At 41.3% G+C, this 71920-nt stretch overlaps 3 protein-coding genes and 1 long non-coding RNA gene across 6 annotated transcripts; 1 reads left to right on the forward strand and 3 right to left on the reverse strand.

The window, feature by feature from the left end:
* Nucleotides 1-2999: 2999 nt before the first annotated feature.
* On the reverse strand, nt 3000-15834 carry LOC147576961 (uncharacterized). The gene is made up of 2 exons (XR_015241342.1): nt 13591-15834; nt 3000-3481 (listed from the first exon to the last, which is right to left on the reverse strand). It is a non-coding gene; the product is annotated as an uncharacterized LOC147576961 (long non-coding RNA).
* A 3139-nt stretch (nt 15835-18973) lies between these two features.
* On the reverse strand, nt 18974-29704 carry REXO2 (RNA exonuclease 2). Its single transcript, XM_025928170.2, has 7 exons — nt 29494-29704; nt 28384-28467; nt 25104-25181; nt 24382-24493; nt 22831-22939; nt 21406-21459; nt 18974-19432 (listed from the first exon to the last, which is right to left on the reverse strand). The coding sequence occupies exons 1-7, from the start codon at nt 29638-29640 to the stop codon at nt 19303-19305; spliced, it is 714 nt and encodes a 237-aa protein (XP_025783955.1). The 5' UTR covers nt 29641-29704; the 3' UTR covers nt 18974-19302.
* Nucleotides 29705-42055: 12351 nt separating this feature from the next.
* Nucleotides 42056-59141, reverse strand: RBM7 (RNA binding motif protein 7). 3 transcript variants are annotated; one of them, XR_015241343.1, is made up of 7 exons: nt 58881-59141; nt 57966-58128; nt 57243-57330; nt 54308-54398; nt 52342-52707; nt 49936-50009; nt 42056-42305 (listed from the first exon to the last, which is right to left on the reverse strand). XR_015241343.1 is itself a non-coding variant. In XM_086679066.1 (6 exons), the coding sequence occupies exons 1-5, from the start codon at nt 58974-58976 to the stop codon at nt 52345-52347; spliced, it is 801 nt and encodes a 266-aa protein (XP_086535192.1). In that variant the 5' UTR covers nt 58977-59141; the 3' UTR covers nt 49167-50009; nt 52342-52344. The 3 variants fall into 3 exon arrangements, 2 of the variants coding, with proteins under 2 accessions (XP_086535192.1, XP_025784051.1); XM_086679066.1 differs by lacking the exon at nt 42056-42305 and having other exon boundaries at nt 49167-50009; XM_025928266.2 differs by lacking the exons at nt 42056-42305; nt 49936-50009 and having other exon boundaries at nt 50871-52707.
* Nucleotides 59092-59763, forward strand: CD1H11orf71 (chromosome D1 C11orf71 homolog). Its single transcript, XM_025928908.2, has one exon. The coding sequence runs from the start codon at nt 59311-59313 to the stop codon at nt 59704-59706; it is 396 nt and encodes a 131-aa protein (XP_025784693.1). The 5' UTR covers nt 59092-59310; the 3' UTR covers nt 59707-59763.
* Nucleotides 59764-71920: the final 12157 nt, after the last annotated feature.

Raw genomic sequence — 71920 nt, forward strand, 5'->3', positions numbered from 1 at the left:
CAGGAAAGAATATTCAATGAGAAAAGGACAGTCGCTTCAACAAATGTATTAGAGAAACTAGATAGCCACATGCAAAGGAATGAAACTACACCACTTTCTTACACCATACACAAAAATAAATTCAAAATGGACTGAAGACCTAAATGTGAGGCATGAAACCATCAAAATACAAGAGGAGAACACAGGCAGTAACCTCTCTGACACTGGCTATAGCAGTTTCTTACTAGATATGTCTCCCGAGGCAAAGAAAACAAAAGCAAAAATAAACCATTGGGACTTCATCAAAATAAAAAGTTTCCGTGCAGGGAAGGAAATAATCAACTAAACTAAAAGGCAACCTAGGGAATGGGAGAAGATATTTGCAAAAGACCTATCTGATGAAGGATTAGTATCCAAAATATATAAACAACTGATAAAACTCAACACCCAAAAAAACAAATAATCCAACTAAAAAATGAGAAGACATGAGCAGATGTTTCTCCAAGGACCTACAGATGGCCAACAAACACATAAGATGCTCAGTATCACCCATCATCAGGGAAATGCAAATCGCAACTACAATGAGATACCACCTCACATTTGTCAGAAGGCTAAAATCAACAAGACAAGAGACAGCAGGTGTTGCCAAGGATGTGGAGAAAAAGGAATACTCATCCGCTGTCGGGGGAATGCAAACTGGGTGCAGGCACTGTGGAAAACAGTATGGAGGTTCCTCAAAATTTTTAAATAGAACTACCTTTAAAATAGATCCAGCAATCACGCTGCTTAGTATTCACCCAAAGGGTAAAAAACCACGAATTCAAAGAGATACATGTGGCTCTCTATGGGGTTTGTTTGTTTGTTTGTTTTGGGGTTTTTTTTTGTTTCTTTGTGAGAGACAGAGCATAAGTGGGGTAGGGGCCGAGAGAGAGGGAGACACAGAAATCGAAGCAGGCTCCAGGCTCTGAGCTGCCCGCACAAAGCCCGACACGGGGCTTAAAATCAAGAACCGGGAGATCATGACCGGAGACAAAGTTGGCTGCTTCCCAGACTGAGCCACCCAGGCCTCTGTGCCCCTATGTTTATAGTAGTATTTACAATAGCCAAATTATGGAAGCAGCCCAAGTGTCCATCAAATGATGAATGGATAAGAAAGAGGTAGTATACATATACAGCGGAATATTTAGCCACAAAAAAGAATGAAAGCTTGCCATCTGCACCAACACGGATGGTGCTAGAGAGTATAATGCTAAGTGAAATAAGTCAGTCAGAGGAAGATAAGCACCATATGGAATTTAAGAAACAAATCAGCCAAGCCAAACAAAACAAAACAAAACAAAACAAAACAAAAACAACCGAGAAAGAGGGAGTCAAAACAAGAAACAGCCTCTTAATTATAGAGAACAGATTGGTGGTTACCGGAAAGGAGGTGGGCAGGGGAATGGGTTAAAATAGGTGATGGGGGGGCGCCTGGGTGGCGCAGTCGGTTAAGCGTCCGGCTTCAGCCAGGTCACGATCTCGCGGTCTGTGAGTTCGAGCCCCACGTCAGGCTCTGGGCTGATGGCTCAGAGCCTGGAGCCTGTTTCCGATTCTATGTCTCCCTCTCTCTCTACCCCTCCCCCATTCATGCTCTGTCTCTCTCTGTCCCAAAAATAAATAAACGTTGAAAAAAAAATTAAAAAAAAAAAATAGGTGATGGGGATTAAGGAGTATACCTGTGATGAGCACTGGATGATGTATGGAATTGGTGAATCCCTATATTGTATACCTAAAATCAATATAACACTGTATATTAACTAAAATTAAAATAACACTTAAAAAACATAAAAAAAAAAGTTGTGTTCCTATTTTCCTATTTGGGTGTATGTTGTATTAAAAACAATGATACTTTATAGCAAGTGGAAGCCTATGTAGTAAGTTGGTTTCACACCATAATCCCTAACTGATTCATCACGTTGTACCCACGGGTTTATGAAACCTTGTGTGCATCACAAGTAACCCCAGAACTCTTGCTTTCTGGAATTGTCCTCTTCCGTAAGATCTAATGAAAAGAAGTCAAACCTCTCCTTTTACTACAGGAAATTCAAGTCCCTCCTGAATGTCTGAGGATTCCTGCGAGGGGCCTGGATGTCTGGGTTGTCACTTGTCACCGATGACTGCTGTTCTACGGCTGCTGAGAGCCACTGGTTCAGTTTATCACTGCAACTTACAAGCTCTGCTTCCCTCAAGTTTGCTTGGCTACGTGCTGATGCTGGATAGGAGACACAGGACAAGCGTCACTGAACTTATGAATCGTAACCCATGAAAACAAGACCCAAAATTGAAGTCATTACACTTTACCAGCCTGGAATACCTAGTCAGCTCTGAGTTCTTCTTCCTTCCATCTTCCACTCCTTACCAGCCTGAAGGAGACAACCAGGAAAAAAAGAAAAAATTGCCTGACATCACATTACTCTCTGGATTCTCTCCCCTTCGCCAGAAGGAAGGGTTTAACATCTCCTGTCCTCTAATGCGGGATCACTTAGTTACTGGCTCCAGTGACCTTTGAAGTATGGAAAAGGAAATATGGTGAAAATCAAACCGAAATTTCATTCAATCTACCAGATACAAATGCAAATTATACATGGGAAATACAGAATAGGTATTTACTATATGATATTAGGAAGACATTGTCAATTTTTGGGGGGGGGATAAAAATCCTATCACAGTTATTGTTTCTATTTTCTTAGAGTCTTTATCTTAGATACATACTGAAATATTTACAGGAAAAATAGTGATATGCTGCTTGGGGTTAGCTGCAAAATAATGGGGGAGATTACTTGGGGGTATAAATGACACTAGGGTAGACCTAACTGTTCAAGCTGGCTGAAGGTCTTTGGGGGCTCATTATTCTAGTCTCAACTTTTGCAGATGTCTTAAACACTCTATTAAACATTTTTTAAAATAAATTTCTGCTGAGACATACTTTCCCCCAAGAGAATCAATTATTATTATTAAACAGATTACTTGGTATCTCCATCTCACTTTTTGTATTCTGTTTATTCACATTGAAAAAAAAAAAATACAAGAGTATTTGGTTATAATCATAACCCAAGAGGTATTTTGACGGCCTCACTAAAGCAAAAAGTCTGTTCAAAGATGCTTTGGTGTCACCTCTGACACAATCTGCTTTAAATATTTATGGTGGGAGAACTACATTTTTAAACCGGCCTGAGCAGCCTGCTATATACATGGATTCACAAAGAAAAAAGACAGCTATCATAGAAAGAAACTAACATACAAAACACAAAAATACATACAAAACAAAGAAAGATGGGGGCGCCTGGGTGGCTCAGCCCATTAAGTGTCTGACTTCGGCTCAGGTCATGATCTCGTGGTTTGTGAGTTTGAGCCCCGCATCGGGCTCTGTGCCGACAGCTCAGAGCCTGGAGCCTGCTTCAGCTTCTGTGTCACCCTCTCTCTCTGCTCCTCTCCCGCTTGCACTCTCTGTCTCTGTCTCTCTCTCAAAAATAAATAAATTTTATTTATTTTTTTTTTATTTTTTTTTTTAAATTTTTTTTTCAACATTTATTTATTTTTTGGGACAGAGAGAGACAGAGCATGAACAGGGGAGGGGCAGAGAGACAGGGAGACACAGAATCGGAAACAGGCTCCAGGCTCTGAGCCATCAGCCCAGAGCCCGACGCGGGGCTCGAACTCACGGACCGCGAGATTGTGACCTGGCTGAAGTCGGACGCTTAACCGACCGCGCCACCCAGGCGCCCCAAAAATAAATAAATTTTAAACACAAAATTAAAACAAAACAAGCAAACAAAAAAAGACTGTCAAAAGATAACGGAAAAAGGAGCCCAGTAAAATCAAACCAGTGATCTGGAAGTACACACGAATCCAGTCCTTTCCTAAAACCTAAAAAGATAATAAATGCAGAAAACACTTGTAACATTAGAGTTTTCTTCTCTCTAAATTTACTTAGGGGGACTTCCAATTACAAACCCATTTTCCCAATGCCCTGATGCTGGAAAAAGGGATGCCTCAGCACACATTCACAGGGTTATCTTGCTTATTAGAAAAAAAGATCCCAATGTAAACTGACCAGCGTTCAGAATTACACATTAGTCCCTTGGGTGTGTGACCAGAACACTTTCCTTCTTAAGGGACTAGCGGCACACTGATGAAATCAGATTTCTGGGCCTATAACCCTCAGGAGCCCAGATCTGTGTACCAACTGAGTCACTACTCAAGAGTCTCTGAGTTGACCAGTTGACCATCATCCCCAGCGACACCCATCTCACTCATGATCACCTTCTTTCACCCTGCAATAAGGGATTTGGTATGTAGTAATGATTTGCCAGAATCGAGGCTATGAAGATCTTATGCTCATTCATTCATTCATTAAGCAAATACTTACAAAAAGAACCTGGAGTATTCCCCTCTCTTTCACCTCACTGAGTTCCATCCAAGCTGACTTTCTGACAGTTTCAGAATACACTACACCTCTTACTACCCTCAAGGCGATAGTCTCTGTGCCTCCCACAGCCTCCCCCTCAACTTTCTGGACCGGACTAAAATGTTGTGCAATCAAGACAATCTTGCACTAGCCGCCTTATTTAAAGGAGCCCAGGGGCACCTGGGTGGCTGAGTCGGTTAAGCATCTGACTTCCGCTCAGGTCACGATCTTACAGCTCATGAGTTCAAGCCCTGCGTCAGGCTCTGTGCTGAGACTTCTGAGCCTGGAACCTGCTTCAGATTTTGTCTCCCTCTCTCTCTGCCCCTCCCCTCCATGCTCTCTCTCAAAAGTAAAAATAAACATAAAAAAAAAAAAATAGGGGCGCCTGGGTGGCTCAGTCGGTTGGGCGGCCGACTTCGGTTCAGGTCACGATCTCGCAGTCCGTGAGTTCGAGCCCCGCGTCGGGCTCTGTGCTGACCGCTCAGAGCCTGGAGCCTGTTTCAGAGTCTGTGTCTCCCTCTCTCTCTGCCCCTCCCCTGTTCATGCTCTGTCTCTCTCTGTCTCAAAAATAAATAAACGTTAAAAAAAAAAAAATAAAGTAAAATAAAAGAGCCCTTCCTCCCCCTTAATCCCCACTATGCTTTGTCCTCACCACAATACCTTTTTATTTAACAGCACAATTATTTATTTATCTAATGTCTGTCTTGCTCACTAGAACATAAACTCCATGAAGGGAGGGAAATGTAAGTTTTGGCTAGATCCCCAATTTTTAAAAGATGCTCAGTACTGAGGCGGCTGGGGTAAGATGGTGGAGTGAGGGGACCAGACTCCTCTTATCCCACAGACACAACTACATCCACAGCAACTAACTCTGAAAGTGACTTGAGGACTAGCAGAACAGATCTTCCACAGCTGGTCATAGAGAGAAGGCCACATAGAAGACGGTAGAAGGGCTGAAGACACAGTTAGGAACCAAATCCCTGGTGCACTCAGAGGGGACAGACTATACACAGGGCACCTCCAGCCCTGGGGACCCACACTGAGAAGTGAAGTCTCCCTTACATTTGGCTGTGAAAACCAGCAGGGCTTACCTCCAGGAGACCCAGCAGGTGGGAGGAAACTGAGTCCCCACCCTTAAAGGGCCAGCATACTAAATAACTTAGCCCTGGACACAGCAGATACGGCACTTTGAAAAGCGTCTGGGGTATACGTGAAGATTTATTAACCTAGCTTAGAACATGTGCCAGAGGGACAGAGATCTGCAGGGGCTCTCTCTGGGAACAAAAGTGCCAGTGGGTGCCATTTTTCTTGCCTTCACCCAGCCTGTTCCCCTGCAGACCTGCCCCACCCAACCCACCCACCCCAGCAGGTGCCCCTCCAAAGCAGCTCCTGCCCCACCACACTTCAGGCAGCCCTGGCCAGGATGAGCACCACTCCAAAGAGACTCCTGGGGTGGTAGTGGGGAGAGGTAAGTCAACCTGCCAGCATGCCCACAGTTCCTGTGGGTGAGCCCTTCCGTTGGCTGTGCAGGGGGTGAGGCCTGCCATTTGTGGGCCTGAACTGTGGCAGAGGTTAACTACAGGCGGTTAGGCCCAGCAACCAATAAGCCCACAGCAGCTACAGCTGGGCCTTCCCACAGCCTGCAGAGCAAACTGGCGCACAGTGTGGCCCGCAGCTGGTGAAGTGTGTCATTGCAGTCAACTGGGCTAAAAGCTAGCCCACTGACAAATATGCCCACACAATAGTGTCTCAGCCAAAACAGAACTTGCAACCCACTGAGGACACTGTGGGGCGCCCAGTCCTGGTGGCCACCAGGGGGCACTGTGCTACAGAGCAACGCAGGACCTCTGCACAAGGCCCCCACTTTCAAAAGCGGGGAACAGAGCTGACCCACCTCATACACAGAAACAGAGTTAGACAAAATGAGGAGACCGAGGAGTATGTCCCAAATGAAACAAACAGGACAAAATCACAGAGATAAGCACTATGCCAGATAAACAGCTCAAAGTAATGGTCATAAAAACAAGAGATTTGAGAAAGGAGTGAGCTCAGTAAGAAGTTCAACAAAGAGAAAATATAAAAAAATAACCAGTCAGACCCCGAAGAATACAGTAGCTAAAAAGAAAAATGCACTAGAGGGAATCAAAAGCTGATTAGAGGATGCAGAAAAACAGATCAGAATCTGGAGGACAAAGTAAAGAAGCAGCAGCCGAGCTGAACAACAGGAACAAAAAAGGATTTAAAGCATCACTATCAGGGCACCTGGGTGACTCAGTCGGTTGAGCATCCAACTTCAGCTCAGGTCATGATCTCATGGTCCATGAGTTCGAGCCCCGTGTAGGGCTCTGTGCTGACAGCTTGGAGCCTGAGGCCTGCTTCACATTCTGTGTCTCCCTCCCTCTCTCTGCCCCTCCCACACTCATACTCTGTCTCTGTCAAAAATAAACACTAAAAAAAAATTTTTTATAGCAGCACTATCAACAATAGCCAAAGTACAGAAAGAGCCCACATGTCCATCAACAGATGAATGGATAAAGATGTGGTTTATATATACAACGGAGTATTACTTGGCAATCAAAAAGAATGAAATCTTGCCATTTGCAAGGACATGGAGGGAACTGGAGAGTATTATGCTAAGCGAAATTAGTCAGAGAAAGACAGATATCGCATGTTCTCATTCATATGTGGAATTTGAGAAATTTAACAGAAGACCATGGCAGAAGGGAAGGGGGAAAAAGTTACAAACTGAGAGGGAGGCAAATCATAAAAGACTCTCAAATACAGAGAACAAACTGAGGGTTGCTGGAGGGGAGGTGGGTGGAGGAGGTGGGTGGGCTAAATGGGTGATGGGCATTAAGGAGGGCACTTGTTGGGAGGAGCACTGGGTGTCATATGTAAGAGATGAATCACTGGGGGCTCTACTCCTGAAACCAATACTACACTGTAGGTTAGCCAACTTGAATTTAAATAGTTTTTTAAATAATCAAAAAATAAAATAAATAAAAAAATTTTTAAAAAGAATGATTTAAAAAACTGAGAACATGTTAAAGGACCTCTGTGAAACCACCAAGCATACTAATACTCACATGATAGGGAGCCCAGAAAGAGGAGAGAGAAGGGGGCAGACAACTTATTTGAAGAGATAATAGCTTAAAACTTTCCTATTCTGCGGAAAGAAACAGACATCCAAACCCAGGAAGCACAGAGATCCCCAACAAGATGAAGCTGAGGAGGTCTGCAGTAAGATACATAATAAATAAAATGGTAAAAATTAAAGAACAGAGAACCTTAAGAGCAGCAAAAGGAGCAAAACAGCTACATACAAGGGAATTCCCCTAAGTTTATCAGCTAATCTTACAGCAAAAACTTTGCAGGCCAAGTGGGAGTGGCATGAAGTATTTGAAGTGCTGAGAGAAATAAAAAACCTACAACCAAGAATACTCAATATGGCAAGATTATCATGCAGAAATGAGAGAGAAATCAAGAGTTTCCCAGACAAAACCTAAAGGAGTTCATCACCACTAAACCAGCTTTACAAGTAAAGTCAAAGGGAATTTTTTAAATGAGAAAAAAAAAAGGGGGGGGGGGCATGGGAGGACATAAGTATAAGAAATTATGAAGAAAAAAATTTCACGGGTAATGGCAAACATGTAGTAAAGAGAGTATCTTAACCACTAACAAAACAAAGCCAGTGTGGAGGTTAAAAAACAAAAGTAGGAAAAGCAATTATATATACAAAAATCAATCAAAATAAATACACAAAATAAAGATATATAAAATATAACATCATACACAAAAAACTTGGAGGGGGGAGTATAAATTCAGTGTTTTTACAATGTGTTTGAACTTAAGCAACCATGAAACTAATATGGGACGTCATATATGAATCCAGTTGTAACCACAAAACAAAAACCTATAAATAGATATGCAAAAATACATTCAAACAAATCCAAGCACAACACTAAAGACAGGCATCAAGCAACAAAGGAAGAGAGTAAAAGAAGAAAGGAACAGAGAAGAACTACAAAAACAACCAAAAAACAATTAACAAAATGACAAGAAGTTCATAACTATCAATAATTACTTTAAATGTAAATGGACTTAATGCTACAATCAAAAGACACAGAATAACTGAATGGATTTTTAAAATAACCCATTTATATGCTGCACAAAAAAGACTCATTGAAGTCCTACAGACACATAGACTCTGAAAGTGAATGGATGGGAAAAGATATCCCGTGCAAATAGAAGGGGGCGGGGGGGGGGGGGGGGGGGGGGACCAGGTAGCAATACTTACATCAGACAAAATAGACTGTAACAAGATACAAAGAAAGAAGGGCAGAACATAGTGATAAAAGGGTCAATCAAACAAGAGAAATTAACAATTATAAATATCTATGCACCCAACACAGAAGCACCTAAATATATAAAGCAAAAATTAACAGACATAAAGGGAGAAACTGACAGTAAAACAACTATAAGATGGAATTTTAACATCCCACTTGTATCAGTGTATAGATCATCCAGACAGAAAATCAACAAGACAACAGTGGCTTTGAATAACTTATCAGACTAGATGGACTTAGAAGAGCTACATAGAGGACATTCCAATCAAAATAGAATACACACTCCTTTCAAGGCCACATGAAACATTCTCCAGGGCTTATCATATGGTAGACCACAAAACAAGTCTCAATAAATTTAAGATTGAAATCACATCAAGCATCTTTCCCAACCAAAATAGTATGAAATTAGAAATCAATTACAAAGAAAAAAACTAGAAAAAAACAGAGACGTGGAGGTTAAACAACAAGATACTAAACAACCAATGGGTATGAAGCAATTAAAAAAAAAAAAAATGAGGGGCGCCTGGGTGGCGCAGTCGGTTAAGCGTCCGACTTCAGCCAGGTCACGATCTCGCGGTCCGTGAGTTCGAGCCCCGCGTCGGGCTCTGGGCTGATGGCTCGGAGCCTGGAGCCTGTTTCCGATTCTGTGTCTCCCTCTCTCTCTGCCCCTCCCCCGTTCATGCTCTGTCTCTCTCTGTCCCAAAAATAAATAAACGTTGAAAAAAAAAAATTTTTTTTAAATAAAAAAAAAAAAAAAATGAAAAAATACATGAAGACAAATAAAATAGAAACACAATGGTCCAAAATCTTTGGGACAGTGAGAGCAGTTCTAAGAGGCATATATATCGTGATACAAGCCTACCTCAAGCAACAAGAAAAAGTTCAAATAACAAGCTAACCTCACACCTAGGGACCAGAAAAAGGGGAAATAAAACCAATAGAAGGAAAGAAATAATATGGATTAGAGCAGAAACAAATGAAATAAAGACAATAAAATTAGAAAAAAATCAGTGAAGCCATGAGCTAGCTAGTTTTTTGAAAAGAGAAACAAATTGGATAAACCTGTAGCCAGTCCCATCAAGAAAAGGAGAGGATTCAAAATCAGAAAGGAAGAAAAAAAAAAAAAAATGTGGATACAAATACAGAATCACAAAGAATTCTAAGAGAGTACTACAAAAAATTAAATATCAACAAATTGGACAAATCAATTTCTAGAAATGTATACTCTTCCAGAACTGAATCAAGAAGGGATATAGAAAATCTGCACAGACTGACTGCTAGTAACAAGATGGAATTGGTGATCAATAACTCCCAACAAACCACAGTACAGGTCTATATGGTTTCACAGGTGAGTTCTAAAAACATCTAAAGAAGAGTTAATACCTATTCTTCTCAAACTATTCCAAAAAATAGAAGAGGAATAAAAACTTGGCAATTCATCCTCGTGAGGCCAGCACTACTCTAATAACCAAAACCAGACAAAAAAAAAAAAAAAAAAGAAAACTGTGGGCCAATATCCCTGATGAACATGGATACAAAAATCTTCAACAAGTTATCAGCAAACCACATTCAACAATGTATTAAAGGGGTCATTCACCACAACCAACCTGGATTTATTCCAGGATGTAAGAGTGGTTTCAATTTTGCAAATCCATGTAATACATCATATTAACAAGAAGAAGGATAGAAACCACATGACCATTTCAACAGATGCAGAAAAAGCTTTTGACAAAATATAACATCTGTTCATGATTAAAAAAAAAAAACTCTCAACAAAGTGGGCTTAGAGAAAATATAACTCAACAAAGACCACATATGAAAAATCCACATCTAATATCATACTCAATGGTGAAAAACTAAAAGTTTTTCCTCTAAGATCAGGAACAAGACAAGGATGTCCGCTCTCCCCACTTTCATTCAACACTGTACTATAACACCTAGCTGCAGCAATTGGACAAGAAAAAATAAAAGGCATCCAAACTGGTAGTGAAGAAGTAAAATTGTCACTGAGGGCAGATGGCATGATTACACACAGAAAACCCTAAAGACCCCAACAACAACAACAACAACAACAACAACAAAACCCTATCAAAACAAATTCAGTAAAGTTGCCAGATACAAAATTAATATACAGAAATCTCTTGCATTTCTATATACCAGTAACGAACTAACAGAAAGAGAAATTAAGAAAACGATCCCATTTACAATTGCGCGCGCACACACACACACCGTAGGAGTAAATTTAACCAAGAAGGTCAAAGACTTGTACTCTGAAAACGCCAAGACATGGACGTAAGGAATTGAAGACAACAAATAAATGGGAAGATATACCATGCTCATGGATTGAAACAAATATCATTAAAATGTCCACATTACCCAAAGCAATCTACAGATTCAGTGAAATCCCTATCAAAATACCAATACCATTTTTCACAGAACTAGAATAATCCCAAAATTTGTATGAAACCACAAAAGATCTTGAACAGCCAGAGCCATCTTGAAAGAGAAGAAAGCTGAAGGAAGCGCAATCCCAGATTTAAAGATATACTGCGAAGTTACAATAATCAAAATAGTTTAGTACTGCACAAAAAAAACAAAAAAAACAAAAACCACCACCACCAACAGATGAACAGAACAGGACAGAACGTAGAAATAAACCCACAATCCTAGGGTCATAAACAGCAAAAAGATACAAGAGGGAAAAGACAGTCCTTTCAAAAACTGGTATTGGCAAAACTGGGACAGTTTACACGCAAAAGAATGAAAGTTGAGCACTTTCTTCCATAATTCACAAAAAACTTAAAAGGAGTTAAAGACCTAAATGGGAGACCTGAAACCATAAAACTAAAAGAAAACAAGGGCAATAATCTCTTGGACATTTGCCTTAGCACCATATTTATGGATCTGTCTCCTCAGCCAAGTGAAATAAAATAAAAAATATTAGGACTACACCAAAATAAAAAGCTTTTGCACAGCAAAGGAAACCAACAATAAAACAAAAAGGCAAACTACTGAATGGGAGAAGATATTTGCAAATGATATATCCACTAATGGGTTAATATCCAAAATATATCAAGAATTTATACAACTCAACACTAAAAAAAGAAACAATCCAATTAAAACATGAACAGAGCACCTCAACATACATGTTTCCAAAGAAGACATACAGATGGCCAAGAGACAGACGAAAAGATGATCAACATCACTAATCATCAGGGAAATGCGAACCAAAATCATAGAGACATCACCTTACACCTGTCAGAATGGCTAGCAAACAAAAGACAAGAAATAACAAGTGTTGGTGAGAATGTAGAGAAAAGGGAACAGTTGCGCAGGGTTGGTGAGAATGCAAATTGGTACAACCACCGTGGAAAACAGTACAGAGGTTCCTCAAAAAATTAAAAGGAAAAATAATACATGATCCAGTAATTCTACCGGATCCCAAAGAAAACATCCCCCCCCTAAAAAAAGAAAACACTCATTTTAAAAGATATATGCACCCTTATGTTTACTGCAGCACTGTTTGCAATAGCCAAGATATGGAAGCAGCCCACGTGTCCACTGATAGATGTGTGGATAAAGAAGATGTGGTATATACATCCACAACGGAATATTACTTAGCCATAAAAAAAAGAGATCTTGCCATTTGCAACAACATGGATGGAATTAGAGTGTGTTAGGCTGAGTGAAACAGGTTAGAGAAAAACAAACACCATATGATTTCACTTATATGTGGAATCTAAGACAAATACAGAGAACAAACAGACGGCTGTCAGGGGGGAGTTGGGTAGGAGACTGGGCAAAACAGATAAAGGGGATTAGGAGGTACAAACTTCCGGTTATATAGTAAATAAGGCAGGAGGATGAAGAGTACAGCATAGGGAATATAGTGGAAAGTACTGTAATGACATTATGTGGGGGCGGAGGGTGGCTGTACTTAGAGTGAGCACCAAGTAATGTGTTGTGAAGTCACTGTGTTGTATACCTGACTCTGTAGCCTAACACTTTGTGTGCAAGTATACCTCATAAGGAAACAAACAGCACAATCGGAATCTTCAACACATGTATTGAAACACGTAAAAAATTTTTATTCATAAAATTGTCATTTTCTCACTATCAACCAAATAAGAGCTAATTTAATTCTCTAGAACTATGGAGGTATGCTATCACATTTAGGTAGTGGAAGCTGTGTATTTCCAGAGAAGAAAACCCCCTCCCAAAGCATGGACCATTCTCCCACCTAATTTTAGAACTATTTTTATCAATGATCTGTAACACTGCATATCCAAGGGTCTTTCAGAAGCTCAGTATTTAAAAGTAGTTGTCACACTTTTCTCAAAAACTAGTGTTAAACCCAGGAAACACTTACCTATATTCTTCAAACTTAAACTAGATTTGGGATTTACTTCGAGTGAAATTATTTTTTTAACTTTTGAGGCTTTGTCTGAAACTCAAATAACTTTAAAACTCGTACCTGTCCCCACCCGTCTGCAGAAAGTCAGTGTCTGAACATCAAAGACTTTGTAGCTAAAGGTCACACAAAAACAATTTCAGAATGTCAAAACTGGAAAAACAAAGTTTCAAATAACAAAAGAATTCACAGCATTCTGAGAATCACCTGGAAAGACTGTACAAGATCAAGAATAGAATAAAACACATGGACAAAGCCCTTGCTTTGATGTTCTGATCATTAACCCATCCCACAACTTCACCTCAATATAGACCACGGCAAGTCTTTTTGCCCATCTTTCAATCCCTTTCACTTAATAGCTGTCAAAAAAAAAAAAAAAAGAATTATTTGGGTAGTATAGAATGTACCTTCTTTCTCTCTTCTCTCTTCCAGGAGTGCTTTGGACAGATGTCCCATGCATAAACACACCAGTGATTCCCAAACTCCAGTCTGGGAACTGATACAGGCCAAGGATGAAAATGGTGTGTTTTTTAATCAATCTAAAGTGCAATGAAAACAAGGACACAATTGGATTTTTCACAAAGCTAAATGTATTCCACTTAAAGTACCTGTCCCTTATCCTGCAAGTACGTACCTTTGTTAGGTTTTAAAATGACTTTTCTTTTATGAAATGATGGATAGAAGGTGGTATTTTTAACATCCTCATCTGGCAAAATAAAAGTTGGCAATCTCTAGAGAGAGTTAAGAATAACTTAACATTTTTACTGTTTATAAAACCAAAACCGTGTAAAACAAACACTGACAGTCTGAGGGAAAAAAACAAGGTTTTCTGGTATGAGCAGGCCCTGGAACATGTAATGCCAACCTGACATTTCTGGAAGCTTCTATTTAACACATAGTTCTAACAGGCGCTCCCTTTGCCCCTCTTCCCTTCTAGGGATGGCTAGGAATTCCCTTCACCATGTCTCCAACATTTGTCCTACTTTTCTTCTGAAATTGCTTTCTGCTAGTTGTTAAATGCGAACATAAAACGATGGGGCTACCCTATCGACCTATCTCACAAAGCACGCTAAGGACAGAATAAGGTAGAAGGTAGAATAAAGTGGTTTAGAACCCCTAGAATAGTACACAAGTGTGTAAGAAAAATAAATGAACGACCTGGGCAGACAAAGTACAACCAAGGGAGAATCAAAGTATTTACTGGATACAGTCTCTAAGTTAACAGTGAATCCTATTGCCCAGGGAAGAGAGCTGGTGAGGCAGAATGAAAAGTGGAAAAGGTTTCCCTCCGAAGCAAAACAGGCCTGGACGCCAGGGCAGCCTCTGTGAATGCACAGGACGTCCAGCTGACTCAGGAAGCAGAAGCATCTCTCTGCCACCTCACGTGGCGGGAAGAGGGCTAGATGCTCCTAAAGAGTATTTGTCAAATTTCCTTTGTCCGTAAATTATAACAGCCATCCCTTATGGCACCTGGATGCACACCTAAGAGAACACAGCTCCCTAAACTGTCCACTTCCTGCCATTCCAAACCAGGAAAGAAGTTCTTCTTCCCAAGGGGCAACTTCGTCCCCAGGCTCAGCTCCTCCAGGCCGGCTTTCGTCCACACATTCGTCCTCAGACAGGATCATTCTGAAAATGGGTTGTGTCAAGTTACTCATCTTTGTGTGTGTGTGTGTGTGTGTGTGTGTGTGTGTGTGTGTGTGTGTGTGGTAAAATATACCTAAAATTTACCATTTTTGCCGTAAGTGTAGAGAGTTCAGTGACATTAAGTACAGTTGACTCTTGAACAACACATGTCCGCTTATACTGGAATAAATATGTTGGACAGATTTGCGACAATTTGAAATAACTCACAAGTGAACTGCATAGCCTACAAATATGAAAAAAATTAAGAAAAAGTTATGTCCCAAATGCGTAAAATATACGTAGTTTTCATCCTTTTCTACCACAAAACGTATACAAATCTATTATAAAAAGTTAAAATTGTCAACACCTACACACTTACAGGTTGTACACAGCACCATCCATAGTTGTATGAAGGTATTAAATCATAATTGCATAAAACTGTACCACTGTGGTAATTCCGCAGCCATCTTGGCTATCGTGGTGAGCTCCAGCATTGTGAGTATCCACGTAGAATGTTGTGTGGCACTCAACATCCCTGCATGAGTTCTGCAACAAAAAGTGACCTCTAGAGATTCTATTAGTAAAGTTGTGGGGCAGTAAAGAGTTATATGCAGATTTTGGCTGGGCAGGGGTTGGCGCCCCCAAGCGCCGTGTTGTTCGAGGGTCAACTGCACATTCATATTGTTATGCAGCCCAAATCGTGCAACTTATCGTGGGTCCCCAAAGATTCCACAGGCTGCCGGTGGCAGGATTTCATTTGCACAGGAATGTGTTTTTGGTCCACACTTCCCAACCTTCCCATTTCCAAGGGCTTATTTCTGAATGACAGACTCTTGTTTTCTGTATCATAGAATACCGGTGGTATTACAACTCATGAGCAAAACTAAACGGATTAAATTATCCTGGAGGCCGAGTCAAGTCTCAGGTCAGATGCACTCAACGTGACAAGACAGTTATGAAAGCAACTCTTTTGTCTGTCTGCATTCTGGCGGAATGGAGATTTATAAATCCCTTCTTTTTGGCAGCCTTTTTTTTTTTTTTTAATTTTTCTTTCAACGTTTATTTATTTTGGGGACAGAGAGAGACAGAGCATGAGCGGGGGAGGGGCAGAGAGAGAGGGAGACACAGAATCGGAAACAGGCTCCAGGCTCCGAGCCATCAGCCCAGAGCCCGACGCGGGGCTCGAACTCACGGACGACCGTGAGATCGTGACCTGGCTGAAGTCGGACGCTCAACCGACTGCGCCACCCAGGCGCCCCGGCAGCCTTTTAAACATATACCTATCAGCAACTTTATTGAGATCTCTGACACACAGTAATGATATATTGAAGGGGTACATCTTTGTATTTTTGTATGTATGTATACATTGTGAAAAAACCACTGTCAAGCTAAATATCCATACACAGTAACCCTTCTGTGTGTGTCGAGTAGACTGAAGATTTGTCCTCCTAGAAAATTTCAAGTATTCCTCTACTCAGTACAAAATACTCAACTAGGGAGAAACTCTTCATTTACATTACCACCACGGCTGTGGAATAAATCAGGAGCCACATAAAATTAAAAGGCTTTGTTCACATAACCAAAACTCAATACTCACAACAGACATACAGCACATATCAGAGTATACAGCATTAGTTTTTGCCTCATCAAAAGACATACATTAACAGCTTTTGCTTCCATCAATCTGCTACAAATGGCTTATCCTAAAAATCAATTCTCCACTGTCCCTGCTGCTTATTAATTTTTCAAGATGTAAACACCCGAGTGTACCTAAGACTCTCATGCACTATCACAAGGCAATCAATATATCAAAATTTATTGAACGACAAAATTGCACATGAACATTACAACTAGCTATTCTTTATTTTTTTTTCTTTTAGGCTTACGTATCTGAGAACACCACTTCTCCCAAAGGAAACTATCAATTTCCCCTACGAATTTGTTAACTGGTTTATTGATAAAGAGATCTACTGTTTTGTAAATGAGGAAGCACAGGTGTCTCAGGCTGCATTCTTATCTCCTATGGCTAAGCCACTGGAAAAAAAAGGTGTCTTTCCTGCCCATACACTCACTCTAAGGGCAAGATTACCATGAGCACTCAAGGAATGCTGACTGGAGACTACCACCACTGTACTAATTCATTCACCTCAGGAGTTTAATGCAGGGGATATATACCTGAATAATCCTAAGAATATAGCTTGCAGGGTAATTATAGCACAGCCCGAAGAACCACCAAATGAAAAGCCCTCAGGAGCACTGGAGCAGCAAACTCTGCTCAACAAACATACTGATCATTCTTAAGGCTGTAGATATATTTAAACCAATTTGCATGGCAGTTCATTTCACAGAAATTACTTCATAGCTTCAGGAATCCCCTGTGAAATCAGTTACCAGCACTACAAATTTAAATTTCTTCTTCTTCTTCTTTTTTTTAAAGCCGACTAATAAATAATGAACAAATCACTGAACCATCATGCCTTCATACAGACCTCCAGTAGACCAGATTTGCTCCTCTCCCAGGCTGCCAATTATTTTGCTAAAACTTAACGTGCGCTCGCTCCATTAGGAGGAGACACTGCGACTTTACGGAGATAAAGAACAGGCGATTCAATCGGTGAGCAGGGTCACTTACGTGATGGAAGGTTTAAAATGAACACCAGGAGTTAAAATTCTTAAGAAAGCCAAACAGTAGGGCTCAAACCATTAACCTGCCTCCTATGAACGTTGCTCAAGCCCAGTGTTTACGTGCCCATCCTTGCACTAGAACCTGTAACGTTCCTGAGAGCTGAGTAAGGACAAAGACTCTCTTGCCAAATTTCAGCTGGAAGCCCGAAGACGAGGCAAGGTCACACTGGTAGTGAAACGACCTTCAGCAGCATATAGTCAGTCACAGGTCATTTGAGTGAATACCGATTTACAGTAATGCCCCCAACCACCACAGCTCATCAATCACAGCACCTTCACTCTGCATTAGCTATCACGCGTGCTCCCTGCACGCCAAGCACTGAGCCCAGAACAATAAGAGAAGTATTTCATTCTAACATTATTCTTTGAGTTAGGTACCATCATTCGCATTTTATAAATAAAAAAAATTAAGGCTTAGAGAAATGAACCTGGCAGAGCCACTCAGTGAGTCTTAGAGCTCGGGTTTGAAGCCAGAGTCTGATTCAAGAACCCTGTCTTCAACTATCATACAATCCTGTCATCCAAACCACTGAAGTCGGCACATAGGCTGAAACCCATGCTACTCCAGACCGCAGAAAGAACACTGGTCAGAAAAGTCAGCAGACTTGTTTTCATCAGCTTACACTTAACTGCACTTATGAATTTGAGAATTAACTTATTCATTTGGAAAAAGTTACACTAAAGGCTTTCGCCACTCATAAGGTTGTTGCAAAGCTCAAGCAACTTGGTAAATAAAGTTATGATAATTCTGTTCTACATTCTAGTGATTTCTTTATCTGCAACTTTCACACATTAGGATCATGCTGCTACCTATGTTCACATAATGACCATAATGGACTTAGAAATGCAATTTGAGTCTGCCATGGAAAGTCGTTCAAGTACAGTGGTTCTCTAGGTCAGGCAGAAATCATCTGTAGGCCTTTCCCAATTCTGATTTCTTGCCTTAAGAGGAGTTTGTCAGAATGAGTTGTGTTCTAGAGACAGATGATTCTGATAAAGCCTCTGGCTAAGGATTCACCTTAGCATCGTGCTGTAAAATAGGCAAATCCAGAGTTAACATATTCAGACTGAAATCCTTTCTCAAATACTTACTGACCATGAAACCTAGGGGACCCGACGTTCCACAAAACTAGCAGTGATTGCCTTACACACAGTATCTGTTCAATAAACCTTAGTTATTACTTACAGAATCCCTGTGGGACGACTGACTTGAATTTCTCGGACGCCGTTACAAGTAGCTATTGCAGAGCTCTGTTAGTTTGGTAACTGTAACAATGAAAGTTGCTTCTCTGGATCTATCTCCAGTTATTCTAGTCTTGATGTATGAAGCAAGACAGAACAAGTTCACTTCCTGTTTAACATAAGAGAGTTAATCCATCCCTAATGTCATTACGAGAATTGAAACATTAGCCATACCGCTTAGAAAACGCCACCATTTTCCAGTAATCAAACTATGAAAGAACAGATGGTACAAAAAGGTTTGCATTTCAATAGAACTAGCTTTATTATTCTTCTTCTTCTTATTATTATTTTAAACAAAAGAAATGGTCTAAAAGCAAATGCCGATATGTACCAAGGGATGGACATGACCCGGTACTTACAAAGGAGCTGCTGTGTCATAAATGAAAACAGAGTGTTAGGGGAAAAGTAAGATTTCAGGTGCTGTCTGTTTGGATAATCTGGAGACGCAAGGTAACTGAAAGAAGGCGCTGTACCGAGCAATCGGCAGGAACAGAAAACAAAATGAAACAAAACCGCCAGCAGCTGCTTTTCCAGAGAACTACGTGCTGGCAGTGTGAGAACTGGCATCAACTCACGGTCTTCTCATTTTCCCCATTTTCTATAATTTTCCTCTTCTTCTCATCTGTTTTCTTCTTGAAGATGTTATTGCGGTAAAACTGAAGCTCTTTGATGCTTTCGCTAATGTCATCCAGTGCCCTACAAGCAAACACATCACGCTGAACTGAAATGTCCACGGAGGTTATGAGCAATGGACTAAAGAACTTAAGAACAGGTATTACTGTAAATGCCACTATCTGATATCATTAAGAAGAGGAACATTTCAATAAAGCAAATTTAAGGGCTTCATCTAATAAAAAGTAAGTTTGCTTAAAAATATTTTTCTAAAATATATCCGATGATAAAGTCTCCCAAACCGTCCTAGAAAATGGTGGGGGGTTCCATGGGGAAAAAAGAACTCTGGGGTCAAGTAAGTTTAGTTGAAAATCTAGGTCAAGTATTCCTTGTCTGAACTTCTTTGCAAAGCATTTCATGTACCCATGTGTGCCACGAATTTCCAAAGGGAGGCTGTACTACATACACAGTGTTTCTAAAACTGAATCGGCCACATTTGTGGAACACTCATTAACAGCTCATGGAACAAAGTCTGGGAAACACTGTGCAATACTTAATGACATCCCTACACCAAATATATACTGGCATGCTCAAACATAACTCGTGACTCAGTCATAATGCACATCGATCACCAGACAGCACCTAACCATAAAAGATCTACTTCTCTCTCTGGTGGAGATTTGTGCTATAACCAGTGGCAGCCTGACTCCATCTAACAGCCTCTCTTCTCCTCCAACATGCTGTTTCTCGTCTGTCGTAGCCTGAGAAATCGGGTAACCGAGATTATTAGAACAGTGTGCAGGTCAATCAGTAAGCCCTGAATGATAAGCCAAGGGCCTCTTCTAGAGAATAAACTGCACAAACGTTACAGCAGGAGTTTCACGGCGGTTACTGTGGCTAACCTAACAGTTCTGCTTTCTTCCCAGGTCTTGGATATCCAGTGGATAGCTGAAACCATCAAAAATAAAGCCTCTGACTAAATCAAGGTATACAACATCTTATCCACAACACTTAAGTCCATAAAAGATCTTAAAACCCCAAGTACTTTTATGACTCACTATGTGGCAAAACCTGATTAATCTTGATACAAGGCTATTCATACTCAGTAGTTAGGCTATTTGGTGTGAATATCCCTATGTTTCACTGAAGAAACATCAATGTGTTTGATCAGGGGATGCTTCCTCTGACCTTGTTAGGCATGTTATATAATAGTAACCACTACAGATACACTATTACCTTTGTAAAGCTTGAAAAATCTGAAATCTGAAAGACATCAAACCCTGTTTCAGATAAGGTATTCTAAACCTGTATTATTGTGCTGTAGCCCATTTAATCCCTACCCCCCCAAAAACACTAGAACGCCACACTCTCTAGAGCAGGGATTTGGTCTGTTTGCCTAAAACTGGGCGTGGCACATGGTGGGGACTCCATAAAGGAATGAACCAAGTGCTGCCCTTAGAAGTTGCCTGCTAAATCCCCCGTCAAAATTTTATGTTCCTCCTGAATGATGACAAAATTAAAAAAAACAAACAACAACAACAAAAAAAAAAACTTTTTTAAAGAGCCAGTAAGTACAGGACACTAGACAAACAAGATCTTCAAATTTCTTTGGTTCCGGGGCCTAAGTCTATAGACATAAAAGAAAGGATCTGAAAAACTAAAAAGTATCAAAGTTAGGCTATGTTAATACAACTGTCCACAAAGTGTTGTAATTAATTTCAAATGGCTACAAGTTCATGCTCTTGCTGGGAGGAATATTAATATTGCTCATTACTAGAAAGATTATAGACTGTTTCATCATACCTACACACTAAGCTATCTAAAAGTTTTAAAACTGCAATAAAGACATACGATGCTACATATCTCAGAATGGAATAACAGAATCCTGAACAGAGCTCCAGATCATCTTAGCAAAACAAAGTTGTCTTTATGCTGGTGGACCTTTATTTTTCCCCCAAGAAAACAAGAGCAGAGAACAGACATTATTGTAGGCAGTCAGGAGTTCGAGACTTATGTGCTTGTCAGACAGCCAAGCTCTTGGAAGGACCCAAACTTACCTGTGAGAAGCAGCCTTCTTTGGTGCAAATTCATATTCTTCTGGATACCAGCGTCTATACACAGCAAAAACGGAACTCTCAAAGGAAACTGTCTCAAATATACTGGATAATTACCTCCTTCAAGCAATTTATCAACATGGAAAAAGGCATTTGGGTCAACTATCAAGTTGCCTCCTTGCCCGGGACGCTCTCTTCCACCCACGCTTCACCCTAGATATTCTCTTTAGGCAAGCTCGTCAATGTGTAAGATTCCTAGATTCACGCCATCTCAGCCCTCCCCCAGTTGGTCATAGATAGCCAACCACCTGCTGGACATCACACTTCTAATCGACATATATAAAACCACGCTTATCCTCAAGGCCTCCCTTCTACCATCCACCAAATCGGCTTTTCCTATCTTCCCCTTTATCTTTGAACAGTTCCATCAACTGCCTAACTGCCCAAACCAGAAACACTAGAATTGCTTTACCGCTCTTCCTTCCCCCACTCCTTCGTTCATTCGATACCGTGCCAAGGGATGTTCTCAGGTATGTTATCTCCGTACCCTTCTCTGCCACCCAAATGCCATTTCCCTTGCTCATTCTCCTCTCTCCAAGATGAGGGAAAAGCCTCCTTTCTGATCTCCCTCTTTTCTTGCCACCTTCTAGTCAGAATGATCTAATTGTTATCACTCATTTCTCTACTTGAACTTTTTTAAAGGAACCCATCCCTTACAATGTTAACCATCTCAGCAAGGCATACAAGCCCTTTGCAAATGGCCTCACCTCCCACCTTTGCCAAACATCATGCTTTGCCCTCCAGCATCAGTGAACTGTTTGTAAGGCCTCAACTATATTTTGCCCGTATCTTCCTGTGCCTCTATTTCTTCATACTTGTGCCCATTCTAAAGAATCTTTCCGCCTCACCTAGATGCCTAGAAAACGTCCACTCTTCTTTAAATATCAACTTAAAACTTATTTCCTATGCAAAGCTTTCCCCGACTTCCCATTCCTCAATCCGGTACATTTCAGGGCTCCTTCCCCCTTGTGCCCTCGATATTCTCTATGCACATGTCCACGACAGGAGTCATCATAGAGTATATTTGGAGTGTGTGTGCTTTACACATCTGTCACCCCACTAGATTCTAAGCTATTTAAAGGCTTTTCATCTGTATGTTCCCAGCACACAGGCCAACACGTGGCACAGGATGGGTGCTCAACACGTTTTCTCAACTAACGAAATTTATACAGAACATTTCTGGCATCATTCCTCGCAATTCTTACCAGTCCAGAATCAATTAAGGAACTGTCCCAGCGAGCGAGGGAAAATGTTGCACACCCACCTGGCACCCTCAAGTTCTAGAGTTCTCTTCAATTACTTTCCACAAAGTCTCAATTAAAACATGCTAAATGGGGCAATTCAATGGATCCTAAATATAGCCCTTACCTGCACAGTTCTTTAACAGTGCTCACATCAATTATTCTATAATGAAGATGTTTCATGAACTGGGGCATGTATTTGTCAAGAAACTTCTTATCTGCATGAACTGAATTTCCTAGAAAGACACCAAGCATACCGCATCTGTGTATTTCTAGCAATATACAACAGGATATAAAAACTCATTAACTATTTTTGAAATGGAAAGGATTTTTTTTTTAATTTAAACAATACCTAAAAGCATCTCAAAATCTCTAAATCAGGTTTGAGGGCATGTGATTAGGTTACAAGTGCAGATTTCTGAGTACTTAGTCAGGCTCAAGGTAAATTTATTAATGGCCTGTCTCCAGAAAAAAAGGATAAATCTACCACTCCACATACTTAACACACACATCTATTCGTTACTTTTTCGGATCATACCAGATGTGCAAATTTTCTCCCGTGTCATGAAACCCACACTACTAACACTAAAAACTTAACTGAATCACATTAAGTAAATAAACCTTTATTCACATTCCAATTTTAACAAATCATATCCATATTCATGTTTCCATACAGTAATATATATTAAAAACGCTAAATTTTAAATACGTACTTTAAAATAGACACCAACGACACTAGCTAGAGGGAGATTACATATACAACATATGCTCTAGTACTTAATGTCAGAACTTTTTAATGAAATTCAAGGAAAGCATAAGCTATCACATCAATTCACATATACAAATACAAACGCATCTCCACAGACCATTAACTGTCCTCTGACAATGGCAGTGCTTTCAAAACCTAGAACTGGCCTGGTCTCTTTAAAAAGTCAATGTCACACGGGGTGGGGGATGAGGGGGGAAGGGTGGGCGGGGAGAAACAGGTAAACTTGTGCATGAGTCTTGACTGAGTCCTGGTTCAAAAACAATTAGACATTTCCACGTGGACTGGATATCAAATGATGTTACTGAATTATTTTTAATTACCTTAAATGTGATAATGACATTGTGGCTACTGAAGAAAACATCCTTATTCTTAGGAAATACTTAACTGAGAATAAACTGACAGTTGATGGGGGATGGGAGGGAGGGGAAAGTGGGTGATGGGCATTGAGGAGGGCACCTGTTGGGATGAGCACTGGGTGTTGTATGGAAACCAATGTGACCATCAATTTCATGTTAAAAAAAAAAAAAGGAAATGCTTAACGAAGTATTGAGAAATGAGGTTTCAGAATGCCTGCAATTTACTTTCAAATGTCCAAAACATACATGGCACAAGGTTAACCATTATAAATCCCACTTTTTTTCTGCACATATGAAATTTCCCATAGTAAAAATAGGAGGGAAAATTTTATTAAGTCCGTGTACCCTCGATCTCACACTGGGTTTCAGGGTATTTTTCCAATACTCATGTTATAACGTACACAAGGAAAACAGAACACAAAATTAAGATGTATACTCTAAATCAGGGTAAGTAGAAGGCATGATGGTCTTAGTGGATCTTTCTGGAACTGCGGTCTCTTGAACTACCACAATGGAAGACTATCTACGAGATATACATAGGATCGGATTTTACCTGCAAGCGGACAGAGCCCCGGAGGAGTCTGCTGTCGTACAAAGGACAGAAATTCATACTCTGCCTGTTGCAATGTCATTGTACTCTCCTTCACTGCCTTGGTTAGACCAGACTGCAAGAGAGAATCCCCAGCCCCCACCAGAAACACATCAAGTCAGTTTTCAAAGGCATCCAGAAATGAAACTTCACTTCTAAAATGGGCAAATATAACCACAGATGGACTATTCGTAAAGCTCAAGTTCAAAGTGAAACTGCCATCCTTGCACTGATTTTTTTTTTTTTCTTAAAGAATCCAGGCCCAAAAGGCTATGTTCCTGATTGTTAATAGCATTTCCACACAGTCAGAAAAGACGGTGCTCAGAGTCCGAGGATATAAGCTCTGGGAAGAAACAACTATGAACAGGAGAGCAGCATTCCCCCTTTTCTGAGAGTTGACGTCTAACCTTATCCAAAAGACTGACTTGAGCAATACTTGACAATCCGCAATGCGTTCGCGACAGACTGAATGCAGGAGAGGAAAAGAGAGAACATTCAGGAGAAGATGATCTCGACAGGTCCCAAAGATGACAGGTAAACAAGCAAGTGGTCTCCCAGGCTTGCCAAGCAATCTTCCTCTAACCCTTTTTAAAATCCCATCCAACAATGGTATAGGATTCAGATGTGGGAGCAACACGCTCGTTACTGATCCCCAAAGCAGCACTCCTGTTATTTGGTAATGTTACCTTCCCATGATGCTCCTTACACCAATCTGACATGCTGTCCAGTAACTCATCTGGCTGTTTTATAATCAGGTTAGGACCCTGTGGATGGGAAAAGCCATTAGTCATCCAGAATCAACAGGGACAACCTTGGTGTCTGAGGTAAAGTCTAACCTCACTTTGTGAGGATTAAACACACAGCTAGCAGAGAAAGAGATGAGGGCCCTTTGCTATCTCTGTTAAGTGGTCCTCATTCATGCCAGTACTGTGTACGATGGCGAAAAGGAATGCACACACGCGTGCGCACGCACACACAAACGCACATACACACACACGCACGCCTCAGATGAGTGAAATGCCTAATAAGAAGACAGTAGTTGCCTATCAAAGGTCAGCAAACCCAGCCCTGACCTTTGGCTTTTTTCTTTTTTTTTTTTTTTAACCAGTGAGCTAAGAATGATTTTTACATCACGAAGAGTTGTACAACAAACAAACATGTGACAGGTATGTGGCACTCTGAGCCTAAAATATTTACTATTCAGTCTTTTTTAGCAAAGCTTGCCAACCTTTAATTAGGAGTTCAATTTGGAAAGTGTCTATATTGCCAAGTGAAAGAAGCAAATTGCGCAACAGCAAGCATGTGCATGTGATTTCATTTACGCTGGATAAAAACAAATAAATAAAAATACACACATTTGTATATGCATACAAAGTATCAAGAAAGTACACAGAGTTTGGGAAGTAGGAGGCAGCAGCAGAACGGGGCAAAAAACTAACAGCTGACTAGACATACACTTTAGATAAAGTTACACTGTTGAATTTTAATGATATTTTTATATCAAAAAGTTAAAAGGGTAACTGGTAACATCTGGGGGAAAAAAAAACACGTGGCCCTCTAATTCTCCTCTCCATTTAACAGAACATTCAACTTCTGAGTGTCTCAGACACAGTCCCAGCAGAAACAGAAGCCTCACTTGTGGCATTAAAACAGGTCATTTTGGGGGCGCCTGGGTGGCGCAGTCGGTTAAGCGGCCGACTTCAGCCAGGTCACGATCTCGCGGTCCAGGAGTTCGAGCCCCGCGTCGGGCTCTGGGCTGATGGCTCAGAGCCTGGAGCCTGTTTCCGATTCTGTGTCTCCCTCTCTCTCTGCCCCTCCCCCGTTCATGCTCTGTCTCTCTCTGTCCCAAAAATAAAATAAATAAACGTTGAAAAAAAATTAAAAAAAAAAAAAAAAAACAGGTCATTTTGGGCGTCGTTTCTCTGTACAATGGAGATAACAAACCACCCCCCTTCCCTCAAAGGGCTGCTTAACAGGATAAAAGAAATTATAGATATCAAAGTTTCTGAAGCGTTTTGGAAGAAAAGTACTCTATGAATCCAAGGTATTATTACAATTAAAGTGGTAAAAATAGATTGTAATCTCTGAGAGAAAAGGCTAGAATTTGACTATTAGACATCTTACAACTAACAAGGACTTTCAGCCAAACAAGAAAACTGGTAAAGGCAATCTCCAAGAAGCAAAAAATTCACTGATTACATATATTAAAACACATACACACAACACACACACACACACACACACACACACACACACACACAAAACCCTCCTATTGTTTAAAAAAAAAAAACAAGCATTAAACAAACAAAAAAGCAATTCTAACAAACTCTGATGGGAAAAGCAAACTATTAATCTAAGGCTCTATAACTTATTCTAGGTCCTGGCTCAGAACCCTGCACTACCTACAGAAAAATTTTCAGGATAGGATGTTTTTTCCTCTACCAGCATAAAACTTCTTCCTCAGACTCATATACAAAAATAAAACGTATTTTCCACAGAAATGACACTTAAGTGCCAATAGTCCATAAGCATTTTTTTTTTTTTTTTAACATTCTTATCCTCATCTGACTGAGTCTATTTACAAATGCCACGGTCATCTGCAGCTGTGTGAATACAGACCCAAATTTCCTCCAGGGTACATATTAACTAACTGGTCCATTAAACTGTCAGTATTTCACATTATATCAACAGACTAAGGGAAAAACTCTTCTTCAGCCAAGAGTAAGGAGGGCTGACAAAATAAAGACACTTCGCTTCACTATTCATTTGCAGTAAATTCCAAGTGACAAAAAAAAAAAAAAAAAAAAAACCAAACCCAAAACACAGAACTGTTTTTATATAAAGTTAAAAAAAAAAAAAAAAAAGAGCTAGTTGTTATGATGAGAAACACAAAGTCTCATGATTCTCCTCCAGCTGATGTATCAAGAGGTACTCCAGGATGTGTGCCTGGTACTCCACTCAAGTAGTAATTCATCTATAAATGCCTTCTCCCGTCTCTTACCTACCAAGATAAGTAGAGGTCTTACTGGAGATTTATGAAACGTATCCAATGTCAGTAGCACATCGCTACCACCCTCCGGGAACTGACTTTAACAGAACCGCCTTTTCCACAAGCATCCCTACTGTGTTCCTGGAGTTTCTTACTACCTCTGAAACTGCTGACAGTATGAGACCAAGGACCAATTCAAGAGCAGGATTTCACCGTCTACCAATCAGAAGCTCTCTCCCACACTTCTCAAACGCTCCACAAGGGGCCAAAGGGCAACAGGTGTATTGTTTTGCTTAATGTTTCGGTTAAAAGCAGCATGTGAATCATGCCCAATATATCAATAGGAGAATATGCCGATTCTGCATCACCAAATTCTAAAATCTGAATATAGATCTAGGTAACCACACATCCCAGTGGAGAAGGCCGAGAGTGGACATACAGACTCAAGTTAAAATTAAGGTGATGATACAAAGATGACAGTTTGGCATGAGGCACTAATCCTGATGAGACAACAGCTGGTTGTCTGGTTGGTTACAAGTTCTTTACTTCAAATGCCTGGGTGAAACTCCTGGCTCCCCCAATAACAAGCCAGGTGGCCTTGGGCAAATTACCCAAGATCCCTGCCAAAACGTCCTCCTCTAGAAAATGAGGGTAATCTCCTACCTCACAGTCGCTGTGAGGACTGAGAGTACGTACACGTAAAGCAGTTAGAAATGTGCGTGGTGCACAGTAGGGTCTCAGTAAACAAGAGCAATTCCCTTTGCCATTTGGTGCATGGAATATTGAAAACTAAATAGGTTGTGAGAGACTACTTCGGTTCTACAACCAACCCTACCATGACCTAGCATATTACTTTGGAACTTAACCTATATATGGGCCTCAGGTTTCCTATTTTTCACATAAAGAGATGGGGAAACAACGATTTAGATTTCCAATACACTCCAAATAGTATGACTGTATTACATGGCATCACCTACTTCAGCCAAAATGTTGAGATCAGAGTCAGTTATCAGACACGCCATCTCAATAATCTGGTCCTTCTCAATGTCCAATCCTGTCATCTGCAATCAAAAGTAAATATGTAACACACACAGAACCAACTCTCTATTTCACCCAATTTTATTTAACTGGAATCCCCCCAAACATAGTCCATTCATCTCCCATAGCCAGGATAAAAGAGACAATGATGCTTCCCGGGCAAGCCCTCCAGGCCCTAAACATGAGTCATTTATTCAATAAATATTTACCAAGGGCCTACTTTATGTGAGGCACCCCAGTTCTACCGTAGGACAGATGCAAAGTCAGCAAAATTGAGGGCTGACACCATTCAATTTGGTCAAGAGTTAGGCAACTCACATCACTACATCTCTGCAGCTTACAAAGTTTTCACATTAATTACACCACTTGATCTTGACCACAATCTAATGGAGAAAGCACGGTTATTAACCACCACTCCCCCCGCCCCCATTTCATATATAAGAAAACTCAGATTCAGCGGAGGGGGGAGTCCTCGGCATGGGTTTGGAAAACCTAAAGGGATCAAAAGTAGGTTCTAGTCCCAAGTGAGACCCTAACAGCATGACCTTGAATGGGACGAACTCTCTCTCTCGGCCTCAGTTTTCTCCTTTATGAAATGAGAGGTAAGGCTGAGTCATCTCCGGAGTCCCGTCCAGCTCGAACAACCCAGGGTCCCATAAGGCTGCGGAAGGGGAGTGTGGAGGCTGGCACAGCCGCTGCCCCAACCCCCCACCCCGGTGACCCTAAGCCCAGAAGGACCAAAGCGTTAGGGAGGTCACACCCGAGCGGAGTTCGGGGGTTGGGGCGGGGGGAGGGAGCGGGATGCAGCCATATGGATGACTCTTCCCTTTTGAAAAGACACCCCACAAGTCCACCACGGTCCCCAACACCCGCACGAGTCCAGCCTGCCGACCTGCCCCGCGCAGCCCGCAACCCGGCGGCGCTCACCTGCCACACCTGAGACGCAGAGACCCGCCGCCGTCCGCGGAAAGGCTCAGCTACTCGGTCTCCGCGCCGAACCCCACTCGCCTCCCCTCACCCCCCTCCCCCGCCCCGCCGACCGCACTCACCTCCAGGTCCACCCAAACCATCCGCTGAGCCATGCTCTCCCCTGCCGCCATGGCTGCGCCACCTTCGCGGACACCCCGCGCCCCGAACTGCCCGCGACTCCCACCCACACCTCGCAACAGCCTGGAGCCCAGGGAGCCGCCTAGCATCACCCGGCACGAGCCGCCACGGCCCCAACCTCTCAGCCGGCGCTGGCGCAGGCGCGATGGTCGCTAAACGTCGCAAACCCGCGGGGAGGCGCAGGAGCGAAAACCACAAGTCCCAGCATCCAGTGCGCCGGCTCGCCGTGAGCAGCCCGGCTTACCTGCCGAATGGGATGATGGTATTTGGAGTCTCGCCCGGCGTTCCGACCGCTCTCCCCACCCCCGCCACGTGTTTTCGGATGTTACTGGACGCGCATGTTTTTCAGAACTAAGTTTATTCGTTTCACAGAGTTATTTCCTGAGTTTGGATTAGTTGCGAACCGCCTGGTTGAGAAAGAAGTCTCTTACTTTGTTTGGTCAAGGGAGATAAGGTTATCTATTTATACATGTATACATATACTTTGTCAAATAGATCTTTCCTCTTTTTGCCTCTCCCCCTCCCACCCCCAACCTTGTTACCTACCTGCCCCTCCACGCAGGGTATTTTTCTCGTTGACGTAATGCAGCAGGGCGGTGTGCTATTTTTAGGCCAGAAGGCCAATTCCACTGTCAAATCCTTTAGAAATCCTTGAGATCTTGTATCAGTGATCACTTAGCATGTATTAGGTGTTCAATAAGACTTCCTTGGCAAAGGGTCGCTCCTTACTCCTTGTGAAGGGAGGTGGTCCGTGTTTCAGTTCAGCTGTGGTGTATCAGTGCTAATGAAGACGTCCTGCTCCACTCTTACAAGTCCCTCCAAGTTTAAATCTTGTCCTTTTATAAAGAATCTGCAGCAAATTAAAATGAACTAAAAACGGCTCTGCCTGGTCTGAAATCTGCTTTGGTTTTGATCAAAGTATCTGTTATCTCCTCTGGGCATAGCTACAGTTTCCATCATTTCCAGGAGCAAAGATGGTCACCAACAGGACCTTTCCACCTTGTAGTGTCAAATTGCAGGAGTCCCTTAAAGCTTTGCTATACAGTAGCAAATTCGTTGTGCAGAGTGCAATGTTGTCGCAAACATCGATCTCAGCCTGGAATTATACCCTCTACATTTTTTTTTTTTTTTTTTTTTTTTTTTTCTGAAAGCCATATTGACACTAATTACGGAGCTTGTGGTCCATCGCATAGTAATTCGTACCCGGTGAGCTGGTTTTGTGAGAGAGAAACTTTGTTGCCTCATCAGAGCTGTAAGGATACTGTAGCGTGCTGGATGCCACGTTCAGCCAACCCCCCACCTGCTCGGGCATATGGAAACAAAATTGTGTGCACAGATTGTATACTTATAAAGATTTTTATTGTGCACAATGTGTATATATTATAACTGCATTGCCTGATGAGTCACATTGTTTCGCTGTAGCTTTTTATTCATTTGTAGCCTACCTTATAAGAGATAGTCTACATTTCTTCCTCCCCCCCCTCAGTTTTTACCTTGATTCATAGAAAGTAGAATCAGTTGAAGTACAGAAACTTTTACCAATTGGGCTTTTTATCATCATTCTAAAGTATTACTATTTCTTTAAACTTTCACAGAACACTTGTGTTTTCAAAGTTCCCCGGAACACTGCTCAGTTTTCTTAGAAATTCCAAATTAGAAAATGCTATTTAGATTTAAGAACTTATATTCTGAAAATTTATGACCTTAATTTTAAAACGATGTGTAGTTCAAATCATGTGTGGACATTTTTGAAACTTAAGTTTTCGTAGCAATTTACTTTATAACAAGAAAGACCCATTTTAGGTGATTGGCACTATAATGTAAGGAGACTTAATAGCTTATTGGGTTTTGTGTACAATATCATTACATTGGTGATCTTAAAGATTAGCATCACAAAAGCAAACGCTCCAAAATCACAAATCCACACCATGTAAATAAGGAGGACAGACATAAGAACATGGGACCCTAATATTTGAAGGCAGCCTCATCCCATAGTGGACTCAATAATTTATTTCTCTTTCCACACCATTTTGCTCAGAGACTTTGCTTTCTCAGTTCTATTTGGATCCTATAAAAACTGCTTTTGTTAACTAACAACAAGGTTATAGTGCTAAGAAATCTTGTTCTCTGATATCATAGACTATGATAAGCTTTGCTGTGTGAAGTCATTTTAGTGACAATAGACCATGTCTTCTCACTTTAAAGAATCTGAGCCATGTGAGTCAGTGACACAGAAAAGCTGCCTCAATTTCCAACCCAGGGGCAGAGATTCAGATAAAAGGTTGTCAGACACAGCATTCCACATTCATCTTGACTTTTTAGTTTCTAAATGAATAGGGCTCTGAGTCAGCTTCTCAACACTGCTGGTAGTCAGACTATGATGTTTCTAACAGAATCAATGACAATGTTTCTAACAGAACACGGCCAAGGCCACACAAACACTCCCCTCACTGAGAGGTCACTACTTCTTTTTTACATGTTTTTTTACTTTTATTTTCTTCTTGGGATAAAATATGCCAAACATAAAATTTCCCATGTTAACCATTTTTAAGTATGCAGTTCAGTGCATTAGATACAACCACATCATTATGCAGCCATTACTGCCATCCATCTCCAAAACTTACTCATCTTCCCAAACTGAAACTACATATCCCTTAAACACTAACTCCCCATTCCCAACCTCCCCAGCCCCCTCCCCCAGCCCTCAGCAGCCACCATTCTACTTTCTGCCTCTCTGAATCTGACTACACTAAGTACCTCATATAAGTAGAATCCTACAGTATGTGTCCTTTTGTGTTTGGCTTATTTCACTTAGCATAATGTCCTCAAATTTCATCCATGTTATATAGCATGCATCAGAATTTTCTTCCTTTCTAAGGCTGAATAATATTGCATTACACACACACACACACACACACACACACACACACACACCATCTTGTTTATCCTTGATGGACCCTTAGGTTGTTTCCATCCATTGGTTACCGTGAACACTGACATTATTGTTAATATTATTTTTTAAGTTGAGCTTTCTTACCAGGACTTCCCCAGGCCTGCTTTGGTCTCTCACTTTATAAGGAAAGATTACTATGATAATCAATCCAGAGGTGATCCCCACTCCCCCTGGTTCCTCTTTAGAATCATCCCAAATCCTGTCTTTTAAAATGTCCTTTCCTATTAGTCCCTCTTAGGAGAGACCCCTGGTTCCTCCTGTTAACTGTAGCAACGGGTTCATAAAAGTAACATTGTTAAAATTGTGTTCTAGTAAACTTTATCTGCTATGCTCTATCACCATCCTGTTAAAGTAGACTTTCATTTCCAAAATCCATTTATTTTTGTACTTTCATAGGACTAGCATGGAGCCACAGAGTAATGGTGGCCATACCAATCAGTGGTCCCCAAAGTAATGAAACTAGTTCACACCTGTAAACTGTCCAACAGCTTATAAAATATTTTTAAACAGGCAGAAGGTCCCTCATGAATACTTAACCGTCGATGATAATATCTCTTCCTTTCCACTGCCTTATGCAACCTTGTCTTGAGAAGTATTGACATCAGGTTCACTGCTGATAACTGCAGATAAGTGCTGTTTACTTCCTGCCAGTGGTCTGGGGAGAACGAAAGGATGATAAATCTTTTGCCTTTACCCTTTATCACTGCAGAATAAAGGGGGAAAAAGGTAAAAACAAGGTAAAAATAAAAGCCAAACATAATCTTCAAAATGCACCTTGCACAAAATGGACATTTTATAAAGGCTTTCATGAAATTTGAATCGCACTTTATCTCAATTCAGCTCAAAAAACACAAATACTTGGTGTGTATCAGATACTGTGCCAGAATACCAAAGTAAAAACACACTTATTAAGATAATATTTACTATACCAGAAACTGTAAGTATGTAAGATATTAAGATAGTCTTAGCTCCAAGAATAAGATGATTCATTTTGAGTTTAGAGTTCTTTATTTTGCAGATAAGGAAACAGCTTTAATTTTTCCATCTGTAAAATGGGTTGTATGATGATTAAACCAAAGCATATACAATATCTAATATATAATAAGTACTCATTGATTTCTGTAAGCAAATCAGAGAATGCAAAATTAATACAAGAGAGTTGTGCCAATGCCTTAAAGAATTATAAAGTACTATGGGAATATAGGGGAAAGGGATTCATCTTTTCTGAAGAGATACAGGAGGATGGAAACTGAATTAGATCTTTAAAGAAGGTAACTTTGACAACAAATATTATGGGTAAGCCTATTCCAGATAGAGTATCTTGGACCTAAGCAACTAGAGTCATGGGTCTCTAAGAGAGAAACCCAAAGGAGCGTCCAAGTGCAAGAAGAACAGGTAAGAGTTCTGTTTTAGAAAGGCTGAAATCTCACTTTGAGAGGGACAATACATGGAGGGACCCAGCAGGCAGATAGGAAGAGTGCAGGGATGGAGACATGAACTTGGAAGTCATCCACACAGAGAGGGTAGATGAAGCAACGGGAGGGAAGAAGGTGGCAGGTTGTCCAAACACTGCACCTATAGGCTCAGGCCAGCCCTAAGGTCTTCGGTTTATGCAAACCTAATTTGTAAACCCGGTTAGCATATAAAGAAGATTCTCAGGGCACCTGCGTGGCTCAGTCGGTTAAGCGTCTGACTCTTGATTTTGGCTCAGGTCATGATCTCACAGTTCGTGGGATCGAGCCCTGCATTGGGCTCTGAGCTGACAGTGTGGAACCTACTTCAGATTCTCTCTCTCCATCTCTCTCTGCCCCCCCCCCCCAATCTTGCTCACTCTCTCTCAAAATAAGCTTTAAATTAAAAAAAAAAAAAAGTTATCAGCTGGATTTGAACGTGTTGGCATACATTGAACAAACTGGTGAGGCAAGCCTATCAGAAGGCCATTTCTTGGAAAAGTAAGGCGTATCCCAGGAGAGAAATCAACTAAAGGAAGAAGTTGCCAGAAACAAAGAGCACAGTGCAGAGAAGAAGCTGACCAAGTTAGAAGGAGGGAAAGGGTAATTCTGACAGCACAGCAGCTATCATGTACTAGATTTGTCTCCTGGCTTAGTCTCTACTGGATGTGTGTGTAAGGTCCACGGAGAACAGAGCGGTTGCACGTATTCTAAAAGAGCTCTTTCAATGAAAAGTATGTATGATAATGGTATGGCACAACACTGCTTGAGTTCTCCACTAGCACAACAAAAAACCAAACAACAACAACAACAACAACAAACTGAAGCAGGGTAGGAGCAGGGATGGGGAATGAAGAGGAGTATTTCTTCTCACTCCTGACTTCCCTTCCATGTGGAGGATGTACCACAGGCCTAACAGTCCTGGCCTCTTGCACCTGGCCTGTCTTATTTCTCACGAAAACATGAAGTAAAATTTCAAGATTTGGAACAGGGCCACCCCATGCAAAGGCAGTGTCCCAGGGGGTGGGCTTGTTTAGCACGCCTACAGGTACTTGGGGCCTGAGGCTTTGCAGACCTGAGGTCCTGAGTTCCTCGGGTAGAGGGCCCCAGGGTGAAGTGTGAGTCCTTCCTGTGGGTTCCTCATTGGCACCCACAGCTTGTTCAGAGTTAACTACCTCCCTGTGCTACCAATGTACGTGGTGGTGTGCAGCTATCTTGATGACAAACTTGAATTGATTAGTAATCGTCATGGCAACCAAATTTAGACAACTCTAGTTCTGAATAGTCCAAGGTACATGCTACTGGAAATTATGACATCCAGTTACAGCAGTCTAATGAATTATTGGACAAAAGAATATGGGCATCAATATTCAGCGTGGGCCATGTATAATGAAAAAGACAATAGGCTTTGGAGACAAACGAGCTGAATTCAAACCCTACCTCAGCTCATTTCTGCCTATATTTCCTTAAACAAGTTGACTCTAATCTCTCTGAGACTCCCTTTCCTCATCTTTGAAACACTGAGAGCACTAACTACTTCCTTTGAAGAATTATTCTAAGAGTTTGAGATACTAGGCACAAAGACAGCACAATACCTGGCATGTGGCAAGTGCTTAATAGGATAAATAAGTCATTGTTATTATTATTTAAAAGGCCCACCCCACTCACTATTTATAAATACTGATCACGTCTGGTCACGTAGCCAGCATCTGAGAAAACAGACTGTGGCCGACACTAATCATTAGCTATCAAATACATTTCTCTCTTGGGGCACTTGGATGGCTAAGTCAAGTAGGCATTTGACTCTTGATTTCAGCTCAGATCATGATCTCATGGTCGTGGGATCAAGCCTGGTGTCAGGCCCTGCATGGATTGTGGAGCCTGCTTGGGATTCTCTCTCTCCCTCTCTCTCTGCCCCTCCCCCACATGCATGTGTGCTTGCTCACATTCTCTCTCTCAAAATAAATAAATAAACATTGAAGAAAATACACTTCTTCATGCATAACATATCTCTGAGTTTTAGCAGGCACTTTACCATCCTTGTGGCTAGCTATGGTCATGCGGCTAAGTTCTAGCCAATGATACTAGTGGATTTCCACAAGGTTTCTTGATAGGAATTAACTGGGAAGTGTTCTTTACCCGTTCTGATACCTGGAATTTTGGTGCAGTGGTCAAAGCCTTAGCATCTGTCCTGGACCATGATGTGATCTTGAGCAGGAATAGTGATGAAAATGGTAAAGCAGAAAGATAGGAGCAATGTTGGTGTCTCTATGCATGGTGACTTAGGGGAGTTTCCCTATTAGCCGGAAACCTGGGTTAGGTGAAAGAAAAATCCTTACTTTGTTACGACACTATTTTTGAGCCTCTGTTCTTGATAACCTAAAACAATCCCTAACCCCTATAGAACATGCTTTGGAGATTGCCTATATTCAAATGTGAGTGAAGAAAGGAAATCAGAGACAGATAACCATTGGTCAAAACGGTAGGAACGGGAAAAGCGTCAAGAAAATGCAGCATTACAGGGGCGCCTGGGTGGGTCAGGTGGTTAAGCGCCAGACTTTGGCACAGGTCAAGGTCTCACAGTTCGAGGGTTTGAGACCCATGTTGAGCCCAGAGTGAGCACAGATCCCGCTTCAGATCCTCTATCACCCTCTCTCTCTGCCTCTCCCCTGCTCTCTCTCTCTCAGAAAAAAGAAAGGAAGGAAGGAAGAAGAAAAATAAAATGCGGCATTGCAGAAAATAAAGGAAGAAAAAATTTGAAGGAAGGTGTGAAGTCATTGGTATCAAACTCAGGATGAGGTCGGAAAGATGTCATTGTATTTGGCCATTAGAACACAAAATTCTGCTGCAGCTTGAGAAACAAATCAGAGAATTGCAAGTTAACAAAGAGAGGAATAAAGGTTTTTCCTTGGTGTCTCAGAGAGAATGGAAGAGAAGCAGTCTAGGAGCAAACAAGTTTGTTGAGAAGAAGAACCACATTGCCACCGACAGCAGGAAGCTTGGGAAATAAAGGGAAGGAGGTGGGGAAGAATGAAACTGAGAAAAGGGTGTCTGCACGAGGTTCCAGAAGAACAATCAGAAACAGAATGGCTGGGACAAGTCTTAGGATGATCACTTTAACAAATGAAACCTTCTTCGAATGAACAGTTTTTTTAAATAATTGTATTGTCCTGACAAAATTTTTCAAACGTAAGTGCTGACAGCAATAATTCCCTTTTTACAGGGCAAATTAAGTGCCATCCTCAAACACTTGCATTAAATTTTAAATGAGCATAACAGCACTCAGAATGTAATTTTGAAAGGGGAGAAATCTTGCAACACAGACAAGAAAACTTCATGCGGAAGAAAAGTGATTGTTGGGAAAAATGCATAATTAGCTTAAGTCAAATGGGTTTTCTATACTTTTTAAATTGTCATTAACAGCAAATAAACTAAGAGTAAACTAATACACCAGAAGTGTGTTCATAAAATTAGACTCTCTTCAGAGCTCATCATTTACCTTTGGATGTTAGTCACCTCGTGCCACAGCCCAAGCTTTAATGACCTATTTCTGTTTCATCCAATTGTACATCTCTCCTTTTATTTTATTTTTATTTTTTTTTTAATTTTCTTTTTTTTTTTCTTTTTTGAACGTTTATTTATTTTTGGGACAGAGAGAGACAGAGCATGAACGGGGGAGGGGCAGAGAGAGAGGGAGACACAGAATCGGAAACAGGCTCCAGGCTCTGAGCCATCAGCCCAGAGCCTGACACGGGGCTCGAACTCACGGACCGCGAGATCGTGACCTGGCTGAAGTCGGACGCTTAACCGACTGCGCCACCCAGGCGCCCCTCTCCTTTTATTTTATAAAACTTATTATTGATACAGCTAAAGTAAGCATTGCTTTAAAAGCAAACTCTACAAACCCCTTAGGACTCGTTCATTCTTGGAATTTTTTGTATCTATTTTGCTTCCTAGGAAATGCAGTAAGAAAAATGCACTTCACTTTAGAGAATACTTTGATGACTAATCCTAACTATTCAGATAGTTAGACCTCTTCCATTTCCTGTCATCTGTTTCTGTGCTGACCTCAAAGTAGCCTTTGAATTCCATCTTGAGAAGAAAAGGTTATGGATGTAAAAGTTATGGACACAAAAAACCAATCAATTATGCCCCCCCCTTTTTTTTTGCCCCATTTGTACAGTTATTTCCAAACCATAACACTTCATCTTGGGAGGGTGGCAGAGGGGGATAACTGTGGTACTAGGGTGTCTGAGACCTACATTCAAATTCTGACATACCTGTGGGGCGCCTGGGTGGCTCGGTTGGTTAAGTGTCCAACTTCGGCTCAGGTCATGATCTAACCGTTCGTGAGTTCAAGCCCCGCGTGGGGCCCTGTGCTGACAGCTCAGAGCCTGGAGCCTGCTTCAGATTCTGTCTCCTTCTCTCTCTGCCCCTCCCCACTTGTGCTCTGTCTCTCAAAACTAAATAAACATTTTAAAAAATTAAATAATAGCAACAACTGCTTCCTACAACTATTCCCTTAATTAGGCTAAATGAAATCAGCCAGACAGAAAGGGACATATGATGCATTATTTCACTCATATAAAATATTTAGAAAAGGCAAATTCATAAAGACCAAATGTCTGTGGGCTGAATTGTCGGCGGGGGTGGGGGTGGGGGGGTGGTGAGGGGGGAGAGTGGCGGGACCGGGCGGTGTTGGGAAGGACAGCAGAACTGGATGTTACTACTTACTGAGTACACAGTGGGTTTGGGATGACAAGGAAGTTTTGGACATACGGTGACGGTTGCCGAGTGTGAATATACTAAATGTTACTGAACTGTACACTTTAAAAGGGCTAAAGTGCCAAATTTAATGTATCTCACCACAAAAAAATTTTAATAGAATTATTCCTTTATGAACAGGAATTAAAATTTTTAATTTAAAGTTTACAGATCTCGGGGCACCTGGGTGGCTCAGTCGGTTAAGCGTCCAACTTCAGCTCAGGTCATGATCTCACGGTCCATGGGTTCGAGCCCCGCATCAGTCTCCGTGCTGACAGCTTGGAGCCTGGAGCCTGCTTCGGATTCTGTGTCTCCCTCTTCTCTCTGTCCCTCCCCTGCTCATGCTCTGTCTCTCTCAGTCTCTCAAAAATAAATAAAAGTTAGGGGCGCCTGGGTGGCGCAGTCGGTTAAGCGTCCGACTTCAGCCAGGTCACGATCTCGCGCTCTGTGAGTTCGAGCCCCGCGTCAGGCTCTGGGCTGATGGCTCAGAGCCTGGAGCCTGTTTCCGATTCTGTGTCTCCCTCTCTCTCTGCCCCTCCCCCGTTCATGCTCTGTCTCTCTCTGTCCCAAAAATAAATAAACGTTGAAAAAAAAAATTCTTTAAAAAAAAAATAAAAAAAATAAATAAATAAAAGTTAAAAAAAAATTTTTTTAAATAAAGTTTACAGATCACCAAATTTGGAGGGAGGGCCATCTTCTTAAAATAGAAACTAAAGGACGTCAAATCTGTGACTTGAATGTGCTTATACTCCAGCAATGAGTCATTTCACATTTAGGCCTGAGTAGCAGTTCTTGCTGTTATTAGTGTAAGACTTCACACAATTAAAGTCAAAATCATAATTGGATTTTTCTTCCAACTTGAAAAATTATGTGTTCTTGATTATATTTTGAACTCTGAAAAACAGTTAAATAAAAGCATTTGTTTAATAGTGTTAGAAAGGTAGACTAGCAAAAAACTGGTTTGGTCGGAATTTCACACAATACACTGAAAAAAATTTTTAATGGATTAAACACTTAAACATAAAAACAAGGTCACAAAAAAATCCTGAAAAACTATGGCTGTTTTGGGGGTAGGCAAAGAATGCATAAATCTCAAACTAGCAGAAGAAACCACTCAAGAAAAGATAGCTTTCACTCCCTCTGCCCGCTTATGTGCACACACACACACACACACACACACACACATTTACTATTTATTTCAGTACTTAAAAAAAACCTCAGAAGCAAAACCACAGCAGTCCTCACTTATCTGCAAGAGATATGTCCCAAGAACCCCAGTGGACGTCAGATAGTGCCTAACCGTATATATGTTTTTTCTTTCACAAAACATCTGTGATAAGTTTAATTTATAACTTAGGCACAGTAAGAGGTTAACAATAATAACTAATAAGATAGAACAATCATGATATACTATAATAAAAGTTATGTGCATATGTTCTCTCTCTTCCTCAAAATATCTTATTTTCCTGTACTCACCTTTCTTCTTGAAATGATGTGAGATGAAAACATGCCTACATGAAGACATGAAGTGAGGGGAATGCCATAGGCGCTGTGACATAGCACTAGGCTCTACTCACACATTGTCAGAGAGGACAGTCTGGTTTCTGAACACTGATGACTGTAGAAAACTGAAACCACAGAAAGAAAAACCACAGATAGAATTGGACTACTGTAATTGGGGAAAACATTTACAAGAAACATTTCAAACAAAGCTCTGATATTCCCAAATACGAAGAGTGTTCACAGTTCAATAAGAAGAATCAAAACCCTAGTAGAAAAATGGTCAAAGAATATGAACGTTTCATGAAGAAATATTATTGGCTGATACAAAGAATCCAAAAATACCCAGTTTCATTCATGGTAAGAGTGATTTAAAATTAGTAATCACTATTTTGATGGAAATACCAACAGACTGGTTTAGAACTAGACAAGCTAAGTTGATACAGAAAAGTTCACAAAGAAAAATAAGCATCCAAGAATGAGCCAGCAAAATCTGGGGGGGGGGGGTGTGTAGAAAAACAATTGGTGGGGTGGGCGTGGAAGAAACTAGTCCTGCAATAATTCGGTTCTAGGGTAGGAAGAGCCAGACATTTATAGGTTGTTAGGCCAGAAACAGACAAAACAAAGGGGAAAGTTAGCATCTGGTAACGATACCATTTCTTATAAGTGATGAAAGATGGATTGGGGCGCCTGGGTGGCGCAGTCGGTTAAGCGTCCGACTTCAGCCAGGTCACGATCTCGCGGTCCGTGAGTTCGAGCCCCGCGTCAGGCTCTGGGCTGATGGCTCAGAGCCCGGAGCCTGTTTCCGATTCTGTGTCTCCCTCTCTCTCTGCCCCTCCCCCGTTCATGCTCTGTCTCTCTCTGTCCCAAAAATAAAAAACGTTAAAAAAAAAAAATTAAAAAAAAAAAAAGAAAGATGGATTGATAACAAATTGTGTTAGTGACTAGGCAGCTATACCTGAAGAAAAACTTAAATTGGCTCCTGACTTCAAAACTTACACCGAAATAAAATCTAAATGGAGTAAACATTTAAGTGGGAAAATTTTTAAATGAAATAGCTAGAAGAAAACAACAGTAGTTGTGTTTAGTTGTGCTGTTTACTGAATCTAGGTCCTGGAAGAATACTATGGTAGATTTAGCTTTTAAAAAATGGTCACAACCATGGTTCCTATCCCACATTCTTCTCTTACAGTATGATCTTAAAACTCCTCTCATTGATCACTGGGCTCTCGTTGTCCCCTCTCCATGAACCAGGGTGGACCACTGTGACTTTTTTGACCAACAGAATGCGGCAAAAGTGACTTCTCGGGCTAGATTATGAAGTGCTGTGTATTTGCTCTCTTGGGATGCTCACTTCTAGAATGCAGTCACTGTGCTGAAAGGATGCCCAAGCAGAGCTGTGTGGAGAGGAACAAAACTACCCAGCTCACCACCCCGGCTGAGGTCTCAGCCGATAGTCACCACCAACTTGACAGTTGTATGAGTAATCCAGTCTCAAAGGGGATCATTCAGCCCCAAACTGAGTCACCCCAATGTTGCTAAGCAGAGAAGAGGCATCCCTGTTGAGTCCCGGACAAATGTTTGGGGTTTAACAATGAGTTTTAGGGTAGTTTATTAAACAGCAGTAGAAAACTAGAACAAACGGGATACATGCGTTTTTACCTTCACCAACAGGAATTGAGTCACATTTTTGTGACTCTTTTAGGCAAAGAAATACTAACCAATGCATTTGAGGAACATTGTAATTATTTGTTTTTAAAAAGAAAGTATAATTCACATTGATGTTGAAATAAAGCACGTTAATAAAGCGCATAAAAATGATAATAATTCTGTAAATTTCCCAAAGGAGGTTCTTTATCACATCCATGAAAATTTCATTCAAATAATCACAATTCAAGATCTCCACGTTAGGGGCGCCTGGGTGGCTCATTCGGTTAAGCAGCTGCCTTCCGCTCTGGTCATGATCTCGTGGTTCATGGGTTTAAGTCCCACTTCAGGCTCTCTGCGGTCCGTGGGGAGCCTGCTTAGGATCCTCTGTCCCCCTTTCTCTCTGCTCCTTTCCCGCTTGTTCTCTGCCTCTCTCCATCTCAAAAATAAATAAATGAAAATTTTAAAAAAGATCTCCAGGTTATATTAGCAACATTAATAAAAACATTTTAAGTAGTACACTAGTATATCTTTGTATTTCAAGTACCAATATCAAGATAAATGTAATAAAGAGCCTATCCAGTTTAGTTTTTCATTAAATGAGAATAAAAACTATCTACTACTATAACTCTTGTGAAGCAGTTACACTCCTGGTATCTGCTCTATTATCATTTACATAAAGAAAAAAATACCAAACTTATAAAAATAAGTAATTTCTTATTTTAAGCACAAAATACAAACATTCCAAACATCAAGCCATAAAAGCAATACGGTCTACTTTTGGTGCTGTCACACATAACTAAAGAAGCATGGGGCACCTGGGTGGCTTAGTCATTAAGCATCTGACTTCAGCTCAGGTCATGAACTCACAGGTCCATGAGTTTGAGTCCTACATTGGGTGACCTCGTGCCCCGCTTGGGGTGAGCTTGCTTGAGCCCTGCTTCTGGTAAGCCCCACTTCTCTCTCTCTCTGCCCCTCTTGGGATTCTCTCTCTCTCGCTCTGTGTCTGACCCTTGCTCACTTGTGTCCTCTCTCTCTCTCTCTCAAAAAAAAAAGGGGTGGGGAGGGCACCTGGGTGGCTCAGTCAGTTGGGCGTCCGACTTCAGCTCAGGTCGTGATCTCATGGTTCGTGGGTTAGTCAGGCTCTGTGCTGACAGCTCAGAGCCCAGAGCCTGCTTTGGATTCGGTGTCCCCCTCGCTTTCTGCCCTTCCCCCGCTCATGCTCTGTCTCTCCTTCAAAAATAAATAAACATTAAAAAAAAAAAAGAAGAAGAAGAAGAAGAATAGTTAAGAGTTAAGAGGTTGACATCTGGAATCAGACTGACTGGATATGAACCAGGTCGCCACCACTGTGTAATCTTGGGGATGTTATTAACTTCTGTAAGCCTCAACTCCTTCTTCTGCAAAACAGTCTTAAGCAGCTTTTGACAACCCTTAGCACACAGTAAATACTCACTAAATGCTAGCTGTTTGAAAAAAGTCATTCCCATACCAAGACCCAAACCAAATATGATACACATCATTTTAAATTTGGCAAGGGGCGGGGCGCCTGGGTGGCGCAGTCGGTTAAGCGTCCGACTTCAGCCAGGTCACGATCTCGCGGTCCGGGAGTTCGAGCCCCGCGTCAGGCTCTGGGCTGATGGCTCAGAGCCTGGAGCCTGTTTCCAATTCTGTGTCTCCCTCTCTCTCTGCCCCTCCCCCGTTCATGCTCTGTCTCTCTCTGTCCCAAAAATAAATAAACGTTGAAAAAAAAATTTAAAAAAAAAAAAAATAAATTTGGCAAGGGGCACGTGGGTGGCTCAGTCAGTTAAGTGCCCAACTTCAGCTCAGGTCATGATCTCGTGGCTCGTGAGTCTGAGCCCCGCGTCGGGCTCTGTGCTGACATCTCAGAGCCTGGAGCCTGCTTCGGATTCTGTGTCTCCCTCTCTCTCTGCCCCTTCCCCACTCATGCTTGTCTCTCTCTGTCTCCCAGAAATAAATATAAACATTAAAAACAATTTTTTAAATAAAAATAAAAAATAAATTTGCCAAGTAATGTTGCTTTCTTCTTTAGAAGTATAAGGTAAAAAAAGCTAATTTATTATATAATAAATAACTTTGTAGTTCTAAAAAGCTATAATAGAATACATAATAAAGAAGTTGAGAAATATGACCTTAGAGAGAAGATAAAATGTTTAAACAGTAATGGCAGTCTGAAACTAAAACCCGAGAGATTGAGCTTGGAAGGTGGTCTGTATGCTCATGGTAGGAGAGACGTGGCAAGGAAAGGGAAAGTGTCCCACACGTGTTTTCTTGGTGGGGCGCAAGGGGGTCAGGTATCCTCCTGTTGTGATGGTTTTGCACTGTGTCAACCAGAATAGCCTCCCCTGTCTAGTTCCATTTAGAGTTGGTGCTCTACAGTAAAGATTTCAACTGGCTTCTGTTCCTGGTCCCTGGGAGAGAGCCTCTTCACATCCCTGGAATTCCCCAAGTGAGAAGAGCATCCTTCATATTCATGGGAGGCCCCTAGATAGTCTCAGGATCGGGGCTGGCCATGCTGGAAAGATCAGCCTGGCGACTGGAGTTGAGGCTCTGAGCCAAATTGATACCAGTCCAAACTCCTGGGGGAGAAGAGGGCTGGAGACGGAGTTCAATTGCACGGCCAAGGATGCAATCAATCATACCTCTGTCACGAAGCCCCAGTAAAAACTCTGGACACAAAGCTTGGATAAGCTTCCTGCCTGGTAACACACAATGATGTGCAAGGAGGGTGATGCGTTCTGACTCCAGGGGGAGAGGACACGGAAGCCTTATTTGAGACCCTTCCAGACCTCACCCTAGGTGTCTCCTCTTTTGTCTCATTCTGATTTGTATCCTTTTGCTAAAATAAAACCGCAACCATAAACATAGCTCTTAGCTGAGTCCTGTGAGTCATTCTCGTGAATTATCAGACACGAGGGAGTAGTGGGAACCCCTGAATTTGTAGCAGATTGGTCAGGAGTTATGGCCCAGGAATCCCTGAGCTTGTCGCTAGTGTCTGAAGTGAGGACAGTCTCTAGAGAAACAAGCTCTTAGCCTAAGTCCAGGTAGAGAGTGTTCGAATTGCAATGCGGTTTTGACCGCAAGGGAAATTTGCTTGAGACTTGGACCTTGTAAGGAAAACAGCAACCATATTTTCTACATTCCAGAAGATTAGAGGAGGGTGCCAGGCACCGTGGTACCTCATGCACATTGTTGCTGGTCTCCTGGCTCACCTTGTTGGTGTGGGGCAGCGCCCAGGCTGTGGCTCCTCCAGGTTCTGCCACATGTCCTCCAACTTCTCTGAGTCCTGGGCCAAAGATACGTGCAGTTCTGTGGCCGAGAGTGCCAGCCACACCTGCAGGCATCGTCCAAGTCAACTAAGGCAGGGTAACGAGAGACAGATGCAAGCTCCGTGTTTGTTTTCTACCACTCTCTGGTTTGTCCCTGCTCCTGTTCTTGTTCAGCTTTTCTTCCCAGCTGCTGATCTGGCTGACTTACCGTGACTTCAGGCCCAACACCAGATGCAGGGCAACAGATTTTTCCACCAGCGATCACAGTTGCTTAAGGTTAAATCTCTACAACAAGTCCCTTATACTTTATCACTCTGATTTTACCTTGACTGCTACAACTGTTTCAGCCTGTCTGATAAAAAAAAAAAAAAAAAAAAAAAAAACTATAAACTTTAATATGATTGATGAGAATGTACAGGGATATACTACAGGAATAGAAATAGTGTGACAGTACAGTTTTCAATCCTGACTTTATACCAGACCCTTTTAAAAAATATTGACACCATGCTTCCTCCCTGAGGCTCTGGGGTAAAGTTTAGGCATTAAGTTGTTTTTTTGAAAGGCTCCGAGGTGATGCCAGTGTGTATCCAGAGTTCTTAAATGCTACCCTAGAAGAAAGGGGGTGGGGGGAAAGAAAGGGGATCAATCCTGGAAACATACCTATGCAAGGAAGTAGAGAAGGAAGCAATCAAAACATCCCTTACTATAAGAGGCATGCCTAAAATCCAGTGACATAGAGGTATTCAAAAGTAACAGTCAAAGACATAGTTGGCTAATACTAACAAAATTGGAGGTGTGAAACAGCAATATGAACCAGAAGAGAACCCAAAGTTAATAGCACGAGAACGGGTTGAGGATATTTACACTGGTAACAGTTACAGTACACGGTGAAGGAACGTCATGCTTCATCTTGTATCTAGAATAGCTTCAGGATACATACCCACTTCAGGATACATAACTCAGAGAACATCATAAATTAGAATCATCTCTTTCAGAACTAAGAGGTCAAGAAGAGAAAAACATGTAGGATTTGAAACATATAATTAACAGAACTTATCTACCAAATTAGCACATTTCTCTGCTTTGATCCCACTTAACTGAGTTGTTGGATTCACTGGTGTTCCCTATTCTTTCTGTAATAAATGTCTGCGTCCTTGACATGCTGCAGCCTAGGGACTGGTCAGCCACTCCTAGAAGTTCACCTGTGCTTCCTCTTTCCAGTTAAGTTGTTCCAAACCTGCTTAAGTTTAGTGCTCATTAATGCAAATTCTCAACCTAAACACGATATCAACGGATGAATAAGAATATGGATGAATATAAAATACGAATACGAATGTGGAACATAAAAATTTCTAGAAAACTAGTTGAATTACTTTGTAAAGATTCAGGAAGGATAAATCATTATAAGAACTTGCTGTGATTAAGTGTGAGCAAGACAACTGTTAAGGAGGAGAAACAGAAAACTTGAATCCTTCACAAGTTTCTCTGCAACTGCCTTCCACTATGAGGAAACTCAAAATGGAAATTATAGGCAATGCAATCTGGTAGTGATTTATGCAAGAACAGCCACTAACCTCCAATTAGCATACCTAGATATAAGGAAAGGGCTTTGGCTCCACATCAAAAGACTGGCAAGTGAATGTATACTTATGTGTATTAAATTAATATGCACGCATTTTAATTTTTTTTTAATAACTCCTCATTCTGACATTTTTGATTTACACATTTTGTCAGGTAAGAGATAATTTTGTCAAGGCAGAGTTTTGAAACAGAGAAAATCATTGTTTTTCACACATGCATGGAACCATTAGAAAAATTGGAAAAGAAACCTTTAGGCGAACACCTGGCAGGTGTCCCACAGGGCAGGATGGAACTCACAGGCAGAAGGGCCAGCCAAGGAGGATGGGTGTGTCTTCCAAGTTCTCCTCCGCAGCCTTGGGACAGGTGTGCCTGGGCCGTGGGTCAGCCCTGTTAGCTCACTGCAAGGAAACCTAAAAAAAAGCCTGTGATCATCCAGCTAGTGATCGGGTTTTATCTCTACAAGTTTGTTCTATTTGTTTTTTATTTTATCACATTGGCCATGTTCTCTCTCCACAGGCTACAAAAAGTCACAATAGAAGGAAAAAAATCAATTAGAAATTTAAAAAAGAACTAAATAACTCAAGTTAGAAAGAAAAATCAAACATGAAAATACAGACCATTTAACATGAAGAATGGTGAGTACACTACGGGTCAAAACCCAGGACTTAATTTCCACCTCCAGTCAAGATGGGGTAACAAGGATTGGATTTACCCTCCTGCCTGAACAACCAATACAAAGAAAAAAACACAAAACAGTGGATGTCAGGTGGAAAGGACAGTAATCCTCAGGAGCAGGAGACAGATGAGGTGAGCCTTAAGATTGCCTCAGCTTGCTGCCTTGAGGCAATTTCCAAGCAGCAGTGTGGTTGGGGGCGGGGTAGGCAAAGCCTGGCAAACTCCAGGAGAGTCTCAGGGAACCGAGGCAGCTACAACGTCTAGTACACAGGACCGCACGTGGTTAAGGTGCCCAGGAGAAAACTCTGACATCTGCCGGTTTCCTCCAGTATTCGTGAGAGTAGAGATCAGCATACAGGTTTGAAGAAACTATCTAAGGCTGGGAAAAGAATTGTCCCAGAGAATTAGAGGGACTACTACTCAGCACTCACAGAGGACCAGGAAGAGTATCTGTTCCCACTAGATAGACTGAAACATTTCCTAATTCACGAGCATGTGTTACAGTGTTTGCATCTGTTACAGTGTTCGAGAGTTTGGCTTTGGTAATGGGGGAGTTAATCCTAAATAGTTGTGAAATCCTAACAAATCTTAAATCATGTCCTGGCTACAATGGTTTACAAATAACTTACGTGTGTTCTGGAAGAAAGCTCAAGAATATTTACAGAAATACAAACTATCAAGTATCCAATGAGGTAAAATCCCTATTGCCCAGCAACCAGTCAAAATTGCAGGGTGTGCAAAAGCAGCAGGAAAACACATCCAATAACGGGAGTGAACAGAAACCAAAGGAGAACTGACAAAAATATTAGAATTAGCAGGCAAGGACATTAAAAATTACTGTAACTTTATTCCAATTGTTGAAAAAATTAAGTAAAGATAGTGAAGATACAAAAAAAAAAAGATCCAAAAGTCATGTGTTAATTTACTCACTGGGGGGACTCTTTCACAATGTGTATCAAATCGTGCTCTATACTTTAAATAGACTACAATGTTGTCAATTGTACCTCATGAAGCTTGAAGACAAAAAAAAAAAACAGAGTAACAATCAGAAGAAAAGCGACGGCAATCAAACTTCTAGAGAGAAAACTACAACATCTAAGATGAAGATTATACTGGAATTCATTGCTAACTAGCCACTGCAGGGGGGAAAAAAAGGAAAAAGTAGTCTTGAGGACCTAGTAATACAACTATCTAAATGAACACACAGAGAAAACAAAATTTAAAAAATACAACACATCAGTGAGCTATGGGATAACATTAAGTAGTCTCGTATTAAGCGTAGTTGAAATTTCCAAAGAGGAAAGTGAGGACAAATTTTTTTTTTCAAACAATGGCCAAAACTTTCCAATTTTGATTGAAATTATAAACCCGCAGACCCATGAATCTCAAAAAACTCCAAGCAAAAGGAACATGAAGAAAACTGTATTAAGGCACATTATAATCCAATTGCTCAAAACCAGCTAGACAAAAATGACACATTATGTACTAGCCAGCAGTATTCTTACAGGAAAAAATTCAAGCAGGGGGACAGTGGAGCCACATTTTTAAAATATCAAAAGGGGGGGAAAACTGTCAAGTTAGAATTCTATACCCAGCAAAAAGATATTTCAAACACAAAGATGAAATATACTTTTTCAGACACAAAAGCTACAAGAATTCATCACCAGCAAGGCTGCACTACAAGACATATCCCAAAAACTTCCAAGTAGATACCAGATGGATGTACACGGAGGACCAAAGAGCTCCAGAAATGGTTAACTGTCAGAATCGTATATACTTTTTACTTCGATCTCTTTAAAAGGGAAGGTTTCAAAAACAGAAACAATGTGGCATGCTGCTTTTACATAAATAAATGCACAATGTATAACAGCACAGCGAGTCTAATGAAGATGGGGGAGGGAAAGTAAAATATGTCAGGAACTAAAACAACTATAACCGCAGATAGAATTTAACAAAAATTGTAAGAAATACCATGTACAACTGTCAATTCGGAAAGACAGAGAAAATGGGTTTTTTTTTTAGAAAGGTATAAATTATTCAGATTGATTCCTGAGAAAGTAGGAAATACGGATAGACTGATAACCAAAACAAAAAATGGGAGAAAAAACCAGTTACTTCTAAGAAATGAGTTTTACAAAGGAGTTTAACAAGTCTTAAAGAAACAGGTTAATTCCTATATTTTTCAATTTTCTTTCCAGGGCATAGAACAAGATAAGCTTGCCAATTCATTCTATAAAGCTAGCAGAACCATAATTCCAAAACCAAACCAACATAATAAAACAATTTTTAAAAGAAAACCTCATGAATACAGATCAAAACCTTAACACTTTTGGAAAGCAAATAGAATTCTAGAGTGTATTAAAGGCACAATATATTGTAATACAGAGTTTTTATAACAGGATGCAATGATGGTTCATGGTTAGGAAACCTATTTAAAAAAAAAAAACTACTACTATGATTAAGCCTCCTTTTTTAATTCAATTATCTGACAAACATTCTTTCATTCATTCATCAAAAATTTACCAAGTAATTTAATGCCAGGTACTGGATACTGAGAATTCACTGGTAAGATATGGTTTCTGCCTTCATGGAACTTTCTAGAGAGATACAAATAAAAATAAAATTATAACACAGTATAAGGCTACGAAAAGCGAAATACAGGGTACTATTGGAATACATACACTGCTACAGTAGGGTGCTGATAGAATAATCCTGGAAGAGGATGATTGCCCCTTCTAGCATGATAGGCAGTAGGTGTGAGGGATATGGGCCTACACAACAGAGCTGGAAAGTGGTACCAAAAATATTGACTGATTTGATAGAGAAGGGTGGGGTCAGATTCTTTAGAGGTCTTAGTATATTAATATGTGTTATGGACAAAAGGGTAAAATAAGGGTCAAAAATTTTGGAATACTAAGTATAAACTTTCTTTACTGCAGGACTTGTCAGAAGCTTTATGGTGTTGCCACTCTCTAAGAGAAGGTTACACCATGTCAGTACAGAACATTTACCCAACACTTCATTACAGAACAGAGTGGTATTTCGTGCCACACCCTTGGGGAGAAATCGTGCTCCCACAAAAACACCTCTTCCTTTCTACTGTAGCTCTCAAGCCTGGGTGAACGAGCTCCCCAACTATGTCCAATTTGTTGGGACCATCTCGTTCTGTCCCTTTACCCAGTACATTTATGTACAGTATGGTTACTTTCAACTGGGTGGGATTGACGTGAAAGAGATCCACTGGAACCTCCTAAGGGGTGTGCCCCGTCATTACAATCATTAAAAAAGATTACCCTGAACCAGGATTACCTATGAATCAATATGAAAGGATCGGACCCAGAGATACCTTGCAATAAAGCAGTACTAATCTTTGTTAATCTCTATAAGCTACCAAATATTCACATAGGTAAGATACTGGAGAACAAGCTCACTGCAAACAAATCCTTCTACTATTAAACTGTGTAAGCAAACAAACTTTTAATCATGCGGAGTCAACAGTTCCACTTACCGAAAAACGGCATGCATTTACACACAGGGAAGACCTGAGAGTACGTGAACTCCCAGAGACTAAGGAGGGTGACCAGTTCGTAACTGGTAAGAACTATAATCCAGATCACTGAAAATCTGATTCTAAAATATTAATTTCAATATGTACAAAAGGAATATTTCAGGATGCTCTAAGAACCAACATTCTTAACACGAGGCCATCACTGAATAAAAGTATGTTGCTAACTTTGTATACATGGTCTCCAAAGTTAGTAATGTCAAAAAAATAAGACACACTCTTTTTTAGGTTTTCAATATATTAAAAAAGAACACAGTATAAACGCTGTGGTTACTAATATTAAAAAGGATCAAAATTTTTCAAGGATGATTTTTTATAAACCAGTTCTACAATAAATGGGAAACAGCATCTTGATACACAATTTTGTTAAACAAGATTTAAAAATTTTTAAATCAGAAAAAGTTTAAATTGTTTCAAACGTTCAAACAAAAAAGCAATCTGTACAATCTCCACAATAAAACATACCCATGTACACATGTCCTGGGCACTCTGAAAATGTTAAAGTTTTTAAAGTTTTGAGTAACAGAGGCAGCACTTAAACGGTTCATGAACCTTCTTTTTGCAAAAAGAATACTTTCAGTAAAACATTTTACCATTTTACCTCTGCTTTTACATTTTTGTTATTCCTGAAAAGGGGATTTATATTAACACTGTATTTTTTTAACGTAAAAAAATACATTTAGAGATATTTAACTTCCTGAGTTAACTTCAGTTATACATCAAACATGATTTAATGAGTAAATTTAAAAATTTTTAGAATAAGACAGCATGTACAGATTTACAATTTTATCTTCAATTAGAGTAAAACTCAAATGAGCATGTCACAGAACTTACACTAAAAATTCTCTAAGAAGTCAAATATGATTTATCCCCTTAAAACCCCAATAAGTTTTAAGTAAAATGAGTCACTGAAATTACTTTCTTTTATCAACAAAATACTGACAGTCATTTCAGACTATTAAAACTTGAATGTTTTCTATTATATACACCAAAATCTGATTCACTGACAACAAACTTCTTGCAATACAAAAAGATAACAGATAATTAAAATATCTGCTTTATAATACAACCAATCCATATAACACATCCCTTCGTTAATTGTCTAAAATGATTAGGAACTGTGGCACTTTCTTTTGCATAAAACCCTTTCCTCTTCATAAAACCCTGAGGTGAAAGGTTATTAATGTAATAAAACTGGAACCACAATTCTTATTTCTGTATTAGACTGCAGCTATAGGTTTTAAAAATTTTATAAAGAAATGTGGCAACTTGTAAAGCTGCTCTGTAAAGTTAACAAAACACCTCCAGATCAATTCAGCCAAAGGGACCTAGAATGACCCTATAAAAACATCGTCCTTTAATACTTGTTAGTGTCGAGACAAACGCCATTTTCCATCTCTACTACTGTCTCTTCTGTTTTCATAATCGTGGCTCCAGCCGTCAGGGTTCCGATCTTCATGGAAGTAGTCGTCCCTGCCTCCCCTGTAATGATGGTCAGACCCGTGATCAGTGTAGCGTTGTTCACGGCTATAATGTCTGTCCAGGATGTAGGGATGAGAATTCTGTCTGACTTTACGTTGTGAGGATGGCGTCTCCTGGCGCCACTGGGAGCTTGAAGACTGGTTAAAAGTAGGATTATGTGACTGAACTGATGGGGAAAATCCTGACTGATCCAGATGTGGAGAACCAAATTTCCCACCATACGACATCTGTCTCAAAATACTGTTCATCTAAAAGAAAAAGAAGGAAATGTTAACTACAAATATTTTTAGTAGATCCACCTGCCCAGGTAGATCTTAGGTTAAACAAGTCAAAGTTTGTTCATGCCAATGGACAACTACAAGATATTTGTACATAACTACTATTTTTTTTTAAACGTTTATTTCTGAAAGAGGGAGAGGGAGACAGTGGATCCAAAGCAGACTCTGTGCTGACAGGAGAGAGTTCAATGAGGGGCTTAAACTCATGAAATGAGAGATCATGACCTGAGCTGAAGTCGCAGACTTAACCAACGAAGCCACCCAGGCACCCGCTCCCCCCACCTCTACGACTACCCCTACTACTCCCTGCCCTCAAGAACAAAACGGAGAAGGGAAGAGGTCATACAAATGATGATAATGTAAATCACTGTCTGATGAACACATAAAGAGTCAAGAGCTCAGTATCATTAGGAAAGGCTTCACGAAGGTGGCACAGGACCTGAGTATTAAAAACATGGATAGAATATTTTAAGGGGGAAGTATATCAAGGAAAGGAAATTGCACAAAGATAACAAGGAAACAGAATGTGTTCGCAGAAGAGCAAGTAACTCTGAGAGAGGTTACAGACCTCATAAGCACTGATTAATGGACACTTAGGCTAAAAAGCTTTATTGGCATCAGATGATTGGAGTACCTAATAACTAAGCTAGAGACTTCTGACTTTATGTTACAAGATGGAAAGTCAAATTACCAGGAAGATAAGCAAAACAGAGTTACAATAATTTTCAAACAAGTGTGTAAGATGGACCAGTGAGGAGAAAATGGAGACAAGTACGAACTGACTAGACCAGTGGTCCCCGAAATTCTGCCTGCAGATAGCTTATAAGCCAGTGATCATTTTTTTTAAACAGCCTACAGCAAAATGAGAAAAATACGTGGTATGTACATAAAAGTGGACATCTCTTTATACTGAGCTCAATTTTACCTTATTTCGTTCTTCTATTTTTATTTTGCAGGCCTGCAAAAGGTCAAGGGGTCATAAGCCACGCTTGTGATTGGGCAGTGAAAAAAAGAAGAAATGAATTCAAGAAAAAGAAACAAATAAAGGACGTGACGACAAAATGAAAAAATGAAGGACTGGACACGAAGATGGAACAGTAAAACATATCAAGGATTTTAAGCCTAGTCTCACAGCTTCATATTACAGAAAAAATGGAAAGCAAGAGGAAGATGGTCTGAAGACTCCAATATATTCAATTACTGTTACAAGCATCAAAGAGAGCATATGCTAATAAGTCCTTCAGCCTAGGTTACAAGCACATCAGAGAATAAATTTCCTGTCTTTTAAACACACCACCCCCACAACAATGCATGAAGAAAAATACAAATGTGAAACACAGCCCTTCTATTTGTCTTCAATCTTTTAAATATGTACTTCAGCCCAGTGAAAACTAAAATGAGTAATCAATCTACAAAGATCATGCTAGTCTAACGAAAACTTAGGACGTTACTTAAGAATTATTTGAACATTTCAATCTAAGTGTTTTGCTGTGCTTTTTTGTTGTTTTTTGGTTGTTTTTTTTTTTTTTTTTTTTTTTTTTTACCAAGTCAAGTTGATAAATCAACCTACCACTGCTTGTCTCTGAAAATTTTCTGGAGAAGAGAAAGACCTCTGAATTATCTGCGCTGATGGAATGATGTTATCCACAGTCCTTTCATGCCTGTGAAAGAAAAACAACATATAATCATTCGTTTAACAAATATTTACTACATACTAATCATGAGCAAGACACAGGTCCCAAAGGTAGGAATGAACAAGAAAAACAAGGTATCTGCTCTCACAGATAAAGGGAAGGACTCAGAGAGTAAGACAATTTACCCTCTTCCAAGTGTTATTATGAATAGTCGACTAAAAAGCAAGTGAGGTGAGAGACAGGAGTTCTATTTTAGCTCGCTGGTCAGGGATGGCCTTTCTAAAAAGGAGACATTTGAAGTGAAAACTGAGTAACAAGATCACCTGGAGGCAAAACATTCCAGCTGCAGGAAGAACGAGCACAGGGGTGAGAAGCTATATGGCCTATGGGCCAATCCGGTTTTTGTAACACTCTTGTGTCTGTATTTTCTATGTATTGTTACGATGGCCTGCAACGACTGAAACATGTATGTGGCCTTTATAGAAAAAAAAAAAAAAAAAAAAAGTCAATCCCGGGACTAGCACAAAGGCTTAGGCTGAAAACTGAAACGAAAAGGATTTGGTTAGTTAGATATGACAGATGAAGGAAAAAGAAAAATTAAGGATAAAAACGCAGATTTCTGGCTTGAGCAATTACACACACATTTACTGAGACAGGGAAGAGGAACAGATCTGGGAGAACAAGGAATTAAGAGTTCTGTAACATAAATAGGATATTAATTTCAAGGACTTATATCTTATTCCCCACCTCCTAAAAAGGAAGCTTACTCTACAGAAAAACTCACTTAGAAAGTATTTTAAATTTATTTTAAAATATTTAGAATCATATCACTAATTGATTTGCCTCATAGTTTAGATATTTTCATTGTGTTTTTTTGTTTGTTTGTTTTTTTTTTGAGGGAGAGAGAGTCAGAAACATCAAGCATGGGCACGTGTGTGAGCAGGGAGGGACGGAGGGAGAGAGATCATCTCAAGCAGGTTCTATGCTCAGTGTGAAGCCTGACACAGGGCTCGATCCCATGACCCTGGGATTAGAACCTGAGGCAAAAGAGTCAGACGCTCAACTGACTGACTGAGCCACCCAGCCACTCCCCATTTTGGGTTTTCTTAAATTAGTTGTATATCCATATGCTAAAGGGGTAAAAAGTATAATTTTCCTTATAAGAAGAGTATAAAAACGATGTATGTTCTAGCCTTAAATTAAAAACAAGTCATTTACTTGCATTTTTTTTCCCAAAGAGAATTCTGAGGGAGCTAAAAACTCATTTTTCCTCCACCTGAGATACCTTTGAAGCTTCTACAAAAGTGGTTTGAGATGCTTCAAGTTCCGGATGTGCTGAGAAGTATTTAAACACAATTTCAGTTCGCAAGAAAGGATGTGAAGATGGCACCCTTTGTACACTATTCTTTCTCGCAACTTTGCTATCTAGTCATCTTGTCATATCGAAGCCACTTTGCCCCAGCTCTTGGCACCGCCCTAATCCAAACCATCAACATCATCCCAGGAACTTCCTTGCTATCTTACAACTAATGCCAATACTTTGCTACCAACAGTTTCCTCATTGGTCTATTTTCAGCCTCGTCCCCCCTAATCTGTTCTCCCACAGCAACCAAACAAATTGTTAAAATACAAACCTGTTCCCGTTATTGTCCTACTGAAAACATTTTGGTATCTTTTGACGGTTTTTAGGATAACGTTCCCAATTTCTAACTATGGCCTAGAAGAAAGACCCTATATCGTCTCACCTCTTCTACTGCACCAACACCATCTGTTACTGTCCATTTCTCATTCATTGTGACCTAGGTACGTTGGCCCCTTTTAGTTCCTCATTCGTTTATATCATCTCTCCTTGCTGGATCTTTTCTCCAAGCATGTTCTACTCTTTCTCTAGAGGACTTATCAAACAGGTAGTCACAAAACATACACCTGTCTTCATGAAGACTTGTAAGCTCCATTAGGCAGCCTATCCTAGAGGCTTCGTCACAATGCCTGGGTTTCAATCCCAGTCCACTATTACGAACAGTTCACACTTGAGCAAGTTAACCTCCAATCCTCATTTTCTTCACATATAAGGTAGAACTAACAATAACCCCTACCTCATAAGACTGCTGTGAGAAACGAGAGCATAAATGCAAAGGAGCTGAAGAACCTGACACACATTTGCTAACTCTTCCTTAAATGAAGCCCATTATGATTGAGAGAATAACTCTGTGGATAATCCAGGAAAAAACTGTCCCTGGTGAAATATCGGCTTTCCTAGCGCAAATAAAATTATTTATGTAAATACGGGATCTTTCCTAACCCTTAGTAACTAGAAGAGGTTCTAGACATCAGTCAACTCAGCTTTTCCTGACAAATGGAAGGACAGGATCAGAGAAATGACACTATCTCAAGATTATGCAATTGGTGGAGGCACACCTACAATCCAATTCTACAAACTCTTAGTCCACTAGTCTGTTTCCAGACAGTCATTTTTAACCTGCAATTAACAACCAACTGGTGGTCAAAACTAATTTAAATTTTTTAAAGGAAATAGATTAGAAAATAGAGTATAGTGAAAATAATAAGGGCTAAATAATGTTCTGAGAAGTTTTCTTTCAGTTATGTACAAAAATATGTGTGAGTATGTCTTTCCAAATGAACATATAGTTAACATATGCATCTGTTTTAGGGGTACTATACATACATGTCTGTCTATAATCCCCTTGAAACCTAATTATACCTAATTATAAGTCAATATACAAATAACATAGCAGAAGAATGAAGAAGAAGGAGCTTAAAGAAGGAAACAAATCATTCATTGTGCGTTTTGGGATCACTACCTAGGAAAATTTCTGACAAATGATTTTAACAATAGGTGTAAGATATTACCTGCTAGGAGATGTAGAGGTAGGGCTTGAGTTTCCAATATGATGCTGGGGATATGACACACTGACATCCTGTGAGGCATGGCTACTTCCTAAAATAAAAAAAATTGAGAAATTATTGATAGAAAACTTAAGTTGAAATTATGTCTCCCCTACCCCAAATCATGTAGACAGAGGCTACAAAAGAAAACCTCAAATTACACTAAGACTGCTTTACAATTTCATCAGAGTAAAACGTATGTGTTCAATACCAGATACTTCCAAAACAAAGGGTTCCAAACAAGGTATTATCCAATGTATAAATATCCAATCCGGCCATAATATTCTGATCCCCACACTAAATTTTGAGACTGGATACACAGAAAATTTCACCCTCGTCAGGATCCAGAATCAAAATTTGTTAAGTGTGAATTACAAAGCAGCTAGGAAAAGCGTTTTCAGAAAATAATCCTTGCTCCTTTCAGAGCAAGGACCCAAACCCAAGTCATTCTAACAACAAAGTTTACATTCTCTTCACTAACCCCAACTCAATTTTAAAATGACAACTTTGAAAACCCATGTTGTCAATGTTACCTATTTCCAGGGATATATAGTTTACTATCCACAAAGTTTGAAGTATTTTCATCTAAAAAGAGGTTCTTTAAAATTGAACAAAATTAAAAACAAAGAACTGAGAAACAAACAAACAAAAAGACCCTCTCCCCAAACAATAACACTGAATAGTTACCTGATCTAAACTGAATTTTGATGGGCCTCCCAAACAGTTTGATTCCATTAAGCAGATTCATCGCATAAGGAACGGACACTTCATGTTTGAAATTCACAAATGCAAACTGCTTTGGTTTACCATCCTTATCTTTCGGAATTTTCACTTTTATCACTGGCCCAGCCTATAGACGAAAAGAAAAATCTCGAATTTTGCAAAGATGAAAAACAACAAAAATGTAATCAGAAAGTCTAAAAAATGGACACACAAGAATTTCCACCTCGGTTAAAGATTCTATAGCTACGACCAAACACTTGATTAATTTATGTGGGGGAAGGAAGACCGTAAGGAACTGGAAGCAGTCACTCAATTTACATTTCAGAGTACTTTATGACTTTTTAACAGGGCGACCAACATCCATCATTTTCTCACTCCAGGTAACGGTTTATCAAGACTAGTCCGGTTTTCTCGGACTAAAAATTCGCTTTTTTACCGATTAACCAATCGTTACCAGCTGTTAAGAGAACAGAACTGGAGAGAAAAGGATACTCTGAATTTTTAACACATTTTAATGCAAATTTTAACACAGAAACACTACAAGTCTGTTTTTCTACAGCGTATTTAGGAGTCTGTTTTAAATATTCTAATGCTGCAATTAAAAAAAAAAAAACTTACGTGGAAAACAGATAATGACCACACAATTAAAATATACTCTACCAATGAGTCACTTCAGCGTGAACTCACCAGGGCTCTTTCCATAAAGCGACCCCCCGCGAGCGCGTCACTTTCCCAGAGTGACCTCCGGCCCCAAGCGGCCCAGCCTTCGGGCGCCGGGACCCACAACCCAGCTTTCGAAAAGAAGGCGGGCCTGGCCGTTGGGCCGAGCCATAAGAGAGCCGGATAAACGAAAGGAAGAGCCGGCTCTCGGCCGCTTACCTGGTGGAAAAGCTCGAAAAGGAGCTCCTCGGTCACTTTCGTTTCAAGGTTGCCCACAAAGAGCGTGCGATCTGCTTCCGCTGCCGCCGCCCCCATCGCAATGCCGCCCCCTCCCTAAAAAGGCCGAAGGGTCGCCGCCGCCGCACTCACTGCGCACTCTCGGAAACCCCACGCCCTCGTCGACCCGGGCGTCACGGACGTAGACGTCATTCACGCTCGCTCTCGGCAGGCGTCGACGTGCGCGGGCGGGCTGCGCATGCTCGAGAGCAGAGCGCCGGTTGAAGGCAGCTCCTCGATCGGACGCGGCTGGAGTTAATGGCTTTCCCTGTAGGCGGGGGTCGCGTTCGAGACCCGCTGGACTGATCTGCGTAGCCGCCAAGAGCCTACCTTGACCGAGGGACGTAACAAACACTGCGGGCAGTGTTTGAAGATGGCCCTGAACTACGTGTCCCTGTCCGCCGGCGATCAAAGGAGCAGGATGGCCTACCGCGCTTCCCACGGCGATCTCAACCCGTCTGCCTTAGCCCTGGCGATGGTCTCTGGAGACAGCTTCCTCGTTGCCAGGCGTGAGGCGGTTCTTCCAGGACCCGCTCCTCGTCAGGCCGTCCGGCAGAGCGTTCGGGCCGACAGCCGTCGGGCGACTGGGGTCGGCCGCAGCCCGCCACGCTTTAGATTGGGAAGGGAAGCTGATGGGCGGAACCGCTCCCGTCAGGCCAGATTCGCACCTTACCCGACCCCCGCGGTCAAACTGGATCTCTTAAGGAGTGTGCTGCAGCAGCGTCTGATTGCAGTTGGGAGTGTTGTCTCAGCCCGTCTTTCGGCTTAATATGCAAACCTCCCGTCAGCCCTCGATCCGCTTGTAAACAAGGCCTCTCTCAAATCCTCTCGTGGTGCCATGGCAGTCTTATTTTTAGAGATGTATTTAAATTTTAATATAAAAACACGTAGGAGTCCTGTTAATAACGGCTTAATACGGAGGAAAGTTTTACTTACTGCTTTGTTCCGATGGTTTTAAAGCGGCCGGGATGATTAGATCAGGAAGAAGGTAGAGGAGGTTTTTTTTTTCTTAGTCGCAAAGCTGAGCCACCATTCCCAGAGGTCAGCAACCATTTGTTTCCCCTTGTGCACTCCATCCCAACAAAGGATCCAAATTGCTTTGCCAGTTTTCTCTCCTCTTCCTCGCCAATTGTCCTACTTTGAGATTTGCGATTGGGGCTTCCCTAACTGCCTACCTCTATACCCCAGACTATTCCCATTACCTTTACTTTTGTTGGTGGAAAGGAAATGCTTAGTTTTTATTTACCACCCTGGCTCATCCTTCCGTAGGGCCCAACGCTTAGCCTATTATCTAGTCCTTAATCCTTTTCCATCTCCCTCCACTTTTTCTTCAGGGATGTCTACAAACTCCAATCTCAATCATACTAAGAACAAAAGCGAACCTAAACCTTGCTGCTCATTCAAATTATTAAGCCAATTTACATTTCTGTTTTTGCCAAAGGCTCCAAAATGTTTTCACATTTATATTTGTGATTTTATTAGCATTCTTTCCTTGACCTGAGTCAGTTGTCCCTAAATCCAATGATGGAAACCATTAGTCTCACAGTTTCCTTATTAGAAGCTCTTCATCTATTCACCCTAGCATCTTCTTCAAACGTTCTTGTTTGTCTTCACTCATTCAACCGTTCAGCAATATTTGAAGATCTTCCTAGTGGTGAGCACTGTAGACAGACTTGTAGACAAACAGGCCATCAAAGGGATCAAGGAGTGTGCTCTAGATAGGGAGACTAACCAATAGTAATCACCACACCGGACTTTTCCTTAGGTTCAGCCTTAATAAACATTAGTAGCAATGACTTTCCATTACACTGTACTATCCTGGTTCTTCTCTTACCTGGTTGATTGCACCTTATTTTCTGATATTTTTATTCTCTGCATCATCCATTTCCTAAGGTTTAAAGGACAATATTGGGAGACAGTGGGCTTTTTAAGTGCCACCTCTATGTAAGCAGGTAGACTAGCTTTTTCCCAGTGGACTCCTGTCATTATGATCAGATAAAGCCAAATTGCCACATGCCATACAGTATGGAGTTGTTAGAACCATGTCTGAAGAAGAATGTTGGTAAATCAGAGCGTGATTAATACAGTGAGAGGTCTGGAAACCAGGTCATAGGAAAAATGGCTGCCCTTTATTTATTATTTTTTTTTTTAGTTTTTTTTTTCAACTTTTTTTATTTATTTTTGGGACAGAGAGAGACAGAGCATGAACGGGGGAGGGCCAGAGAGAGAGAGAGGGAGACACAGAATCGGAAACAGGCTCCAGGCTTTGAGCCATCAGCCCAGAGCCCGACGCGGGGCTCGAACTCACGGACCGCGAGATCGTGACCTGGCTGAAGTCGGACGCTTAACCGACTGCGCCACCCAGGCGCCCTGGGCTGCCCTTTATTGAGTGCTATGTGTAAGACATTGTGCTAGGGGCTTTTAGTCATTTTATTCAGATATTTATTGAGAACTTACTCTTTGCCCGATGCTACCTGTACAAGGCAGTCAGACTAAAGTGGTGAACAAGATCAATAATGTCTCCATTTTGATAGAGCTTTATATATGTCCTTTATTTCTCACAATGGCCCAGAAAGACATTATACTTCATCTTATTGCTGAGAAACCAAGGCACGAAGAGATGAAGTTAAGTGTCCAAGATCATACAGCTAGTGAATGATAGAGGCTTGCAGCTGTTCAACCCAGGTTCCTCATTTGAACCATGCAATACAAAAGAATTATTTCTCAATTCTCCCAAGGATAGTGTATATCTAACACTTTTCTACATACCTAAAAAGTTAACTCATAATATATGATGGGTGCCTTCCTTAGACTGGGCATTACAAAAATCTATATTTTACGAGTTTTAGACTGGGGAAGAATAATACAATTAAGACTGAAGGTAAGAAGGTTTTCATAAAACTTACAGATGCCTAATAGTGAAAAATAATACCTCACAAAGTAAGATAAATTCAGCCATAAAGTTCAGATAGAGACTAAATTCTATCAAGTATGAAACAGGATTAAATGTCTTCCTAGGATCATCCCCATTTAACCTAGAATACTGTACTTCACTTTTTTTTAATTTTTAATTTATTTTTATTTTTATTTTTTAACGTTTATTTATTTTTGAGAAGAGCGAGATAGAGCATGAGTGGGGGAGGAGAGAGAAAGAGGGAGACACAGAATCTGAAACAGGCTCCAGGCTTTGAGCTGTCAGCACAGAGCCCGATGCGGGGCTCGAACTCACAGTCAGTGAGATCGTGACCTGAGCCGAAGTAGGACGCTTAGCCGACTGAGCCACCCAGGTGCCCCTATAATACTGTACTTTAAAAAATAAACATGTCAGGGCACCTGAGTGGCTCAGTTGTTTAAGCGACTAACTCCAGATCTCAGCTCGGGTGGTGGTCTCACAGTTCGTGGATTCGAGCCCCGTGTAGGGCTTTGCTGACAGTGAAGAACCTGCTTGGGATTCTCTCCCTCTCTCTCTGTCCCTCCCCCATCTTCTCTCTCTTCCTCTCTCAAAAAAAAAAAAAAAAAAAAAAAAAAAAAAAAAAAAAACCTTAAAAAAACATAAAAATGTTTAAAAAATAAACATTAAAATTGGAAATGGGAAAAGCACCTGGGTGGCTCAGTCAGTTGAGCGTCCAACTTTGTCTGGCTCACGACATGATCTCCCAATTTGTGGATTGGAGCCCCTTGTCAGCCACAGAGCCTGACAGGGTGCTTGAACCCACAACCCGCGAGATCATGACCTCAGCTGAAGTTGGACGCTTAACTGACTGAGCCACCAGGTGCCTCTATAATGACTTTTTAAAAACTTACATAAGTATTGATTTTGTGGACTTTTTGTATTACTCTTTTTTTTTTAATGTTTATTTCTGAGAGAGAGGGGGGCAGAGGCTCCGAAGCAGGCTCCAAACCGACAGCAGAGAGCCTGACACGGAGCTCGAAGTCGCAAACCGCAAGATCATGACGAGCCAAGTCAGACGCTTAACCAACTGAACCACCCACCGCTGAACCGACTTAACCACCCGTTTTTACTCTTAGAAAATGCATCTACTGGGGTGCCCAGGTGGCTCAGTCGGTTAAGCGTCTGACTTTTGATATTGGCTCAGGTCATGACCTCACAATTACGGTTTGTGAATTTGAGCCCTGCATAGGGCTGTGTGCTGACAGCGTGGAGCCTGCTTGGGATTCTCTCCCTCTTTGTCTGCCCCCTTCCCTGCTCATGCACATGCTCTCTCTTAAAATCAATAAATAAACATGGAAAGAAATAAAGGAAGATGCATCTATTTTAGAATGACAACATGCTATACTTACCCACTGTTATTGACTAAAAATTCATTTTGTACACTAACAGTTTTAATGACATGGACTGCTCATGGGAAAACTTCGTCCCTGCTTCTAGATAATCTCATCAACAGAGGTTTATGTTGGTTCTCCTTTCCATAATACAGTCTTTGTGACTCTAGGAACACAGTGTGACTTGGACAGTAGTGCAGATGTTAAGGAGAATTTAGATTTTCGTTGGCTCAGATTTAAAATGATGGAACATTTATGTGAACAAGGTTCTCCTCTTGTCAGACAAAACACAATAAACCACACTATTTTCTTCCGCCCCACCCCCCACCCCCTCTGGCACATATGCACCATTATTCAAGCAGAGCCCTACTCCTGATGACCCCACACCTAAACCAACAAATGAAGTCACTCCTTCTGGGTGTTCCTTTTCTCATGTGCACTTTCATGCCAGGCTTTTGTTTCTTCATTTACAAATCCCAGCTTTTTCCTGAAGCTAAGAAATATGCTTTAAAGGCATATTTAGCGCTGTACCCCCTCCTATGATTAGATGGTCCAACCCGTCTGCCTGGAACAGTATTTATGCCTGTTACCTCAGCATAAGTGAGAGCACCCTCTTCTATTCTCAGGTATTCTGCTTTGCACAGTAAATATGGTCATTCTATGTATTATACCTCATTTTTCTCTTCTCATCCTATTCTCATTTCCAGTTAAAAGTTTTTTAATGTTTATTTTTGAGAGAGACGGAGTGCGAGTTGGGGAGGGGCAGACAGCGAGGGAGACACAGAATCCGAAGCAGGCTCTCCCTTTCTCTCTGCCCCTCCCCTGATAATGCTCGCTCTCACTCTCACTCTCTCTCTCTCAAAAATAAACATTACGGGGCGCCTGGGTGGCTCAGTCGGTTGAGCGTCTGACTTCGGCTCAGGTCATGATCTCGCGGTTCGTGAATTCAAGCCCCACGCCCAGCTCTGTGCTGACAGCTCAGAGCCTGGAGCCTGCTTCTGATTCTGTGTCCCCTTTCTCTCCGCCCCACCCCTGCTTGTGCTCTGTCCCTGTCTTTCAAAAATGAATAAACATTAAAGAAAATTTAAAAATAAATAAATAAATAAATAAATAAATAAAATAAACATTAAAAAAAATGTTAAAGCCAGTGTAAATTGCTGTTTTCTATTGTCCCACATTTATTATATCATACTCGGTAACTGACTAGCATGTGTTGAAGTGGAGTCTTATTCGTATACTTACTTCCTCTATCAGCACTAAAACTCTTAAAAAGAATGCCGATTAGGGATATAGAAAATGGAGGCCAAGGAGACTGTTTTCCCTCGGTATCCAGCTTTCACGATAAGCCTCTGTAAGAGGGGTAACTTGGAAAGAAAAGCAAGGAGGGAACAAAGTCCTACAGGAAAGATGAGTAAGTGAACTCGCGATGGTCAGAGAGGCTCAACTGTCTGGCAAGCAAAATTGTCTTTCTTTCCTTCAGTGAATCTACCCAGGGGCTGCTAAGGTGCACCTTTGTCTACCAATTTCCATGAAAAGTGCTCTCCTTTTCCTATCAACCAAATGTATGTCTGAATACCCATGACTTCATACCACCTATTCCTTGTCCTTATTACCTATGATCGTTCAGAAGCAAAGTCCTGCCCATTTTATCTTCACAATGTATGTTTCTGTAATCACTTACATCACATGGATTTTATTTACCTGGATATTTAACCTGTTTTCTTTGCCTCTGGCTTTCTACTTCATCCTAAATGTATATAGCCTCAAGGCTGATGAGCCTAAAGCATATCTCTGATCACACAGTTTTTACTTCAGTTGTTTCCCAAAGTGTCTTCCACAAAACCTCCACTAGAAATAATAAGATACTTCATTGTAAAAAGACAAGAGATCCCCTATTACCCAGCGATTGCACTACTAGGCATTTATCCAAGGGATACAGGTGTGCTCTTTCAAAGGGGCACGTGCACCCCCATGTTTATAGCAGCACCATCAACAATAGCCAAAGTACGGAAAGAGCCCAAATGTCCATCGATGGATGAATGGATAAAAAAGATGTGGTGTATATATACAATGGAGTATTACTCAGCAAGCAGAAAGAATGAAATCTTGCCGTTTGTAGCTATGTGGATGGAACGAGAGGGTATTACGCTAAGCGGAATTCATCAAAGACAAACATCACGTGACTTCACTCATATGAGGACTTTAAGACACAGAACAGATGAACATAAGGGAATGGAAGCAAAACTAATATAACAACAGGGAGGGGGACAAAACAGAAGAGACTCTTAAATACAGAGAACAAACTGAGGGTTGCTGGAGGGATTATGGGTTGTGGGATGGGCTACATGGGTAAGGGGCATTAAGGAAGACATTTGTTGGGATGAGTACTGGGTGTTATACATAGGGGATGAGTCACTGGAATCTACTCCTGAAATCATTATTGCATTATATGCTAACTTAGATGTAAATTTAAAAAAAAATCAATAGGTGCGCCTGGGTGGCTCAGTCGGTTAAGCGTCCGACTTCAGCTCAGGTCATGATCTCACGATTCGTGAGTTCAAGCCCCGCATCAGGCTCTGTGCTGACAGCTCGGAGCCTGGAGCCTGCTTTCAGTTCTGTGTCTCCCTCTCTCTGACCCTCCCCCATTCATGCTCTGTCTCTCTCTGTCTCAAAAATAAATAAACGTTTAAAAAAATCAATAAATTTGATGAGTGGTGTATGTTTTATCACTTTGTCAGGGAGTCATGATGTATAATCACAGGTTAACTATTCTGATAATTCCTTTACCAAAAAAAAAAAAAAAAAGGCTGTTTAACTTCATTTTAACCAGTGTTTCAAATTTATTTGTCCATAAAGTTTTAAATTTTTGCATACTACCTATCTTCCCGAGGAGCCTCAGTTCTTTTTTAATTTTTAAAAATGTTTTTATTTATTTTTGAGAGACAGAGAGAGACAAAGCATGAGTGGGGAAGGGGCAGAGAGAGAGGGAGACAGAATCCGAAGCAGGCTCCAGTCTCCGAGCTGTCAGTACAGAGCCCGACTCAGGGCTCAAACTCATGAACTGCACGAGATCATGACCTGAGCCGAAGTCTGATGCTCAACAGACTGAGCCACCCAGGCACTGCAATGAGGAGCCTCAATTCTACAGAAACATCATTCTATACGCTGCCTCACTTAAGAACTTTCATTGGCTCCCCACTCTGGGTATTAGATATGGATTTTTATGTAATGTAGCAGAATTTAGTAAGTTTCCAGAATGTTATTAGGCAAACTGGTTGGTTTCCCCACTCATGGTTGGATAAGGTTCAACCCCATCTTTATTCCATATGATGACTGACTGATACCTGCCATGGTCTTTGGTGAGTGGGGTGGGAGGAGGGAGGCAGGCATGAGGCTGCACAGTCCCTAGCTACGAGGATCAAGACGGGCGTTGTTACTAAGGAAAAGCATTAGGAACATCCCCTGGGGAATACAGGTAGATGCAATTATCTCTTAAGTATGCTAATAATGTAATATATTTTTTAATGCGATTATTTACAAAAGAAAAAAATGTAATGACTTACTTGGCTATTACTTCACTGGAGTATGTGAAGGCAGCCTTTCTTAAAAATACACTTCTTCTAGGGGCGCCTGGGTGGCTCAGCCGGTTGAGCGTCCGACTTCAGCTCAGGTCATGATCTCACAGTCTGTGAGTTCGAGCCCCGCATCGGGCTCTGTGCTGACAGCTCAGAGCCTGGAGCCTGCTTCGGATTCCGTGTCTCCCTCTCTCTCTTCCCCTCCCTTGCTCATGCTCTGTCTCTCTCTCTGTGTCTCAAAAATAAATAAAAACATTAAAAATTTTTTAAAAAGTACACTTCTTCTAAATTGGAGGAGAAAAATACTGCCTTAATAAGCTTTGCAAAGACCTGAGAGTAACTGAAGGAATGCAACTCTTTTTTTTTTTTTAATTTTTTTTTTCAACGTTTATTTATTTTTTGGGACAGAGAGAGACAGAGCATGAATGGGGGAGGGGCAGAGAGAGAGGGAGACACAGAATCAGAAACAGGCTCCAGGCTCTGAGCCATCAGCCCAGAGCCTGACGCGGGGCTCGAACTCACGGACCGCGAGATCGTGACCTGGCTGAAGTCGGACGCTTAACCGACTGCGCCACCCAGGCGCCCCAGGAATGCAACTCTTAAAAAACATTGCACACTCCCTACACAGACCTTTAAGACCTTCCATAACCTGAACACGCTACATGGCCAGCCTTCTTTCTTATTCATAATATGTACTGGTGGTTGCTGCTCTTTTCTGGCTCTGTGTCTGTGCCTATTCCTGTCCCCTTAACTAAAATGTTTGTACTTCTCATTTTCTGCCAGATAAACGTGTATCCATCTAGATTGGTCAAGTTTCTTTACGTTGCAAAGGACACACCCATTTTAACCAGGTTAAGCAAAACATGGACTGTACTGATGCACAGAGCTGGAAAAGTGTGGTGAATAGCTGATGTCCTGTCTACCTAGCAACTGCTTATCCCCCATCTAACAGCACTTTGGTCTTGCCATTCCTTGGAGCCCCTCCCTCATCCTCCATTCATGTATCTGGGGAGAAACTTCACACCTACCTCCAGAGATAGAGCTATCACCTAGGTCTTACATGCTCTCCCACACTGAAGCTCCGGGAAAGCAGACAAACACGTCCAAATTTATTTTTATATCCATTTGTCTCTGTTATCCAAAGACTAGATATTTAACGAATGCCCGTAAAAGGAATTAATGGATGAACGTCACATAGACTATCTTTCCTTGGAATCAAAACCCAGGAGCATTCCAGGAAGGCAAGGGCAGGAAGTGTAGTCCCTTCAGTCTAAAATTATCCCGTTTGCTGGGCAGGTAAAAGTAGTATGGCAAGACAAAATAAGCTTTGTTTAAAGGTTTTGCTTCAATATGGAATCAATGTGCCTCCAGAAATATAACCTAAAGATAAATCCTAATCCAAGATGTAGACAGATATTAATGCACATAAATATTTCATGCACTTTAAAATGTCCCTTTTTATAATTTTAAAAACATGGAAAGAGTTTATACGTACAAAACAGATGATGAGTAAAGAAAAAAATATGAGTGGTTACTGTATACCAGGTTGCTACTAACCACATTCACAAGGATTATTTTATTTAATCCTTATAATCATTCTATGACAGGAGGTGGCAAACTTTTTGTGTAAAGACCCAGGTAGTAAATATTTCAGACTTTGCAGACCAAGGGACAATTGAGGGTATTTTGTGGGTACTTCTATAACGAGAGAAAACAAATTTCCACAGAATTTGTACTGATGAATTTCAAAATCTAATGGCTGATACTTTTTTTTTTTTTTGGGTGACGTTTATACTACTAAAAACATGGAATTCTTTTTCCAGGGGTGGGATGCATTTTGCTTTACTGAAGTTCAGAGTGAGTGTTCTCTGTCATCAAAATCAGTAGGAAATGTTCTTCTGTTAATGTTGATTTTTAGTGAGATCTTATATATTTTATCTTTGAAAATTTCTTTTCATAGTACTGCCAAATACTGATATCAACCCGTGAGTATATGGTTTTAATTGAGCATATTCATTGCTTGGAAGGCATTTACGCAATTCTGTTAAATTCTTCTCTTGATATTTGCCTTTTAGTGTATCATTATGTTGCAGATTAATTGCTTCCATTTGAAGGTGGAAGCTCTCCTCAATTGCACAGAATGGATTTTGAAATATGGAAATTTTTTTGCATTCACATCCAGGTCCAAAAGATGCTGCTGGAACTGTAGTTTGAACTCAGAAAATATATCTACTACAAGTTTGTGCGGGTCGGGAGACCTTGCTTCTAAACTTTTTAACAGGAAGTATATGAAGCAGCTTGAGGTCACTTGTGATTCAAAGATAATTGTTGACATTATCTCACCACAGTGTTAAGTTTGGTGTGTACAAGCCATTTTGCCTTATAGCTTTAGAGTTAATTCATCGAGAAACATCAAGCCTGCAGCAAAAGCTAATTTCCTAAGCCATTCACGGTTCAGTGACAGTGGTGGAGGGCAGTTCTTCCTACCCCTGAAAAACGTACAAACTATACTTAGGTGGAGGGCTGTGCAAAAATTGGCAAAGGGCTGGATTTGATCTGTGTGCCTTAGTTTGCAGAGAACCTTAATTAGGGCACAGAACTATTGTTATGCCCAGAATTCGCGATCCCCAAAGACCACCAGGGAGCCGAGTCCAATGCAAAAGCAAAGAGCCTTTATTCGAGCTAGCTGGAGCTCAGTCCCCTATGTGCACCAACGCAGCAGTGAGATGCCTGGGAGAGAGAGCGAGTTTCAAAAGCACAAAGGTTTTATAGGGGTCTAGGGGCTGTTGGTGAGGTAATGGCTGTGGCCTCAGCCGATTGGCTGGGGAAGGGTTGGAGTCCTGTTACACAGGTCGCCAGGCATGTTTTGATCGGGAAGTTTGAACGGGTGAGCGGGAGGTTACTCAAGGGGAGGAGGCGTGGTCTGAGGTTTCTTCGATTTTCCCGGAAAGGGGGCATGTCAGGGACATAGTCACTCAAGGTGGAAGACACAGAACAAGATGTAGTCAGCCGGCATAGGTCCGCTCTTTCATTCCCCCCTTGTCATGTAGCTTGCGGACCCAATCATGGGACCGGCTGCCATTTCTATTTTGTCCTCTTCTGTTATTAGGTGCTCGCACTGAGCACGGAGGACCGTTAGACGGCCCCCACGCGGTCCCCGACAAACCGGACCAGTCTGTTGATTATACAGGGTCCGAGGGTTACTAGTAGGAGCAGGATAGTGAGGGGTCCGGCAAGGGCCGAGATGAGGGTAACCAGGGAGACCAGTTGAACAAAGACTCCTACCAGGACTGAGATTGTTCTAACTTTCGTTTTTGCAGCCCTTCCCTTATGAGGGCCGTAGATTCTTTTACGACCCACGAGTGATCAGCATAGAAGCAACATTCTTCCCCCAGAGCTGCACATAGTCCTCCTTGCTGCAGGAATAATAAGTTGAATCCCCTTCTGTTTTGGAGTACTACTTCTGATAAGGAAGTAAGGGATTCCTGGTCCTGCGCATGGAATCCGGGGGCGTATGGTGACAAGGGGAACAGAGTTTGGAGGTCTACACAGAGTTCTGGGAACCAAGTGTCCCTGGGGTGGCTCTGGGAGGCCTCATTAAGTATTGTCCCCGAGCTGGTGTCTATGATCTGCCAGGTGATGTTTTGGGGGTCGTGGGGACTCCCGGCAGCATGAGCAGTGACAAGCAGAGCTAACAGAGTTACCAGTATTAGGTGGGTCGAATGCGCTGTAGCTTGAGCTTGAGCAGGTTGTGTTGGTCCCGATTGACAGCCCATCGCGTGACGAAGTCCTTCCGGATCGAGGAGGGGTCCACTGACCGAATGTGGGTGTGATGGACCCAGGTCACGATGCCGTCTACTTTGAGAGTGGTGGGGGTTGTCAGCAGCACGATATAGAGTCCCTTCCAGCGCGGCTCGAGGGTCTCTCAGTGGTGTCTCTTGACGTAGACCCAGTATCCTGGCCTGTACTGATGAGGTATCGGGGTCGGGCCAGCCTCGTAGATGGCACAGAGGCGCAGCCAAATGTCCTCCTTTCAAGGAAAGAAAAAGTTCTTGATCTTTAAACTCAGCAAGAAGTTCAGCTCAAAGGTTGGGAATAACAGGGGGTGGCCTGCCAAACATGATCTCGTAGGGAGTAAAACCCAAGGTGTAAGGGGTGTTCCTAACCCGGTAAAGGGCATATGGTAGGAGAGTCACCCAGTCCCTGCCAGTCTCCATGGTTAATTTGGTAAGGGTCTCTTTTAGGGTTCTATTCATTCTTTCTACCTGTCCTGAGCTCTGGGGCCTATAAGCACAATGTAATTTCCAGTTTGCCCCCACCGCCTTGGCTACTGCCTGTGTTACCTGCGAGGTAAAAGCTGGTCCATTGTCTGATCCTACCATGGCAGGAAAACCATACCTGGGTAAGATGTCTTCTAGTAGCTTCTTAGCCACCGTCTGAGCCGTTTCATGCTTGGTTGGGTATGCCTCCACCCAGCCAGAGGTGGTGTCTGTAAATACTAAAAGATATTTATAACCATACTTTCCTGGTTTGACTTTAGTGAAGTCGACTTCCCCTTGGGCTCCCGGTCTGGTGCCTCTGAGCCTGGTTCCTTTTTTATTTGATGTGGCTCTTGCGTTGGTGAGTTGGCAGGTCTTGCAGGCAGATACACCTTGCTCTATTTTGGTGTCCTGTTGGTGAATCTTGATTCTGGCATGTCGGACTAAGTCTTTTAATTTTTGGGCCCCCGTGTGAGTAGACCGATGCATGTGCTCTAATATTGAGACTCCGAGCCGGTCTGGCAGCACGAGCTCCTTGTTAGGTGTATACCACCATCCCTTTATCTCCTGGGCCATGGGGAGTTTCTTGATCTGCTGTTAACTCCTCCTGGGATTATTTGGGCTGGTCTGATAAAACTGGGTCTCCCAAGTCCAGTAGTTGTTAAGCCGTTTTCTAACCCCCAACATTAGCGCCTTGGTGAGGGCTATGAGCTCTGCTCGATGGGCTAACGTTCCGGAGGGTAGAGCCTCCGTCCATACGGTGTCCGTTTCGGTGACCACCGCTGCACCCGCATACCTGTGTCCGTCCCGCACAAAGCTGCTGCCATCAGTGAACCAAGTAGCCTCGGCATCGGGGAGGGGCCGG

Source organism: Puma concolor, chromosome D1, assembly GCF_028749965.1.
Source record: "Puma concolor isolate L17-30 chromosome D1, mPumCon1.1.hap2, whole genome shotgun sequence".
NCBI lineage: Eukaryota > Metazoa > Chordata > Mammalia > Carnivora > Felidae > Puma > Puma concolor.

Bases quoted from the DNA above. Each gene is read 5' to 3' on its own strand.
- REXO2 (XM_025928170.2), bottom strand. From the start codon at position 29,640: ATGCTAGGCGGCTCCCTGGGCTCCAGGCTGTTGCGAGGTGTGGGTGGG. The intron at 28,468-29,493 runs GTGAGTGCGGTC...TTTTGATTGCAG, and splicing joins TGGTTTGGGTGGACCTGGAG to ATGACAGGATTGGACATTGA. The intron at 24,494-25,103 runs GTAACATTACCA...TCTCTCTTGCAG, and splicing joins GTAAGGAGCATCATGGGAAG to TCTGGTCTAACCAAGGCAGT.
- RBM7 (XM_086679066.1), bottom strand. From the start codon at position 58,976: ATGGGGGCGGCGGCAGCGGAAGCAGATCGCACGCTCTTTGTGGGCAAC. The intron at 58,129-58,880 runs GTAAGCGGCCGA...TTTCGTCTATAG, and splicing joins TTTTCGAGCTTTTCCACCAG to GCTGGGCCAGTGATAAAAGT. The intron at 52,708-54,307 runs GTAGGTTGATTT...TTTTTCTTTTAG, and splicing joins ATTTTCAGAGACAAGCAGTG to ATGAACAGTATTTTGAGACA.
- CD1H11orf71 (XM_025928908.2), top strand. From the start codon at position 59,311: ATGGCCCTGAACTACGTGTCCCTGTCCGCCGGCGATCAAAGGAGCAGG.